Below are 67,065 nucleotides of genomic sequence, written 5' to 3'. Positions count from 1 at the left end.
CTGTTAAGTGTCTTAGGATCCACATAAGAGTGAAACCATATGGTATCTGTCTTTCTCTGTATGGCTTATTTCACTTAGCATCACACTCTCCAGTTCCATCCATGTTGCTACAAAGGGCCATATTTCATTCTTTCTCATTGCCACGTAGTACTCCATTGTGTATATAAACCACAATTTCTTTATCCATTCGTCAGTTGATGGGCATTTAGGTTCTTTCCATAATTTGGCTATTGTTGAGAGTGCTGCTATAAACATTGGGGTACAAGTGCCCCTATGCATCAGTACTCCTGTATCCCTGGGGTAAATTCCTAGCAGTGCTACTCCTGGGTCATAAGGTAGGTCTATTTTTAATTTTTTGAGGAACCTCCACACTGTTTTCCAGAATGGCTGCACCACTTTGCATTCCCACCAATTATGCAAGAGGGTTCCCATTTCTCCACATCCTCACCAGCATCTATAGTCTCCTGATTTGTTCATTTTGGCCACTCTGACTGGCGTGAGGTGATATCTGAGTGTGGTTTTGATTTGTATTTCCCTGATGAGGAGCGACGTTGAGCATCTTTTCATGTGCCTGTTGGCCATCCGGATGTCTTCTTTAGACAAGTGTCTATTCATGTTTTCTGCCCATTTCTTCACTGGGTTATTTGTTTTTCAGGTGTGGAGTTTGGTGAGCTCTTTATAGATTTTGGATACTAGCCCTTTGTCCGATATGTCATTTGCAAATATCTTTTCCCATTCCGTTGGTTGCCTTTTAGTTTTGTTGGTTGTTTCCTTTGTTGTGCAGAAGCTTTTTATCTTCATAAGGTCCCAGTAGTTCATTTTTGCTTTTAATTCCCTTGCTTTTGGGGATGTGTCAAGTAAGAAATTGCTGTGGCTGAGGTCGGAGAGGTCTTTTCCTGCTTTCTCCTCTAGTGTTTTGATGGTTTCCTGTCTCACATTCAGGTCCTTTATCCATTTTGAGTTTATTTTTGTGAATGGTGTGAGAAAGTGGTCCAGTTTCAATCTTCTGCATGTTGCTGTCCAGTTCTCCCAGCACAATTTGTTAAAGAGACTCTTTTTTCCATTGGATGTTCTTTCCTGCTTTGTCAAAGATTAGTTGGCCATACGTTTGTGGGTCTAGTTCTGGGGTTTCTATTCTATTCCATTGGTCTGTGTGTCTGTTTTTGTACCAATACCATGCTGTCTTGATGATTACAGCTTTGTAGTAGAGGCTAAAGTCTGGGATTGTGATGTCTCCTGCTTTGGTCTTCTTCCTCAAAATTACGTTGGCTATTCAGGGCCTTTTGTGGTTCCATATGAATTTTAGGATTGCTTGTTGTAGCTTCTAGAATAATGCTGGTACAATTTTGATTGGGATTGCATTGAATGTGTAGATAGCTTTGGGTAGTATTGACATTTTGACAATATTTATTCTTCCAATCCATGAGCAGGGAATGTATTTCCATTTCTTTATATCTTCTTCAATTTCCTTCATAAGCTTTCTATAGTTTTCAGCATACAGATCTGTTACATCTTTGGTTAGATTTATTCCTAGGTATTTTATGCTTCTTGGTGCAATTGTGAATGGGATCGGTTGCTTTATTTGTCTTTCTGTTGCTTCATTGTTAGTGTATAAGAATGCAACTGATTTCTGTACATTGATTTTGTATCCTGCAACTTTGCTAAATTCATGTATCAGTTCTAGCAGACTTCTGGTGGAGTCTATCAGATTTTCCATGTATAATATCATGTCATCTTCAAAAAGTGAAAGCTTAACTTCATCTTTGCCAATTTTGATGCCTTTGATTTCCTTTTGTTGTCTAAATGCTGATGCTAGAACTTCCAACACTATGTTAAACAACAGCGGTGAGAGTGGGCATCCCTGTCGTGTTCCTGATCTCAGGGAAAGAGCTCTCGGTTTTTCCCCATTGAGGATGATGTTAGCTGTGGGCTTTTCATAAATGGCTTTTATGATCTTTAAGTATGTTCCTTCTATCCCGACTTTCTTGAGGGTTTTTATTAAGAAAGGTTGCTGAATTTTGTCAAATGCCTTTTCTGAATCGATTGACAGGATCATATGGTTCTTATCTTTTCTTTTATTAATGTGATGTATCACATTGATTGATTTGCGAATGTTGAACCAGCCCTACATCCCAGGGATGAATCCCACTTGATCATGGTGAATAATTCTTTTTATATGCTGTTGAATTCGATTTGGTAGTATCTTATTGAGAATTTTTGCATCCATATTCATCAGGGATATTGGCCTGTAGTTCTCTTTTTTTACTGGGTCTCTGTCTGGTTTAGGAATCAACGTAATACTGGCTTCATAGAGTGAGTCTGGAAGTTTTCCTTCCCTTTCTATTTTTTGGAATAGCTTGAGAAGGATAGGTATTATCTCTGCTTTAAACGTCTGGTAGAACTCCCCTGGGAAGCCATCTGGCCCTGGACTCTTATTTGTTGGGAGATTTTTGATGACTGATTCAATTTCTTCGCTGGTTATGGATCTGTTCAAGCTTTCTATTTCCTCCTGATTGAGTTTTGGAAGCGTGTGGGTGTTTAGGAATTTGTCCATTTCTTCCAGGTTGTCCAATTTGTTTGGCATATAATTTTTCATAGTATTCCCTGATAATTGCTTGTATCTCTGAGGGATTGGTTGTAATAATTCCATTTTCATTCATGATGTTATCTATTTGGGTCATTTCCCTTTTCTTTTTGAGAAGCCTGGCTAGAGGTTTATCAATTTTGTTTATTTTTTCAAAAAACCAACTCGGTTTCATTGATCTGCTCTACAGGTTTTTTTTATTCTATATTGTTTATTTCTGCTCTGATCTTTATTATTTCTCTTCTTCTGCTGGATTTAGGCTGTCTTTGCTGTTTTGCTTCTATTTCGATTAGGTGTGCTGTTAGATTTTGTATTTGGGATTTTTCTTGTTTCTTGAGATAGGCCTGGATTGCAATGTATTCTCCTCTCAGGACTGCCTTCGATGCATCCCAAAGCGTTGTTGTATTTTCATTTTCATTTATTTCCATATATTTTTTAATTTCTTCTCTAATTGCCTGGTTGACCCATTCATTCTTGAGTAGGGTGTTCTTTAACCTCCATGCTTTTGGAGGTTTTCCAGACTTTTTCCTGTGGTTGATTTCAAGCTTCATAGCACTGTGGTCTGAAAGTATGCATGGTATGATCTCAATTCTTGTATACTTATGAAGGGCTGTTTTGTGACCCAGTATGTGATCTATATGGAGAATGTTCCATGTGCACTCGAGAGAAAAGTATATTCTGTTGCTTTGGGATGCAGAGTTCTAAATATATCTGTCAAGTCCATCTGATCCAATGTATCATTCAGGGCCCTTGTTTATGGATTGTGTGTCTAGATGATCTATCCATTTCTGTAAGTGGAGTGTTAAAGCCCCCTGCAATTACCACATTCTTATCAATAAGGTTGCTTATGTTTGTAATTGTTTTATATATTTGGAGGCTCCTGTATTCGGCGCATAGGCATTTCTAATTGTTAGCTCTTCCTGATGGATAGACCCTGTGATTATTATATAATGGCCTTCTTCATCTCTTGTTACAGACTTTAATTTAAAGTCTAGTTTGTCTGATATAAGTATGGCTACTCCAGCTTTCTTTTGACTTCCAGTGGCATGATAAATAGTTCTCCATCCCCTCACTCTCAGTTGGAAGGTGTCCTCAGGTCTAAAATGAGTCTCTTGTAGACAGCAAATAGATGGGTCTTGTTTTTTTATCCATTCTGATACCCTATGTCTTTTGGTTGGCGCATTGAGTCCATTTACATTCAGTGTTATTATAGAAAGATATGGGTTTAGAGTCATTGTGATGTCCGTAGGTTTCATGCTTGTAGCGATGTCTCTGGTACTTTGTCTCACAGGATCCCCCTTAGGATCTCTTGTAGGGCTGGTTTAGTGGTGATGAATTCCTTCGGTTTTTGTTTGTTTGGGAAGACCTTTATCTCTCCTTCTATTCTAAATGACAGACTTGCTGGATAAAGGATTCTCGGCTGCAAATTTTTTCTGTTCATCACATTGAAGATCTCCTGCCATTCCTTTCTGGCCTGCCAAGGTTCAGTAGAGAGATCGGTCACGAGTCTTATAGGTCTCCCTTTATAAGTTAGAGCACGTTTATCCCTTGCTGCTTTCAGAATTTTCTCTTTATCCTTGTATTTTGCCAGTTTCACTATGATATGTCGTGCAGAAGATCGATTCAAGTTACGTCTGAAGGGAGTTCTCTGTGCCTCTTGGATTTCAATGCCTTTTTCCTTCCCCAGATCTGGGAAGTTCTCAGCTATTATTTCTTCAAGTACACCTTCAGCACCTTTCCCTCTCTCTTCCTCCTCTGGAATACCAATTATGCGTATATTATTTCTCTTTAGTGCATCACTTAGTTCTCTAATTTCCCCCTCATACTCCTGGATTTTTTTATCTCTCTTTATCTCAGCTTCTTCTTTTTCCATAATTTTATCTTCTAGTTCCCCTATTCTCTCCTCTGCCTCTTCAATCCGAGCCGTAGTTGTCTCCATTTTATTTTGCAGCTCATTGATAGCATTTTTTAGCTCCTCCTGGCTGTTCCCTAGTCCTTTGATCTCTGTAGCAAGAGATTCTGTGCTGTCCTTTATACTGTTTTCAAGCCCAGGGATTAATTTTATGACTATTCTAAATTCACTTTCTGTTATATTGTTTAAATCATTTTTGATCAGTTCGTTAGCTGTTTCTGGATGTTTTTCTGAGGAGAATTCTTCTGTTTCATCATTTTGGATAGTCCCTGGAGTGGTGCGGGACTGTGGGGCACTTCCCCTGTGCTGTCTTGAATAACTTGCGTTGGTGGCAGGGCCGCAGTCAGACTTGATGTCTGTCCCCAGCCCACCACTGGGGCCACAGACTGGTGTGTGCCTTCTCTTCCCCTCTCCTAGGGGCGGGACTCACTGTGGGGTGGCGTGGCCCATCTGGGCTACTTGCACACTGCCAGGCTTGTGGTGCTGGGGATCTGGTGTATTAGCTGAGGTGGATCGGCAAGGTGCACAGGGGTGGTAGGGGCAGGCTCAGCTCGCTTTTCCTTCGGAGATCCGCTTCGGGAGGGGCCCTGTGGCAGCGGGAGGGAGTCAGACCCTCCACAGGAGGGATGGATCTGCAGAAGCACAGCGTTGGGTGTTTGTGAGGTGCAAGTTCCCTGGCAGGAACTGGTTCCCTTTGGGATTTTGGCTGGGGGATGGGCGAGGGAGATGGCACTGGCGAGTACCTTTGTTCCCCGCCAAGCTGAGCTCTGTCGTCCGGGGCTCAACAACTCTCCCTCCTGTTGTCCTCCAGCCCTCCCGTTCTCTGAGCAGAGCTGTTAACTTATGACCTCCCAGATGCTAAGTCGCGCTTGCTGTCGGAACACAGTCAGTCCGGCCCCTCCGCTTTTGCCAGCCAGACTCGGGGGCTCTGCTTGGCCGGCGGGCCGCCCCTCCGCCCTGGCTCCCTCCTGCCAGTCCGTGCAGCGCGCACCGCCTCTCCGCCCTTCCTACCCTCTTCCGTGGGCCTCTCGTCTGCGCTTGGCACTGGAGACTCCATTCTGCTAGTCTTCTGGCGGTTTTCTGGGTTATTTAGGCAGGTGTAGGTGGAATCTAAGTGATCAGCAGGACATGTGGTGAGCCCAGCGTCCTACTACACCGCCATCTTCCCAGGATTCCTGGACTCTACTTCCTAGCTGCAACTTGGGCAAGTCATTTAGCTCAGCAGTTCCCTAAGGAGAGTTTGTGGGTCCTTCCAGGGCCCAGATGAGTCAAACTGTATAAATAAAAGTGCCAAGCTGTTTTTGTCCTTGCAGGTTGTGTCGACCTTTACACCACTGGTGCAGAAGCAATGGCGGGTAAGCTGCAGACGCCCTGACACGAATCTGCCTGGTTGTAACTGGACTGCACACTCTCATCATGTTCCTCCCCACCACACACTCACAGTTAAAAAAGGAGAAGAAAAAATGCCAGTTTCATTTAAGGTCTTAGATGAAGCAGTAAAAATGACTCGTTTTATTAAATCTTAACTCTTGAACTCATGCCTTTTCAGTATTTTGGGTGAGGAAAGTGCACCTAAAGGGAGTTTAGCAGCAGAAACCCCTGGTGAGAACCTTCCCATGAACAGCTTTCCCTGGTGCCCCAGATGGCAGATTTCCAGCATGTTCCAGCAGTTCAGATTTCCATAGGTTCGGCCATATGGTACCACAGTGACTTCTCTGCCATTCATGAGCCACAGATGTGCCCTCTTCATTGAAGTCAGCTCTGAGTTGGGGGAAAGGGGCTCTCCCTTGGCCACCCTATCACAGTCCCAGGGAGGGCACATGACTCTGTCCCCGTTCATGGCACATTATTTCGCCCTCTCATTATGTTTTATCACCCAATCTCTCCTTACTCCAATCCCCTGTTAACGGTTACAAAGTCTTTACATGAAGCTTTCTTGATCACCTTCCTGTGTATTTCTCTCTCCCAATTGGGCCCTGATGGAACCTCCTACAATAAGACAGTTTCCTCCAAAGGACCATCCCCTAGAAAGGAAGCCTTGTGGTCAACAGCCCCCCAGTGTTCAGTAAGATCCCATGGTAGTACAAAGGGGTTTTTAAAGCTCCTGCCCAGAAGGCCTGGTCTTACTGGTGTGAGTCTGGGTGGAGAATGCCTTGTCTTGTCCGCTGAGTTCCCTGTTCATTTCTTGGACTGCATCTATTACACATCTCACAAGACAGATGGAACAGAAATTCCTTTCTGGCTGAGTCCTGAGAAGCACCTGTAAAGCCCCTATTAGCCCCCTTCCTTCCCTGCCTCCCTCAGTGCCCTCCTGATAGAGCATGGCCTGGGCAGGACAGCAAGGCTTGGGGTGGCCTCTTGTACAGCCTGTCCCAGGATGCCCTGTCCTCATCATACTTTCAACCTGGCCTTTGTCTGGGTCTCTGAGACGTGAGGTGGGACAGGGTGGCCTCCTCGCCCCACCTGCCTCCCTGGAGCAGCTCATCCTCTAGCTGTGAGGGGTTGACAGCAGACCTGTCTGGAAAAGCACCTATCAGGGCCTTCTGGGGTTCCATGACTGGAGGAGAGAGAAGGCCCAGAAGGAGACAAATCATGAGAACCTACCACTTCCTGTGGACCTTGGGTAGGCTGCTTAATGTTCTCTGAACTTCCCATTTCTACTTCTGCCACTCTGTCCTCTGCTAAGTGACTAGAATGATCTCTCCAAAACACACTATATCCTGCCACAGCCACTGTCCCTCTCAGTCCTGTCCCTTGTTGTTCCTTCCACCTCTCTCCCCAGGTACCTCTTAGCATTCACACCCAGCACATGTCCTCCAGGAATGCTTCCAAGACTCCCAGGTTAATCTGAGTTCCCCAGTGTGCTCCTCATGCTCTGTGCTGGGCTGACTTTCTTGCATTTTCCTCCAACCACCCTTCAACAACCTCCTTAAGAACAGGAGCTCCATTTTCATCCCTGGGCACTGGGATCTAGCCTAGCCTATTTTTTCTCACAAAAACTATATAAATAATAAATTCAAGTACATATGGTAAAGTAAAATAAAATAAAGGCCTATCTGTCTTCTCTGTGCTTGGGGTTGTTGAATAAACATAAGCTGTTACTAGAGCCTGGTCTAACTAACAAAGTAACCAAGACAGAGTTTGACTAAGCTTAAATCCCACAGCTAATATGTGGTGGCAGCTGGACTCTAACCCTTTTCTTTCCTCTTCACTTAGGACAAGGGGAGGGAGTGGCAGAGTCGCTGGGAAATGGTCCAGGGCTGTGGTCTTCAGCATTGCTCAGTGCCCTGCATGGGAGCCGGTCTGTGTGCTGAGGGCTGGTGGAGAGGGGGCACTGAGGGGCCACCCACCACACATCTCAGTAGCCAAGCTAGATACTTGGAAGCTCCCAGTTCTGCCCCCAGCCCCCACTTCCCTGCTCTGGCCCCGGGTGTCCCAGGGGGAATGACACTGTTGCAGAGGTAGACGCCAACCCCACTACCAGTGAGCCAGTCCACTCACCAAACAGATGGGCTCACAACCAGAGCAAGAGGCTCAGATCATGTGGTCAACTGGATCAACTTAAAACACAGTGGAAAGCAAGAGGGGAGAGAGGGGGGTAGTTAACACACTTAAAATGCCGTGGGAGAGGGTGAAAGGACTACCCTACTGAATCCTGGGTTGCACAATGCCCATGTGTCTGTACCTCTGCCACATCAGCCCTTTCCACTGACGATGTGGTCACAGCACCAGAGTGGAGGCTTGAGCAAGGAGCCCAAAGGACAGAAGGGGCTGGAGCCCAGCTGCACAGGGGCTCTGTCAGAGAGACAAGGGAGAGAGGGATGGCCAGCCACAACTGTAGCTCACCAGTTAGTCAGCTGGGAGGCGTGGCTCTCTACCTGCACCTCCGGGGCTGAGAATGGGACTGTATGGGTGGCACCGATGGGCGGCTGATTGGACATGGACAGCCTTGTATGTTGGGTCTGTTGTATGTTGGACTTTTCCCGAGTGTTTGGTGCTTCCTATGCCTCATGTATATTCAGTGAGTCATGAATATTCTGTGTCTGCTCAGCTCCTTCCTCCCTTCCTGTGTTTACACACATGCTTCCCCTCATCTGCATCTAACCTGTCTCTCAAGCCGTCTGCTTCTACACTTGCTTTGATGTATCCTCATTAGTTGGTTTCTCTTATTTTCGAGAGCAGAATCAAATATTCTCAAATAATCCAGCAAAGGCACATAATGCCAAGTCTGTTCCTCGAACTGGGACCCCCAGCTGGGTGCAAAACCCCTACTTTACTGGGTGCAAAGCTCTCTCACACTGAAAATCTTATCTGATCTTTGCCACGGTCCTGTGAGGCAGGAGTTACCAATAAATCAGAAGATGAGCACACCAATATCTGGAAAGTGACATGACTTTCCCAAGACCACACAATCACACAGCCCGTAGGTGGCCAAGGGGATGTAAGCTCAAGACCTCTGGCTTCTGGTCAAGTGTGTTTCCAATTTCACCAGCACCTCCCCCCACAAGATCAATCATTTCTACCCCCTGGAAGACCCCACCTTTCACAGCAGACCTCACAGAATTCAGACCTCTCTTCCCAACTCCCGAGCCTCACAGCCTGGCCCAGCCTGATCTGAAGCCACCATCATTCCTAGAAGCCTGAGTGGAGTGTGCATGCGCACACACACACACACACACACACACACATGGAAAGGATAGGGAACAGTGCACAGGCCGGAGCAACAATCTCACAGGAGCACTTCCAGGTGATGCCTACAAAGCTAACTGCATATTACAACCTCCTAGAGTCCACAGAAAGCCTGGCTGCAGCCCACTCCTTCCAGAAGTTCCTCTACTCATGAAGAAACGGTCGTAGTTTGAGGGAAGGAATGTCTGCACCCCAAGAACAGCATGGTTCTCTCAGCGCTAAACCTCAGGCCAAAGGCACTCTAACGATCTCCGATTTCTCCCTTCTCAAGGAAGCCGAAGATCAGGAAAAGAATGTTCTTCGTGAGTTAAACATCTGAGCTGCACCCAGGGAACCCCCAACCACGTTCAGTGGGAATGAGGGTTAGCACACAGGCCAGCCTTGCTGAGGGGCCTGAACCAGGCCCACGTCCCCTAGTGTGTGTGGTGCCGAGGGGTGAAAGGTCAGAGGAGGCAGCCTGGGGGTCCGTCCATTCAGCCTGAGCCCGTGCTGCTGCCAGCTGTGTGGCCTCCGCGGGGCTGCCTCCCACCGTTACTGTTGATGAACAAATTGGCCCGAGAGCTGTGGGAGTGTGAGCTTGGTGAAGCTCCCTGTTGGGGGAGCCTTGACGCGAGGCCAATGCAAAGCCAACACAAAGACAACAATCATTTCGATCCTTCGATTCGGCCAAAACGAAAACGAATCCGGGAACGGGATCTTTTGTACAAAAGCTTTCCAAGAGATGTTTTCCGAACAGAATCGCAGCTTGGGTCTCAGGCATCAAGGGCCTTGTGGCCTCTGGTTTGCTCTGGCTCAGAAACCATTTAGCTTCCCCTTAGCCGAGAGGGCACAGCACAGGCCTGGCTCTGTGCTAAGCAGTTCAAGTATGTGATCACATGTGATCCACGGAGCACCCTCTGGACTGTGGATATGAGCCCTGGTGACTCATCAGGGTAACTTACACCAGTCAGTGGTGGAGCCCGACTCAAGTACGCATCCTTTTTGTTTTTTTTAAGGCCAGCCTGGGCTCTTGCAAATTTGCTAAATCCAGCCAGAGGCAGATTTAGAAATGATACAATACTATCTCCTCTAACTGCACACATGACTTAAAAAAAAAAAAAAAAGTTGAATTGAGAAATTAGGGAATTCATCTGCAGCCCAAGAATAGCTGGTCAGGGAAACAAAACAACACCCAGACTCCCTGATAAGGTGAGGCCTGAGCCTTCCGCCTGCACCCCCAGCCCCCCCGACCCCCCTGTGTTGGGCTGCACAACTTCTGGTCTCTTTCTCTGGCAAGCCAGAGAAGCTGAGCACACTGAGGACAGAGATGATGACTTACCAAGCTGGCCTCCCCTCAGGCTGGGTCTGACCCCAGGCCAGCCACCTCCTGCTCACAAAGCTTCCACCATCACTTGTAACCTGAAAGCAAAAGGCTCTGGAACTTGACCCAGCTGGTTAATGCTTCTGGGAGGGTGAATTCTGAATTTGTAAAAGAAAATGATGTCCAAGTCCGCAGGATGTCAAAATAACGTCCCCAGGATGTCAAAATAAGAAGAATGTCTTTAGAAGAATGTCTCTTCAAAATAAGAGAAGTCCCCAGAATGTCAAAGCCTGATGAGACTTTCAACAGTTGTTTGAACTGCCCCTGGGACCAGGGCACGGCACAGGACATCAGAGTAAACTGTACCTTAAGCCATATCAGAGGGGCCCTTTTACAGGTAGAGGAAAATCGTGTTTCTTTAAGCAACACTTATATGCTACCATCTTTTGGTTAGCATCTCAAACACACCCTGACTTTTCAAGGACAGGATTCACCTGAATTACTTCAAAAATTGTTCATCCATTCAGTAAATCCCAAACATGAGCTAAGCATTAAGTGAGGTGCTAAGCTAGGTCCTGCGGTACCTGGGTGAGCGGCCTGGACGCGGTTCAATCTCCCAAGGAGCTGCATTCACAATGGTTTAAAATGCTTTTGCTTTTTCAGAAACAAAAAAGCTATACATTATTTAGGGGACAGTATTTGTAAAACAAAGTACAGGGCATCCATGAAAAACTAAGCAGAAAAAAAACGGAAAGGAAAGTGAGTTCCATGGGACTGAAGCTGGTCTTTTGAACCGAGTGCTGGCGGGGCACTGAAGCAGCCCAGTTTCCCAAGCTGGAGACTGAAGGTGTCACTTGCCCGCACCGCGAAGGAGCCCTTGCGTGGGGACAGAGCGCCATCTAGTGCTGGTGTGGCCTCAGCACATGCCACAAAGGGGGGAAGGAGGCGTCTGCCTCCAGGTAAATCAGGTGGAGCTCACAAGGGCACTGACAAATGCCAGAAGAGCTGGCATGTTACCTCTCGATACTGTGAGGTGAGTGTTGTCACCATTTTATCAGTGACGCTGCGGGGATTCAGAAAGATGAAGTCATTTCACCAAGGTCCCCTGAAGTAAGGCAGGGATTTGAACTCGGTTCTTCTGACTCCCAGGTCATTGTCTGCACCCTGTTGACTTTCTAGCTTTGCTGGGGGAGAGGAAGGGCCTGAGCATCTCAGGATGAGGCTTGAAGTTCTTGAGTGATGCCTCAGCCCCGCTGGAGAGGACCCGGATGCCATGACAGAGCTTGCATGGGCCTGGCCACTGCCTGCCTATGCCACCTGGGCCCACGCTGCTCCCTCAAACAGAGCTGAGCCCTGGCTCCTCTGCCCCACTGGCTGCGTTCCTGACATTCCATTCCATTCCGCACTTTCCTCACTTCTGGGTCTTTTACCTCCCCGCCCCATGCAGTACATTCCATCAGGAACCTTGTCTTTCTGCCCTCAGTGTCTAATCTGGTGCTTCTTTACTAAGCATCATCTGCCAAGAAGCCTCGCCCCACCCGTCCCAGTGCCAGGCCACCTGTCAGTCATCTGCTGCCCCAGCAGACGGCCACCCTGGTCCCCGGTGCCTAGCACGGTGCCTGATCCACGGTAGGAGGCTGACCAGTGTCTTCCGACAGGTGGATGAATGTCTGGCTGGATGGCTGGATGGACAAATGGATGGGACGAGAGCTCACTACCCAACTGGCCTCACCACTCGCTGACCAGCCAAGTTAGCCAATGAGCCTGTCAGGACAGAGCATCACGGTGAGGACAGAAGTCTAAGGGCGACTGGCTTCATCCTGGACTGTGGACTCGCCACGCCTTCTCACGATTAGGTCGGTTCTAGATCACACCTGAATTGCCCAGCGGAGTGTCTGGAACAGGTGCTGGCAAGTATACGGTCTCATGGAAGACAATCCCAGAAGTTGCCTGGTCAGTGGTCCAGAAAACCCCCAGCTGGCAACCTGAGCTCTGATGCGGAAACTTCTCTGCTCCCAAGGTTGCAGGCGAGCAGAGGGCAGTGTCCTTGTCTGCTTGACTTCAGAGGAGCCTTAATAACGAGACGGTCACTTTCTCAGAGGTCCCTAGAGCTGAGTGCCTGACATTGGAGAGTGGGGCAGTCCTCCTGAGGCCACACTTCAAATGGCTTGAACAAACAAATGGCTTGAAATGTTCAGAGCGGGGACGTGGAGGGAGAAGAGGAAAGTGGAAATGGACTATGAAATCTTGGGTGTTTCCAAAAAGCTGTCACTACGAGGGAGACAATTGATTTATTGAGTGCCCATAGTACATTGGCACTATTTCATATTCATAATGAGCCAGTGATGTAGACATTCCGGGCTCCATTTTACAAAGGGGTAAATTAAGGCCCAGCTAGAATGCTCCTTCCTAACCTCTCTTCACTTTCATTCCTGTTGGGTTTTGTACCCCTGAGTCCTCAGAGCCCTGGAAAAGAGACAGTACTCAGGACATGAGGTCAGCGGCCCCAGATGGTCGTCTTTCCAAAGCCCCCTGAGAGCCCGACACACAGCCTGCTTCTCCACTAAGCCCGGCACAGCTGGCCCACTTTGGCCTACCCCTGACCCGTGCAACTCATTTCCTCCTTTTTTCCCATTATAAACATAAATGCATATACTTCATTGGGGAAACATCAGATTGAGAATCCCAGAGGCTCAAATCATTTCTCTAACCCAGCGTGACGGTGGCAAGAAAGAAGTGCTATTTGCAGTCAGCTCCCGACTGCCCTGCCCCAGGCTCCAACTGGAATCTAGAAGGTTCTCTTTGGTGGCTGAGTTTTTATACAAAACATGAGAGACGGAAAAGAGAAAAAACAGGGATAAAGAAAGGGCAGGTATTTTAAGTCCCCTCTTGTAAATGTCCTTTTCTTTCACCAGGTAGGGTCCTTTTCTTCTTTTTTTTCCTGGAGATTTTAAAAGCTTGCACAAGTGCTCATCCCAGTGTTTTCTGCCTGTTTATGCTGGATGGGTGGACAACCGCACCTTCTGGACTCCCTGACCTCACCTGTCTTGGCACCTGAGGACCGATTCCTTGTTCTTCCTTCATTGGGCTTCTGGTATGCATGCTTGCTGCTTATCTGGGTCATGATAAAACTTTTGGCTTTTGACTTCCGGGAAATAGAGATGTCCACCTGTCAGACCTTCAACCTGGCTTCATTCTGACCCTTGTGCAGTGTATCCTGTCCCAGATCTTTACTTACCCCACATGCCCTGGAGTAACAGAGGATGGGGAAGAGATATTTGGGGGGAGAAATGGCTCTGCTCCTGGTCTCCAGTACTCAGCTTTGGGGGACATTGGAAGGAATGGAGGAGGAGGTCAGCAGGGCATAAGGCATCTCTGAGTTGCCACAATGACAGCCTCAGGTGAGTGAGGATAACACATGAGTGACATAGGAGGGCAGTTCAGACCATCGAGAAGCTAGAAGGGAGATTCTATCAGGCTTAACTAACTTAGATAATAAATACCATCTGCACCACACCATCACACTGTAGCCCAAGTGTCATGAACGAGATGATAGTATCACGTTCCCAACCCCCAAAATCTTCCAAATTTCCTTCATGGGACCAAAGCAATAGCTGTTTAATTAAAACAAACATTTACAATAGCAGAATCTAAAGACAGAGATACTGACAAATAAATAAACATAAAAATCTTGGCTATAATACATGATCATCACTTATAAAATTGGTAATATCTCATGTACCTGGAACTTTATGGAAAACCATTTCACATTTCATCATTTGGAATCAATAAAGGTTTTTCTAAGTAAAATTCTTTTATACTTCCTAAGCCTGGCTTAGAAAGTGTTTGCTCCTGCTAAGGGTCCATTTATCTGACCGTCAAGTTTCCTTTTGTTCTGCCAATGGGCACCCTTTTATCCCATCATTCAGCTTCCTCCTTTAGTTTTTTATGGGCTTGGAAACCAGACGGTCATGTTTATTAGACAGTTTGAAAATCGAGAATAAATAGGATTTTAATGAGTGGCTCTGTGTTGCTAACCTATGTGTAAAATGTATGGGCTTTGGGAAATGGCTATTATTCTGGTTTTCTTCCAGGTTCTGGGTTGGTTGGGATGCTGTTAAAGTGAGGCGGCATGGTAGTGCAAAAAATCGAGTATACCCACCAGCCACTGATTAACTCTATGATATAGCATGGATTTGTTGTTCTTCTTTAAAGTAGCACGGAGGGGTGCCTGGGTGGCTCAGTCAGTGAAGCATCTGCCTTCAGCTCAGTTCATGATCTCATGGCTTGTGAGTTCAAGTCCCACATGGGGCTCTCTGCTGTCCATGCAGAGCCCACTTCAGATTCTCTGTTCCCCTCTCTCTCTTTCTCTCTCTCTTCAAAATAAATAAAAACTTAAAAAAATAAAAATAAAGTAGGTACGAAGAGGGTATGGAGAATTATTTGAAATGGATAGTCCATAGGTCAAGTAAACAGATTGACACTTGTTACATGTGGGGAGCCCTTTGAGAATTCAGGTGTTTTAAATCCATTGGTTCCCACCTACCACCCCCCCCCCCCGCCCTCCACCACCCAATCCAATCATCTGGAGATATGGTAGCAGAAGACCATCCAGTGACCTCAAATGCCAGAGCCAGCCCAACCCACCTGGACTCTGCCAAGCCTCTCATATTCTGTGTTCTTAAAAGCTCAATATAGCCCCACCCCACCTCCACACAATTGAAATTTAGCCTATGCCTCCACCAATTTATAGATGCTGGTACAGTTGTTTAAGGACATATTAGTCCCTCTTCAGATCTTGAAACCTAGACTATTACTCCAAATGGGATATTTGGCTAAGGCTATTTAAAGTTAAGGCTATTTAAATTGGATAGCCATCATCTTCAAGCGACCAAAATGCGATCGACAACAACATAAACTGTAAAAAGGCTTATCATTGAATTAGCAGTAAGTCTAGAGATAGATGATTCCAGAGTTGGCTGAGTAGCTCAATAAAGTCATCAGTGGCTCAGGTTCTTTCCATCCATCTGCTGTGCCAACTTCACGCATTGGATTTCATTCTCAGCCTTGTTGTAGCATAAGCCTTGAGAGCTGTTGTTATTTTCTCTCTTGTAATGCAAGGATCTGACTTAGGCTTTGGTTGACCAGGCATCTTGAATAAACACTTTACCAGCCATAGGACTAGATAGAGAGATCTTGGTTCATTTCTATAACTGACCATTTGAACCTCTTGTTTCTGTTTTTCCCCCTCTTCCCACTTTAAATTCCCACTCCTGTGTTAAAATTCACCAACAGAGAATGAACCCATGAAACCCTGCCCACAACCCCAATAAAAGGAGAACCCCAGGCATTCTCTCCCTCTCTCTCTGTCTTCCCCTCACAACAACCTCACTGTGCAGCCCTAGGGGTGCTATGTAATTTCCAGGTCTTATAAGTAATAAATCTTTATTTTTTCAAAGTTAAAAAAATAATAAATTGGACAGCCATGGAGGCAGTATTGTTAAAGGTTGACATACCAACTCTGGAATCAGATTTCTTAGACCACGTCAGCTGACATCCCTGCTGTGACAAGGTTGTGGCTGGAGAATGACAATTGGTCTTTACAAGTCCAAGGCAATCTTTGCTAACTCCTTTCCCTTTTTGCACACTGCCTATCCAAGGGGAAGGTCTGCAGAAAAGAAATCTTCCCAGCTGAGAAGGCGATGACTGGAGACACGGTCCTGAAGAACAGTAAATGGGCTGAATGTGGATTGGTTTCAGTCAAAGGCTACCTTTGAGCCACATGCAGAGTTCTCAGTGAAGGCAGACAGGGCTCCAGCCTTCTCAGGAGTACAGAGTCATCATCAGCCACTGAATATATTGGGGAAGCAAATTACGGTCAGTGCAGGCCCACCTATGACATTCAGCTAAGGGTGCTTCATTTCTCTGTCACCAGACCCAGGAGGCTGACACAAGACTTAGGACCTCCTCCCCCTCATTCCTGGGAAGCCACAGAGACAGGACATTAATGGATGGTTTAGCCAGAGGGACCACACCATCTGGTAGTAAGTATAAATCAACCTGAAATATAATCAACCTTGACTTCTCATGGTGCCGGTGAATGATGATAACCAAGATACAGGCTGATTCTGTATTCAGTTCTCAATGCAATTTTCCGCCATGAATTCAACTTGGCATGCTCATGACAGCGGTGTGCAGGTGTGTGGACCAACTGGGTAGCAGAAATCCATTAGAGTCTATTCTACATGTTTACATTTAAGGGCCCATTTGTCTGACAGCTTTATGTGGGTGTGATGAACAGCCCCTCTAACTCACACAGAGAGAACCTTTGGAGAAACCACTCCCCAAGCCAATTACATCAAAATGGTGATACTGATGATGGTGGCGATGAAGATGATAATGTGAAGTTACCAATGGCGTCAGAGAAAACCTGCGTGAAATTCTAACAAGTTGGCTGCCACTCCCTGTAGGCCTCCTTGGATGGCCCTAAGGATCTCTTTCTCATGGAGCCAGTGGTGGTTAGAGCTGAAGAGGGCCTTAGAGACCACCTAGCCCAACTCATTCATTTTACATGTGGGGAAGCTGAGGCCCAGATCTATTCAAGTTGATTTGCCTAGGGTCTCACAGCTAGTTACAGGAGTGCTGTGGGTTCTACCTGGGGCTCAGTCCAGTTCTCTTCCCTTGATGGCACATTGCATTGCTGGGGTCTGCTCAGGCTGTGGACTACTCTGTTTCATGATGTCCTGCTCTCCCAGCTCTGAGTCTGCACTATAGAAGCACTGCTTGGGATCTGGACATGAGCTTGGGGATTTGAGATGGAGATGGACCCAGAAGATTCTAACCATTGTCCCTCTAGCTGAATCTTACCTTCACACTCAGACGTGGCCATGACTGAGGTGAGACACATGCTGAGGGTCCCAATATCTTGGGAAAATATTACATGAAATGGACATTTGAGGTCAAGGAAGAAACCTCAGCTTTTACTAGGACCTTTTTAAGCAGCCCAAATAGAAGATGTGTCTTTACAAAGAAAGGGCAGATGGTTTAATTCCAGATTCCAGTGTCTTTGCAGCAAACCCCACTTGGCACCACATCTGACACATAGCAGGTACACAGTAAATCCATGAGGTTTGAAGGATCGGGCAAGACAATCAGTATCAGGCACAGATTTGTCCTCTCGGTTTATCGCCTCTTTCACTCAACAAACATTCGTGAAGCTCCTATTACATGCAAAGCACACTGTATGAAGTTCAAGAAGAGGACATCCAGACAGATCAGAATCCCTACCTTTATGGGGAAGGCTAAGCCAGCTGTTGAGAAAGATCTGCCTGATCTTTCCAGACATCTTAAGCCAATTTTGTCATTATTTATACTCTAGCCAGGACTGCACACAATGTTCCCTCTAGAGGAGGGAGCCTTTCCTACTCTCCACTCTGCCTCCCTGGCTCCTTCTGATCTTTAAGGTTTCAACTTCGATGTCACCTCCTCCAGAAAGGCCTCTGTGAAATGCCCTATTCAGACCAGCTATCTTATTACTGTCTATGCTGGACTTCATTGCTGGCCTGGGTCTTCACCCCCCTCTGTGTCCGTGCCCTCTGCAAGTGACTTTGATGTTCCTCTCATGACAAGGAGAAGGCTCTTTCCCCAAGTGCTGGAAGTAGGCTTGGCCACATGACTTGCTTTGGACAACAGAATGAGTTGCAAGGCATGATGTACCTGATCTCAGACACCCTGCGTGTTTAAGCTCACTTCCCTGTGCTTCTGCCATTGTCCTGAGACCATGAGACTAGCCTGGCCAGAGCTTCCTCAATGAAGGTACCCCAGAAAAGCCCCCCGTTCACCCACTGATCATGAGCCAGCCAGCTGAGATCCACTGACTTCCAGCCACGTGGCCGGGGAGCTCCATGAGTGTTGCTGTCACTGCTGAAGTTAGGTGGATTTGTCACATGGCATTATTGTAATCATAGTTATTGGGTCCCCTGAGTCAGTCTCCTGGTCCCTGCATAGGTGCCCAGCACAGAGTGAGTGCTTCGTAAAGAGCTGGCAAATAGACAAATAGGTGTAGTCAAGGCAGGGCTACATCCCAAACTCAGTAGAATGAAGGACCCAGAACCCTGGTCCTTCACATGGACATGCCGTGACCACCTCTCTCTAAGATGAGGTGTGTCAACCCCACAGAGAAGGGCTTACCTCTGGCTTCTGGAGGTAGATCCCTTTGCCATCTTGGGTTAAGTTCTGAAAGGCATCTGTGAACATGCACCAGAAAGGAACACAGATGTGTCTGGAGACATTACAAACTGGTTCCTCCATCCATCCCCTCACCTGCAAACCCGGTTTTAGCCTGTGTGCAGCCATGTGTGTACTTTACAAGTGTAAGTGAACTGCCTCAGACCTTTGCCTCTGGGACAGGCAGGGTATACATGAGTTTGGAGCAACATAGCTGGGTTTCTTGGGTGCAGAGCCAGCGTGCCCCATAGCTCCTGGCCTATTGTTTCCGCCCTGGTAGCTGTCTTCTCTCCTGCTTGGACTGGGGGCAGGTGGGCAATCCGTGAGGCACGCAGAGGAAGCACCGGCCCTGCCTCCTTCCCCCCAGCTCACCCTCCATGTACTCTGCACGCAGCATCAAGTGGACGAAGCTGACGAAGTCCATCTGGAGGTTGGGGCCGCCATAGCGGATAAGCATCAGCTGGCAGACGTCATTGCTGAGCATGATTCCTGCATTGAACACAGACTCCCCCCATGTGTGTTGGGGACCTCATATCCCCTCCGCTCCACCTGAGGCCCCTTGATTGAAATTGTCCCTCCCCTTCCAGGACCTGAATCCTGATAACATGGGGATCTTCTTTTATGGGGCTCATTAGTTTAATTATTAGCCAATTTTCTTTGTCTCATCTCAACTCCCCCTTCCTGCCCCCTTCGGCCACCAGCATGAGGATCTTTTTAGCGAGCGGGTTACCGGCCTTCAAGGCAGGAGGCAGTCTATGCAGCCGTGGTCAAGAGCATCCGCTTTTGAGCCCGATCATCCTGGACTCAAACTCCAGACAACTTACCTAACTTGCCTGAGCTCTAACTTCTCCCTCTGTAAAGTAGGGATTATCCCACGGTGTTGAAGATTACATGAGAGAGTGGATGTTCCAACCCCCCCCCCACCCAATGTTAGCTATGACCATAGTGATAGCAATAATAAATCTTTCCGTTATTTGCAGATCCACATCTTTGGGCCTCTGGACTCAGGGAGCAACTGTGCACATTGGAATTACTTCAGAAGCCACGCACCCCTCCCCTCCCCGCTCCGCCCGCAGCATCTGCTCGGCCTGCACCTACCTGCATCCCTCATGGCAGCCTGCAGCTGGGTCCTGTTCAGGTATCCTGAGTGACTGCTGTCATGCTTGTGGAAAACCTCCTGCAAAGAAGCCACACCAAAGGCTCGGGAACCAAGCATTTCTGTGCACCACATGAGAGCCCCCCCCCCCCCCGGCCATGCCCCAGCATCCATGCTGCTATTGGCCATCGTGAGGCTCTGCCAGCAGCACCTGCTGCCAGCACGAGAAGAGGCAGAGGGTCCGGGCTTCTGAGAAAGGGAGCGTTTTTTGCTTTTGTTTTTGTCACGGGGATGGACAGTCTGGGTATAGCAAAATGTACTTGATTGAGGCACGTCATCCTAAACCTTGAAGGGCTTCCAACTTTCTGACTCAGGAAGGTGAGAGGGACAGTTGTGAGTAATAACTGGAAAAATGGGAAGAAGCCACTTGATGCAGGACTTTAAATGCCGTGCTAAGGAGTTCAGACTTTATCGGAAGACCGTGGAGAGTCTCAAACAAAGCAACATGATCAGACGTGCACTTTAGAAATCCAGGAGACTATTGGGGAGCCTGGGTGGCTCAGTCAGTGAAACGTCTGACTTCGGCTCAGGTCATGATCTCACAGTTCGTGGGTTCGAGCCCCGCATCGGGCTCTGGGCTGACAGCTCAGAGCCTGGAGCCTGCTTCGGATTCTGGGTCTCCCTCTCTCTCTGCCCCTCCCCCTGCTTGTGCTCTGTCTCTCAAAAATAAATAAATGTTAAAAAATAAATAAAAAAAAAAAAGAAAAGAAATCCAGGAGACTATTGCAACAGGCTCTCTGAGTTTGGGAGAGAGGGAAGGCTGGCCCACCGGAGGGAGAGCAGAGCAGACTGGGTGAAGAGTGGGGTACACGGGGCTGAAGGGGTAGTGGTGCCGCACCCAGCTTTGCAGAGCTGCTGCCTCTGCCCCTCCCTCAGGGACGTGTTGTGAAGACACGCTCTTACCTGACACAGCATCAGCTGCTTCCACAGGTCCCTGAACTCCTGGATGCTCACGGTACCCGACGCATTAAGCTGATAGAAGGTTAAGGTCAAAGCCGCCAGGGGAGTTGCACCCACACCTCTGAGAGCGGCAGCTGGCCCTCCACACGACGGGGTGCGATTTGTGGACAGCCCTGTCCCGTGTCTGATCTCCCTACTTGGCCTCTGCTGGCTGGTCAGTCCAGCCCACGGCTCCCTCACCCTTGCTAGGAAAGGACAGAATGAGCCAGAACACAGCCACACTGGGAGAAGTCTGATGATGGCGGTGATGATGGTGATGAAAACAGCTACCGTCTAGTGAGACAGGAGAGTTCGACCCAGCCAATTTGATGTGATTTAAATAAAAAACAGTAACTCTTTTTATGTTATTAATTGCTCAAACCAACTTCTGGAAGGGGTCAGTCACAGGGTGGCTCTTTTATTTAGTCATTTTAGAAAAGGTTAAAAGCTTAATGAGTGGCTTTGAGCCATGTCCAAATACCCCTGCCTCAGAGAGACTGGGTCAAAATATCGTCACACACACCTCCATCTGGGTCCTTCGGGTGGCTCTAGGACCGAGTTACACACTTTAATTACGTTACTTCATTTTCACCTCATAGGTGAGGTGGGTACTCACTCCCCTCTAGAGTGGATGATAAAAGGGGGGCTGACGAACTTCCTGCATCTGGTGATGAGGTTGGGACCTCCTGCAATGCCTGCGCACCTGACTCCCATCCCGTGATGTCCATGCTGTCTGCAAAGTTTCTATAAAGACTGCTTTTGTATTCACAACCCTCCCACCATGCATTCACACACCTCTCTGTAGTACAGATAATTAAACCGTGATTAAATGGTTCACGTAGAAAGAGGGTTTGCTAGAAACATCGGAACCAGGAAGGCAGAGTCTGTGGCATGCACTGAACTTACTGAGCTCTGATTTCCTGATGTGTCAAGGCGAGCAGCCACTGCCCTGTCACCAAATGAAAACTTGGAACCCTGAGGCTCTTGTAACAGTTTCTTGTTACTTGGGGGGATTGTTACTAACCACCACCCAGCAGCTGCCTCATCCTCGCTATCAGGAAATAAGATTATTTTTAGCAATAGCTAATAGTGAAAATGTAATCGATGACAGCACTAAACACTTCGCCTGGGTTACCCCATTTGCATTCTCCCACTGATACTACAGAGGAGCTGTAGCATCTCTATGGTGCACACAAGGACCTGGAGGCACAAGGAGGCTACATGATGTGTCCGAGATCACACAAATAGTAAGTGCTTGGGCTGGGATTCAAACCCAAGCAGCCTGGCCCAGAGCGAGGCTCTCCACCAGCAGCATGCGTCCTGCCACAAACCTGAAAAGATACATCCAGTAGGGCCAGGATCCCCTGGCAGGCGTCCAGGCTGAAGAAAGGCTGGGCACTCCCCAGACCTGCAGAGGGACAGAAAGAGTCTGCATGGGGCCCCGCCCTAGGACTGCACAGCCCTTTTCTTAACAGTAAGAGGCAGCACTATCTAGGCCACCTGTAGGTTCTAATGACTGTCATTCATGGGGGGTAGCGGGAAGTAGGAACAAGAGGGCAGGGAAAAAAGAGAAGTCTTAGTGGTGATTCCTACACCCAAAAAGCACCATAAAACCCTGCAGAGAACACCTGATTATAGCCTGGTCTTCTTCCACAGAGGGTCAGATGAATGGAGCCCTGTGTACCTAGGAGAGAGGTACCCTCACAGAGTCACGGGCTCCCAAGTCTGAAAGAGATCTGAGACATTAATTTGTTCAACTTCCACCTAAATGGGAGGTTTCTTTCCTCAGGTGGTTGGTGGATGGTCTGTCAGTTACGGGTGCTCACTTTTTCACATGGTCGGATAGCTCCAGTCAGAAGAAATTTATGTTAATTCCGAAAGAACCGCCTGCAAAATTCAATCCCTAGTCCAAGTTCTGCCTCCAGAAGAGCATGAACAGACATCCATCTGCTCTTCGATGTTTCTCCTGCATTCTAAACATGGCTTCTAAACCCTCTCCACCTTCTTCTAGACCCTATGCTTTGCCACCTTCTCTCTAAAATGCAGAACCAAGACGGGAACGTACTCCTTCAGCTACAGTTTGATGAGAAGAGAACAATGGGGCTATGACTTCCCAAATTTTCAAGCTGCACTTCCCAAAAATTATGTTCCAAAGATGATGTTCTGCAGAGAAAGTGTTTTGAGTTCAAATACATTTGAAATATTTTGTATCTATAGACCCTTTTTCTCCATTCACCATGCATCTTAGCATATAATAGGTACTGAGGAGCCAACATGGAAATTTTGTTTTTGTTTAATGCAGAATTTCCCAAGCACAACTGACCACAGAATCTAACCCCTTTTATTTCATGGAACACTTCCTAAAACTTCTTAGTCTCTAATCTTTCTTGCAACACAATTTCAAAAACACAAATCTAAATGTTTTCATTAAATATAGCCTGAATTCAGATGAGCTGATTTAGCAGCAACTTGAAACTGTTAGCTTGTGTTAAGCTCCAGGTCAATGAAATTAACCAGATATCTTTCACATAAACCTCCACAAAAATGAGATCTCTTCTGTTAGGAACTTATGCAATTAATTTTTTAAAAAATAATGAAATGGCAGTTTTTCATTATCAACCTGACTCTGTTTCATCTTTTTGGTTTTGGGCACAGTCTGTTGTGAGCATTTTCAATTCTGCTATCTGTTATGTTAATGATTCCTCCCAGCTTTGTGCCATCTGCAGATCTGAAAAGCCTATCTCCCATGTCTTCTTCTGAGTCATTGATAAAAGCTGGGGAGATGAAGGGCACCAAGGGTAGAAACCAGAGACCCTCTTCTATACTTAGAGACTCTCATCTATAACATAGAATTACCCCTCCGGTTTTATATTTATATAACTCTTGGGAATGGAACACATCTCATGTTGCTACTTTCCAACCCACATGTCATAATTTATCATCAGATAGTTTACCAAGTATTTTGCCCAAATCCACAGTTCTCTGATCTGCCAATCCAGAAATTCTCTCAAAGGACTACAAGAAAGCAATTTGCCCATACACTCTTTGGAACACCATTTTGCATGCTTGTGATCAAGTAATCTAAAAAATTATAAATGTGCACAAGCTATCTCTTCTAGATAATTTCCCTAGATTTTTCCCCCCAAGATGTGGGGGAGCTCTTATAGTCTATAATTTCTAGTATCTCTCGTTCTGGCTCTTTTATGATACCTGAATTTGGCTTTGAGGAACCATCTGGAAATTATTCCAAGCCCTGAGCTATACAACACCCTGGACTACAATTTGTTTGGACTTGAAGTCTTGGTTTCACATAAAGGAGAAGTAATAACATATCTTAGGTGGCAAATACCCTTTAATTGTTTGGTTTACTTTTTTCATTTTGAAGTCCTTCTTCCTCCCCAGAGAAATCATGTTCTTCTCTCTTAAAATATACATATAAACATTTTTCCATGGACTTTAAGCTTTCCTAATAATTTTTCTCAAGCGTCATATGAAGGCATCCACACTAGCCATTTGCAGCCCCCTAAGGGAATGTGCTCCCCTCCTTCGATTTTTATAGGTTGGTCAATTTAAATACGAGTTCATTAGAACGTTCCCTGGTCAGCTCGTCAATACTTAAGATTTATGTACCAGCTTGGGTATGGTATTCCACACAGAATTTATATGCCAAGAAGTACTCGGATATTCTACTCAAATTCTCAAGCTAGCAACACTTCAGAAATATTTATTTTCACAGCCATGTATCTCTACACACCCCAACTAAGCAAGAAAACCTCCAAAACCAAAACACTATTTTCCAAGCTACATAAACTTCTCTACTGCTTTCTCAGACCACATGATCCCCTGATGTAAGACACAGCTGTCTGGGGAACCATTGTGCAGCAATTCATGTGCTCCACAGGGGAAAGAGAACAGACCCAGGGTTCAGCAACGTTGTGTCCCCGGAGTCCTACAGGATGACTCTGAAATACTCACTTGACCAGGTCATGTGGTTCAGGACCTTCTGCAGCTGCACTGCATTTATTTCTGGACACTGAAGGGGAAGCAGAGTGGCAGGAGGAAACCATCATTACCGAAGGCTCATTAGATGCAGAGCGGCTGCCACAAAAGAGGGCTGGGAGTCCACTCCCACATCAGCTCAGTATGGTACACATGCCATTTCTGGGTGGAATAAGTGATGCTGGGGGTCAAGTCCCGAGGACCCCAGCAGGGCAGGGCTCTTAAGAAGCAGACTAATAATGGTGATTTTCAAATTGGGTTTTATCAAGATGCTTCAAAAGTTCAGCAAGCTATTTGGTTTGAATTTGATTTTATTTTTTAATGTTTTATTTTTGAGAGACAGAGAGACAGAACATGAGCAGGGGAGGGGCAGAGAGAGAGGGAGATACCAGAATCCGAAGCAGGCTCTGAGCTGTCAGCACAGAGCCCAATGTGGGGCTCGAACTCACGAACCATGAGATCATGACCTGGTCCAAAGTCGGAAGTCAGATGCTTAACCGACTGAGCCAGCCAGGTGCCAGTGAATTTTATTCTTAATAAGGCATCTTCAGCCAAGGCTCCAAATTTTAATTTCAGAGTTTCTCAGAAGCAATCCTTTACATTAACATTTAACTTTAAAAAATATAAATGAAATACAAGCAACATACAGTTGAGCTTATGAAATAGATACATACTCACAATATACCTTTTTTTTAATCTGTTTTTTACATATTGGGGTTCTTGGTGAGATTCCATTAGATAAAAGGACTGCAACAGAAAATGTTTGGAAACCTCTGGTATGGAGGAAAACCTTTATAACAACTTATGTAAGAGTCTGACTATCCTCTCTGACTACACTATGCAAAATTCCAGGGGTGAATATAAGAGAACATAGGTGCAGGCACATAGTGAATTAAATCCAGTGTTATGAACACAAGGAGCTCATGGTCTTCTAGTTTTAATGACCTCACTAAGGTGTCAGACCCCATATTTCTAGAGTATTTCTTGCCATATTCCTCAATGGATTTAGTGCCCTAAAGGTTAGGGACAGAGGGGCCTCCAGAGCCTTGCACAAATACCACTGGCCTCCTGATCTGGGTCAACCCAAGGAAAGAACTCAAGGGAACCAGGTATGTAGCCCCAGGCCCTCCTCTTCCCTAATGCCCTCTTACCAGCCCTATCCCCTCTCTAGGTGACCACCCAAAGGATCTTTCTCCTTGGGCTCTCCCAGACTGCTAGGGCTTGTCATGACCATGCTCTGAGCCACTACCGACACTGACCCTTGGCTCTACTATAGTCCATTTTCTCAGGGATTAAAGATTAAAGCTGTTTCTCCTACAACTGATCAATGTTGCTTCCAAGAAGAGATATGCATTTTACAGGAGCCTTCTGGAGACAGTCCACTTTCCCCCAGTTGTCTAAAAACTTGAGGACTTAAATAGAAAGTGGCAGTCTGGCAAAGAGCAGCCTTACATCGTGCTTCATACACAGGGTCAGTATACAGTCCCCAGCTTTGCCCACTGCTCGCCACCACACCTGGTCAACTTACCTTTTCAAAGAGTTTAGTGAAGAATTCATCCTGCCCTTCATTTTTGTCTACTATTTCCTATAGGAACAGACACACAAAAGACTTAGTCGTTCACCTGGATACGTGGACGCTCATGGGCGCACTAACGTCTCATGACCCCCAGGCCCCAGAAATGCCTAAGTTTGACCTTGTGCACTGTCTTAAGTTTTCTACCACCATGTTCACACATTCTTTGTTTCTCCAATTCTCACTGCCTTTGGGGAAGTAGCAAACAGTGAAATGGGCAAAAGAAACATCAGGTAGAAAGAAGCAAAAGCAAGTAAATGTATCACCCATGTACCTGGGGCTCTGGACCCTCAATGACAAGGATGTGACCAGAAGGATGTGACCAGGACAGCTCCTCTGGCGCAAAAACAGCAGAACCTGGGGGTGCCTGGGTGGCTCAGTCGGGTCTGACTCTTGATTTCAGCTCAGGTCATGCTCTCATGGTTCATGAGGTTGAGCCCACATTGAACTCTGCGCTGACAGCACAGGGCCTGCTGGGGATTCTCTCTCTCTTCCTCTCTCTCTGCCCTTCCCCCACTCATGCTCTCTTTCTACCTCCAAATAAATAAATAAATAAATAAATAAATAAATAAATAAATAAATAAAATTTTTAAAATTATAGAAAAACAGCAGAACCTGGGTGCCCTCAGGGCACAACAGGTAATGAACTATGGGTGCCATGGAGTAGGGTCTGCAGGATCTGCCGACTTTCCCCCACAGCCTGAATGTGAGGGGAGAAGCCCACCATCTTGGCTTTGGAAACAGTCCTGCATGTAAAATCCCACTTGCCTACGTACCTTAGAGAAGACAGCACTAGAATTGCGTCCAATTTCACTGAGGGAAAACAGAAGGCAGAATTACTTCTTGGGATCATCTGGGGAGCACTTTGGCCAACATTCTCCCTCCCCTGGGAACATATCTTCCAAGTTCCTTAGCCGTGTGCCATGTGGGCCTTGCCCAGCTCTCGTGCCTTATTCTCACATCTCCTGCTTGAAGTCGACAGAGCAGCCATGTGGCCCAACACACTGCTTGTCCCTCCCAACATGCCTGGCACTGTTCCTCATCTCCCCACCTTTGCTCACACCAAGCCCCTTTCGTTGTCTCCACCCACATCGAACTACTCCTACTCATACGTATGACTCGGCACCGACAGGCAGTGAGGCTTGAGGTCAAGTCAGACTACCCAGGGCCAAACCATGGAGAAAAAAAGAAAGGGAACTGGATTCTAAGCATTGAAGGGCTGTCGTGTCAAAACAATCATAAGCAGAAGAATAAGTTGGGCTGGAATGTGTTTGTATATTGATTCGCCTACACACACTTATGGCATCTGAGCCTGCTCATTGATGGCGGCCTCTCCTCATCTGCCCAATCCCCTCTATGCATCTCCTAGAAACTAACACCTCCCTGAAGTCAGCCCTGTCTCACCCCAGGACCATGGAAGTTTGGCTCAGATGCTCTTCCTTGGTGTTCTCCTAACACCCTGTGCAGATAAATGCTGGCACTGGATGCAGGATAGCATAAATAACTACTCATATGTCCCATCCCTTCCAGGCCCTGAGCTTCCAGAGGGCAAGGGCCAAGCCTGTTGTAGCTCTTTCTCTTGAATGCCTAGCAGACTGTTCATTTGTTAGAAGGAGAGCGGGGAGGAAGAGGAGAAGGATGCTCTCCATGCAGGGAGCTCCCTGCTCTCCCTACCCCTCTTCTGTGTTGGCCACAGACCCCGTCCTCTGCCATTTCCACCTCACCTTCTGTATCTCCCCTAGCCCCAAAAGGCCCCCACCTCCAGGGAAGTCCCATGTCCTTACTGAAAGATGTGCTTCCTGGAGAATACTCTCAGGACAAACTCTGCTTCCTGGCCAGCCTTGGATGTGCAGGGCACAACGAGGTATGTCCCTGGCTCCAGCTGCAGTTCCTGACTCACTTCTTTCTCTGTGAGAAATGCTTCAGGCCATCTTATGGGGGCATTTTTCCAGAAAAACTCAGAGGGCAGTCTCCTCTGGTCACCATAGTGCTGTGGGTGGAGGACGGAAGAGTCCCAGTTAAGGTGATCCCCAGGGTGTGTAGCCTGGCCTGGGACCCTTGGCCAGGAGACAGGATAAGGTGGTCTCTGATTAGCCAAACCCTACTGCTCCAGGGGAGGGGTGAAGGGGTGAGGAGCAGAGATGAAAGAATAGACCATGACAGGAATGGATACCGTTGCTGGAACCCTGTGCGAGGCTGAGTAGACATGTCAATTCACTTGACTTTATGTTAAAAACAACATCATATACAAATGATGTGAGAAACGTCACCAGGCCTGTACTTTCCATTTACGTTTAAGGGTGTGAGGCTCAGACAAGTCAGGTCATATACCCAAGGTCACCTAGCTAGTAAGAGTCTCGGCCACGGTTGGAACTCAGGGCAGCTGAGCCTCCAATGTCCATGTCCTTTACACTTCCCGTGGCAGTCCCCATGTATGCAATACAACTTCAAGGTTAATTATGACATGATTATGGTCACCCATACAGGTGGACCGCCAAACATCTCCCCGCCTACATTATAACAGCTACATACGGATAAATTGGACATTCTACATCATCTCAGTGGAGGGGAAAGAGAGTAGGACAAAAGTTCAGAGGACCTGAATCAGGGCTCCGGCTCTGACATTGCCTGGACACATGTGGGTTTTTTGTTGTTGTTGTTGTTTTATCTCATACTCTCTTTCTCTTATTCTCTCTCTCACCCTCATTCTGTCTCTCTCTCTGTCCTTTCTTCCTCCTTTATTTCTCTATCTTTCCCTATCTTTCTCTCTTGCTGCCTCTCCCCTTTGTTCTCACTCAGGGTTGTGGAGGGAGACAAGGACCATAAGCAGGATCCTCACTCTAGTTTATATACAGATAACAAAGACATGACCTACCCACATAAAAACATATTTCACAGATTCTACTCAAGGCCACAGAAATAAAATAAATCTCCTGATGATTCATGCTTTCTTTATCAGATGATGAGAACTAGGGAATCATCCTATTGCCATCTTTGCCTTGGCCTCTAGGAATCTCAGAACTAAATTTTATATTCAGCCATATTAGCTGTCCTAGGTTTAGGGCTCCTGGTAGAATCAACTGCTTACTTTATCCATGTATGACTTTTTTCGTGCCTTTAAAATTTTTTTAAACTTTATTTATTTTGTGAGAGAGAGAGTGGGGGGAAGGACAGAGAGAGAGGGAGAGAGAGAATCCCACACAGGCTCCACACTATCAGCACAGAGCCCGATGCAGGGCTTGAACTCACAAACCACGAGATCACGACCTGAACCAAAATCAAGAGTCGGATGCTTAACCGACTAAGCTACCCAGGCGCCCCTTGTCTTTTAAATTTTGAACTGGCTTATAGTTTTGTTCTGTCTATAATTTAATTGTAGGTTGACCCATATATATATATATCCGATATATATATATATATATATATATATCCCATATATATATATATATCTCCCATATATATATCTCCCATATATATATCCCATATATATATATATCCCATATATATATATATATCCCATATATATATATATATATCCCATATATATATATATATCCCATATATATATATATCCCATATATATATATATCCCATATACATATATATCCCATATATATATATATCTCCCATATATATATCTCCCATATATATATATCCCATATATATATCTCCCATATATATATATCCCATATATATATCTCCCATATATATATATCCCATATATATATCCCATATATATATATATATCCCATATATATATATATATATATATATATCCATATATATATATATGGGGAGAGAGAGAGAGAGAGAGAGAGAGAGAGATGCATGATATAAATAACTATTTTTAAAATTTTATAGGCAACTTTGGGAGCCTTCATGTTCCCACAGGAGGGAAAAAACCAAAACTGACCCAAGATACCTAATGCAAAAATGGTTTCTGTTAAAAAAAAAATCAGTTTAATTCAGTTTAATCAGTTTAATGTCAAATAATTAAGTTTTCCACTCCTGTTTCTTTGGGAAACAAAACAATAGCTCCCACCCTTTTGGAGGCTGGGATACCTCAAACCTTAATTGATCCTTCTAGGCTGCCACTGCAGGTAAGGGACAGAGTGGTTCTTGCCCTCTGCCTGGATTTCTGTCCCACTTTCCTGAGCCTTTGCCCCTTGTCTCCAAGGAGATGGGCTGCATGGTCTCCCAATGTCCCATATGTTATAGATCTGTTTTATTATGAGCTTCAAAACTCAGGCAAGGATGTGATTACCATTCTCCCTATGCTGTGACAGCCTCTAGCTATTTCTGTAGGGATTTAATAAATTCTAAAATTTATTGGTTCTGCACCAGGCTCGGAGACCTCCCTATAGATGCAGAAGGATTTCTCAGGGTCCTTGGCAAGCACTCATTTCTTCTACACACACGGGCAGCCAGCATTTTTGCCAGACATCCTCATAGCTCCTTATGTAAGGCTGCTACGGTCAAGCTGAACCTCACGGGTGACATCACTCCAAACCAGGGCCAGCTGGTCAAGTGTGGAACTCACCTTGCTCAACTGAAACACACAAAAAAAGAGAGACCTCATTAGGCACGAATCCAACTCTTGCACAAGCCCTAAGTGACGGAGGCTGATGTATAGGGAGGCTCTAGCCAGAGGCCCCCTTCCCTCCCTTAAGACTTGCTGTTCTAGTCAGGGACATTTTAATCCATCATCAAGAATTCTGGAAAAGGGTGAGGGAAGGCAACCTTGGCTCCTTGGGAGAGGAAAAGAACACCAGCCACCAGTACTGATTATAGAAACTGCGTGCCGGGCACCACAATAAAGCCCTGGTGCGTGATGTTCTTTTACTCTACCCTTTGCATAAATATCATCGTCCTCACTTTACAGAGGAAGCTGACGCTCAGGGGCAAGGAGGTGACTTGTTCCAGATGACATATTCCTAAGGGATGGAGCCAAAGCCTGCACCCAGGTCTGTTTGTAGACAGAGGCAGATGGGGAGGAAGTCGGGAAATGCAAGAAAGGATGACCAGTGGTGGGAGACGCCCCACGAGGCCACATGCCCCCGAGGCCCACCTACCCTAAAGAGGTAGAAACCAATGGCCAGGTGAGGCTTCCAGTTGCGGTGCCTGTGCCTGGGCTTCTGCAGCAGGGACACCAGCACGCTGCAGGGCATAGGGAACCTCCTGCCCTCCTGAAGGCTCCAGACAGACAGCAGGAACTGCGGGTTCTTCCAGAATGTGTCTGCAGCAGAACACAGAGAGGTGGGTCAGGCCTCCCCACACCCCTAGCATCTGGCTCCCACAGACCCAGGGCGCCTCCCCTGGGCTTGCCACCCAGAGGTCCATGTGGACAGAGTCGGGTTCTCAGCCTCCCCTCTATCCACCCTCCCACTCCACCTCCTCACCCCGTGTTCTGCCATAGACACGCAGACCGGAGCATTCTCGCTGCTGTAACCCCTTCACCCAGCACACTCACTGCCCGATGAAGTGACTGCATTCATGAACGGAGGAGAACATGTCCATAACCTCAGGGAGGTTTGCATTTTAACACGGACCAAGCCTTAGCTGAAGGGCAGCTTGAGCGTTGGGGCGGACCTCTCTGGCAGGAGGGGGAAGCCAGAGCGAAGGGTGCCTGGCTGGCTGAGGCCATACCCCATGGGTCTTTCCTTCCAAAGAGATGGCTCAGCACCTCCCTTGTGGAGAAAGGGACACAGTCACCAAACCTCTCCACTTGGAGAGTTCAGACACGTTTGCCCCCTGTAACCGGTGAGCTAGGAATCCTTGATGTTATGTCACTACCAAAACCGTAGGCAAGGAGGGGCCGATACAGATGATAAAGTTACCATTTCACTCCTGCCTTTAAAGGGTGGTTATTTCGGGGCACCTGGGTGGCTCAGTCGGTTAAGTGTCCGACTTCGGCTCGGGTCATGATCTCACAGTTCGTGAGTTCGAGCCCTGCGTCAGGCTCTGTGTTGACAGCCTGGAGCCTGCTTCAGATTCTGTATCTCCCTCTCTCTCTGTTCCTCCCTCGCTCACTCTCTCTCTCTCTCTTAAAAACAAATAAAGATTTAGAAAGAAAGAAGGAAAGAGAAAGAAAGAAAGAAAGAAAGAAAGAAAGAAAGAAAGAAAGAAAGAGAGAGAGAGAGAAAGAAAGGAAGGAAGGAAGGAAGGAAGGAAGGAAGGAAGGAAGAAAGAAAGAAGAAGAAAGAAAGAAAGAAAGAAAGAAAGAAGAAAGAAAGAAAGGGTGGTTATTTCAGCATGGAAATGACCTTGTCCTAAAATCAAAGATTTAAGCCACCCTTTTACTGTGGCATGTGTGCCGAGGAGGACACAGCCCAGGGCCAGAGCACACAGCTCGGTCAGTGAAGTCCCTCCACGCCTCAGCCAGATGGCCCGTGCAGGGTGAGGGCCTCACCACCATCCCCAGCAGCTCTGCCCGCATCCCCACCCTTGCTGGCCAAGCTGCCACATTAGCCCCAAGGGCCCAGGCTCCTGTGCGCGTGCTTACCTCGGGGTGACTTCATCGGGCCACCGGCCGTGATCCCCTTTTCCCATCTTCCTTCCCGCATGGTGTATGTCCACTTCTGGCCTACATCCTGACTCAGCAGGCCCGGGGTCAGTTTGCAGATGACCAGAAGCATGAAATGTGTTTTAAAGTCCTTCAGTGTCATCCTGTGGAGAGGAAGAGGGAATAGCATGACGTCTCCTCATCAGGACCAGAGTGGGGGCTGGAACCAAGCTGCCCCACCAGCCCCAGCCCCACACCACACCCTGCTGAGCTGGCCTTGGACACAGGAGAGCACAGCTGGCTAGATCAGCGTGAGGGTGCATGGGGGGTGATGGACCACCCTCCTGCCCCTTACCCGTGGCTGCAAGCAGCCTCCCACAATGGGTGCCTGGCGGCAATGTTCCTGTTTCACGGATTGCGGTGATAAAGCTGAACTGAGGCGCTCATAACTAGCCAATTAAGATACAAATGTTTGATAATATTTGCACAAGTCGGTTCTCAATTATAAATTGATAAAATTCTTAGCCCCTACTTGCCAACTTTGTGGCTCAAAGCGTGCTAGCCGAACTGGCTGATGCTCAGTTTACTTATCTGTAAAGTGGAAATAATAGTATTTTCAGGGTTTTGCAGTTCAGTGATGACTTCCAAAGAGAGAGGGGTCGCAGCGGTCTAGAACGGGTGCAGAATGGGAGAAGGGGGCCCGTGGGAACAAGGGTGAAGTTAAGAGTAAGGGCAAAAAGCGAAGGGCAAAGGGAACAAATGGGGCTCATGTCAGACACCCAGAAACCATATTAGCTCAGGGTGTCTTGGTGGCTTTTCATAAAAAAGGGGTGAGTGGCTTTGGGACGGGTGGGAGTCATGTCATGGCGCTCTGGGGGGTGCAAGTGAGATGGCTCAGAGTTTATAATCTCATCTTCCTTTCAGGCCAGGAAAGGCAAAACCTCAGGATTGAGTGCATTGAGACAGAGCGCAAGTCAGAGAGAAGGAGGTGGCCAGCCAGCCCTCTGCTCTGCTTTGAGGGTCCACTGAGCCCCACACCAGCGGTCACAGGTCTCTCTGTAGAGACTGTGACCGTTTGCAGGGGCTGTTTGCCCGCTAGACTGCGGGCCCCTAGTGGGTCTTCTTGATCTCTACACAAGAGGTGCCTGGCATACACATGGCACCCGATAAATAGGCTGGGTACCCAAATGTAAGCTAGAGTGTTTGTCCCGAGTCCCCGAGTCAGATACCAGAATTCTCCATCATTGCTTTTCCTCAGGAGCAGAATCTTCTCCTTGGGGCTCAGTAGCTCCCACATACCCGAGCTGAAAATAGAAAAGGGATGTTTCCGGGGGGGATGAAAGGGTTGCAGAGGATGTGGCAGAGATGCTTTAGTAAATCCTCTGCCATGTCATTATTTACCTCATCTTAATGCTGCTTTGCAGACAACCACACCTCACGTCCTGCTTTATAAAAGTAACACGTAACCTTAACTCATCCCTCACTGTGCCCCAAGCTCTGGGCCAGGCTCTCGACATACTTTCTCTCATATAAGGTTGACAACAATTTTTATTGCCGTTCTACACATTCGGAAACAGAGGTTAAAAGAGATTAATTCACTTTCCAGAAGTCACAAAGTTATGAAATGTCTGAGAGTATTTGAGCCTACATTGGTACTCTGTATTTTCAAAGCCCATGGTTCTGAACTTCCATTGGTGACTGTGAAGGAGTTAAGGCTTCCCTGCGTCAATTCCCCACCATAAACAACTAAAAATGGGAAAAAACATTGAAACAAACAAAACAAACAAACAAAAAAACCTGTTCTCAGATGTTAGACTGCAGGCAGCATAGGGTTCTGACCCCGAGAGAAGGAGAACAATGTCACCTAGACCAGTTTCACCTAGACTCCGCCCAAAACTAAATACCTGGAGGGTGACACAGGGAATCACATTCCGATAATAGCGATAATAGCGGAAAGCCCAGAGGTCATGACCGGTCACCAGAAGGTTGAGGCCACTCCAGATCGTCTACCTCTGACTCAGCAGGCTCAAGAGCACACCGAACCAGGAAAAGAACACTGGGTTAGACTCCAAACACCTTGCTCGAGTCATGCTGAGAGACCTCGAGGAATTCCTTCGCTAACGCATCAACATCTTCATCCGTAAGATGGGGATAAAACGCCCTACCTTACAAGAGCATTGGTCAGAGGACTAGAGGTAATGAAAATTCAAAGTGCTTGATGGAAATATGCAAATAGGGGAGACCTCCGCACATGTGAAGTAAGTGCAATTTTTACTTCCAAATAAATACAAAAATAAACATGGGCAGGGAGAAAAAAAAATATTCAAAGCCGCTTAGCACAGGGCTGGCAAGCTCTCAATAAACATTAGTTCAATCATTATAATGAATGAGAACACAATCTATATATCATTAAGCATCTCATGAATGTGAGAGCTTGACCTTCACAATCTGAAAGCTCCCCTGTCAGGCTGGAGCCCAAGAGAACACTTGTGAATTTGTGTGCAGGCAGCCAGCTCCTTTGCCGGCTTGCCCCGCCCCCTCCTGGCCCCTGGCAGCCGGTGTCAGGCGCTCACCTGTCACTCCAGTCCCCTTTCCATTCCACTTTGCCCCAGGGGTTCCGCAGCTTGACTAGATATTCTGGTCCGTGTCTGCAGGTCACCTGTGCAAAAGGAGTCGCAATTTAGGTGGCTGGGCTGAGTGCCAGATGCAAATGTTGCAGATATCTGGGTGGGACTTGTGCCTGACAGATGAGACCTTGAAAGGGAAGATTAAAGGCACTGAGGGTTAAGAGAAGAGAAGAAGGCTCTGCTGCTTCTTAGCTGCTGAGACCTATGGCAAGTTCCTTAACCTCTGTGTTCCCTCATCTGTAAAGTAAAGCTAATTGTCACATCTCGCTGCAATGGGTTGAATGGCGGCCTCCAAAAGTCCGGTCTACCCGAAATCTGTCAGGGTGATCCTATTTAGAAAAAGGCTCTTTGCAGATGTAATTAAATTAAGGATCTCGAGATAAAATCACCCTGGATGAGGGTGGATCCTAAATCTAGTGACAAGGGAAGGGAAGGAGAGGGGGAAAGACACAGAGGAGAAGGCCATGTGAAGATGGGGGAAAAGATTGGGTTCTGCATTCCAAGCTAAGGAAGCCGGGAGCCACCATCAGCTGGAAGAGGTGAGAAAAAATCTGCCCCCCAGAGCCTTCAGAGGCTCTCATGACCCCTTGATTTTCAGACTGCCGGCTTCAGAACTGGGAAAGAATACATTTCTGTTGTCTGAAGCCACAGGATTTGTGGTGATTCCTTATGGCAGCCCCACTTGGCTAATATGCCCACACCCAGGGTTGTTGTAAGAATTGAGTTAACATTTGTAAAGCAGTTAGGACACTAGTTAGAGCAGAGTAAGTGCTAAATTTTGTTACATATGTTAAATAAACATGAAACAAAACATAGGCATAAACATGTAACTGCTATACTGAAAAGCTGCAAAAATAATACAGTTTCTTTATTGACCTCACCCTGCCCTTCCGTACTGTTAACAGTTTGCATAAGCAGGGTGTAATTATCAACTAAAGAAACGGAACATCAATGAAATGTCAAGTCGACTACATCTCATTTGTTTAAATGGATTTTTTTTAATGTTTATCATTTATTTTTGAGACAGAGAGAGACAGAGCGTGAGTGGGGGAGGGGCAGAGAGAGAGGGAGACACAGAATCTGACACAGGCTTCAGGCTCTGAGCTGTCAGCACAGAGCCCGACGCGGGGCTCGAACCCACGAACCGTGAGATCATGACCTGAGCCTAAGTCGGCTGCTTAACTGACTGAGCCACCCAGGCACCCCTGTTTAAATGGATTTTAACAGGTAAAAATACATGGTTCAAAACAAAAATTATATGAAAAGTGCTGTATTAAGTAGTCTCTTGCCTACTTAGACCTCTCCATTTCCAGCCATGCTTCCTTCCAAACACTTTGAATGCTTCTGTATTCAAATATGAATATATATTATTATTGCCTTTTTAAAAAAAATTAATGTTTATTTTTGAGAGAGAGACAGAGCATGAGTGGGGGAGGGGAAGAGAAAGACAGAGACCCAAAGTCCAAAGCCTGAGGAGAGGCTCAAACTCATGAACCACATGATCATGACCTGAGCTGAAGTCAGCCACTTAACCAACTGAGCCACCCAGGCGCCCCTACTGCCCTTTCTTTCTTAAAGAAAAAGTAGCATACGATATAAATTCTCCTGTCCCTCACTTTTTCTACTCAACAGCTTTCTGGAGATTTTCTGAGGCACTGCATGAAGCACTTCTCATTCTTCTGCAACAGCACACTGACATAAAAATCTAAGTTTTGTTAAAGGACTATGAAAATAAGTGAAAAGCTCTTGGCACGCACACACACACACACACACACACATACACACACACACACATATGACTGGTGCAGATCTGGGAGGAGGAAGAAGTCAGGTTGCAGTGGAGTTCAAGAAATTTAAAACAGTTTAAGGGAATCAGGGACTTGGGGACATCAGGCCCTCCAGGGGACATCAGAGGGTGTTTAAGACTGAACCGGTGGATTTCTTACCTGCATGCTTTTCCGTGTGGCCTCCTCCACCAGGAGTGCCCTCACCAGCCACCCTTCAGGGGCCAGCTCAATGTCACCTCCTCTACGAAGTCTTTTCTGACTTCCCCCAACCCAATCAGGAGAATGTCTTCTCTCCTCCCTCTGAACCTTGAAATCCTTTTGTCTATTCTATCGGCCCCCCAACTTTCGACTTTGCTTCCTTACCATTCTTGCATATGATGTGTCTCCATACCTGACTATAAGCTCTGTGTAGGCAGGGACCCTGTCTAATTCATCTTTCCCTCAGTGGGGGAAGAAAGATGAATAGCAATGAAAAGAACCTGAGAGATTGACGAAAAGGAACTTCTGAGAAAGAAGTAAGAATTTGGGTGGGAAGCCCCAGATATGAAGGTCATCAGTGGCAGCCCAGAGTGAAGGGGTCTCAAGGAAGGGTTGGAGTCCAGCAGGGCTGGATGGCTGATCAGCTGGGCTGCCACAGGGCAAGAGGGACCGGGATGGTGCCCCACAGGTGGTAAAGGCCAGACCCACCCCATCACTCCAGAACACAGATGCACAGGTGCAGGGCACCCACCACCTGCTTTAGCAGGCCTGGAAAACCCATCAGACAATTTGCCTCTCTAGACTGGGCACAAATAATAACACTCACCAGAGCCTTGGTGAGAAGCCTTGGGAGAGAAGGAGAGGGGCCTGAAGAGAAAGAAAGGGGCTGGTTCCACCCACCTTTCTGATTCCTGTGAGGGTATAGGCATGGCCACCCACCAGCCCGTTCTCCAGCACCCTCTCTTTCTGTGGAGGCAAGAGAACTCCTGTCAGCCCACTGCTAACGGTTTATGTGGGGGTCATAGGGACCTGTGTGGTCAAAGCAAGGGCTTAAGGGGAGGGCTGGGAGAGACCCACGCTGTATCCTCACAGTGGTCAAAGCTCTTCGGCACCCACAGTCTCATTAGAGCCTCTAAATCAGGGTGCCATTCTGCAGCAAGCCCCATCCCATTGTACACAGGACAAACTCAGATTCAGAGCTGCTAAACCATCATGTGGGGTGGCATGGCAGTTGCTCCTGGAGGCAGGGCTGAACCCAGAACTCCCTACTCTAGTTAGAAGTTCTTGGTTGTTACTAAATCAGGCAGTAAAGACCAGTTGTGCTAGTAAAGCATCTTGCCCCTGGGTGATACTTAGTCACTGTCAGCACCCTTGTCTGCATGCCGTCTGCATACTACTGTGGCCTTGCCCACCCCGAGGGTTCTGCATGGCCGCTCTGGTTTGAACATCAGGACTCTAGGTGTAGGAGCTGGGTGGGAGTGTCAGGGCCCACACTGAGGTGAGGACAGAAGTTGGTGGATGAAGGGGATGGGAACAGGAGAGGACATTCTGCCAGCACACAACCCACTCGCACCCCTGAGTGTGTCTGGCAGCCAATGAGGGTTCTGCTGTAGGTGGCCCAGGTGAGGATGTCCCAGAGGTTGCCAGGGGCCTCTGCCGGCTTGATGGTCATTGTCACCCCTCCAGTGAAGTCCACAAGTGCTTCAGACACCTGTCCACGCTGCAAGTCTTCATAGGAGCCAGACAGCCTGCCCGGGGAAGGAGTAAACATGGGAGGAGAGGGGAAGGGGCATTTGTATTGTAGCCTAGGATGATCCAAGTGAGTCTAGTGAACCCCCTGTTTGGTTCTTCTCTGGGCATACACCTGTTACTCCTTCCTTCCATCCCCGGGGCAAAGGAAAATCTACACTCTGACTTCCTGTCCTTGTTAAATAACTCCATCCATTAGGGAAAAGACAAAATTCCTGACTGCTTGTTCAGATGGGGAAAAGTCTACATAAGGGATTCTGGATACATCACTTCTATATTCAAGGAGCCATGCCTCAGTGGCTCTTGTACCTCCTTCCTCTTGCACTCTCCCAGCATTGATGAGTTAGAAACAGAAAGAGAGAGTGGGGAAGGGAGGGGAGGGAAGGGAAGGGAAGGGAAAACATTTCTGGTGGTTGTCTTACTTAGCATAGGCCTTTTCCAGAAGAGCTCCCCAGAACACGTTTTTGTAAGTGGAAGAGACAAAGACCAGCTGGCCAGCTGTATTCACAGGAAGTCGGTCATCTATCACCACAGGAACCCACTTCCCAAAGTGCCAGAACTGGAAGGAGAAAGTGTCCACTGGTGAGTAAAGATTGCCATGGAAGGCAGTCAGCTCAGGAGGCAAAGACATGACTCTTCCAAGAACCTTCTTTCCTATGGCTTCCTCTGGGCTGGGGCACCAGGAGGATACTCACCCAGAACTGGAAAATGCCGGCATAGTTCTCAGTGAAATTCTGATTCAGGGGAACGACACGGCTCAGGATGTCCTGATGCAAAGTCAGAGCTTGCAAAGCAGCCAGGAACCAGCAGTCACCTAGGCCAGAGAGTACAGCGTCTGCATGGATGTACCACACATTCAGGCACATTCTACAAGTGTCTGCATGAATCTATTGAGGACTTATCACATGTAAGAAATGCCTAGTCCCAATTGCTATCCTCTCTGGACTTGTAGCCTAGTTTCACAGAAGGGAAAGATCCACTCAGAGGAAGACAGTTAGTGAGGAGGAGGTGGAGAGGGGCATTGGCTGGAATCTCAACTTGACACCAAGAATCGAGTCAGATTCCTGGACCAGCTTTTGGCTTTCTGAATGCCACATCCTCAGGAACTTGGACCCAAACACAACCAAACTTTTCTAAAGTCCTACCTCTGTAAGTGATTTAAGTTCTCCTGAGAAAGCCTCAGCTCTCTCTGGACTCCATTTTTCTGTCTGTGAAATGGGTATCACTACATTTCCCTTCCCCAGTGGCCAAGGTTTTTTTTTTTTTTTTTTTTTTTTTTTTTTTTTTTTTTTTTTTTTTTTTCTATTCCCCTAAAAGGAAAGTTGGGATGAGAATGGGTTTACTTGGACTCTATCTGGGGTATCTAGTGACTGGTGTGCTGAAAAGGACTCATTAAGGGGACTAGAGTAGAGAGAGCACATTCTCCCAAGACAAAACTTACACCTGTCAACTGGTAATGAGGGTTATTGTTAGGCAAGTTTGGGCATTCCCATACATCCTCAGAGGACCAGCTGTTATCATTTTCCCAGCAAGGCCACAGCACTTCAAGGTGGAGTTCAGGGTGGCCATTTTCCCCCATTGGGATCTCTCACTTCTCCTCTTCCACACCCTCACTCTGGGCTGGGCCAGGCTCGCAGGTGCCAGGCCTATGTCTCCAGGGGCTGTGCAGACTTACCTACCACTCCCTGGCACAGGTCCAGCCTTTTGGTGTCAGCAGAATAGAACTGGGGATTGCTGTGCAGCTCCTGCAGTGACAGACAGAATCATCCTTCTGACCAAGAAGAAGTTCCTGGAGCTACAGCGACTGTAGTTTCCCATACCCCAGGATTGGACTTGTGGGGACATAGATATAGGATACATGTGAAAGCAGGGCTGGCCCAGACAATCTGGCATATGGATTCAGCCCACCGTACTTCTCACTCCTTCTTGCAGCCCACGTAAGCCGGAGTCCTGGAGAACTCTGTGTGGGCACTGAGGTACAGGACTGGTACCCACAATGCCTTTTCTTAGAGCTTCTGTTTAAAATGGAAGTATGTCTTTTGGAAGGTGTTCTTATGTTTTCCTAGAGATCTTCACATTCTCCTCATTGTCGTCCTACGTCTTCCCAACCCACCCCCCAAAATAATGGTTTCTTTGCCTTTCTATGCTGAGACATGGGGCAAGGTGGTGGTGGGAGGTGGGGAGGGGTGGTCTGTGCTTCATGGGAAGCACCGAACCCCTGGGGTTCTGCACTGGCACAGCTCTCCTGAGGTCAGGTGTATGACAGAATCTATGTCAGCAGTTTCCAAACTTTCTGGGAAAAGTAGAATCTTGGCTGCTCTCTAGATTGGGAAGCCCACTTGGGAATCTTATGCACAGAAGGGACTTGGTCTGGAGCTGCAGACTTTGATGAGAAGTCGGGATGGGCACAGAAGAGTAGAGAATTTGTAGCACACACTGACTTTACTTTGTTATAGATGTGACTGGGAAATTGTTTGTGTAAATCAAGTTTGGCGGGGGCCAGACTGTCTTTGAACACATTAAGTCGCCTTTTAAAGGAACCATCAGAACACTTTATAAAGTGAAGAACATTGTTGTAAAGTGATTAATAGCTTCTTAATTTACGTGTTCCATGGGCCTGACTTTGGGGTTGGGAGTGAAGATATGTGAAAATGTGTCTCTTTGCAGATGGCCTCAGCAGAGACTCAGGGCGTCCTACCATCTTAGATGAGGTCAGACAGTACTTTGGCCACAGCTGCCCAGTGTATTTCTGGGGAGGAGCTGAGGGAGAGGCACACCTCAGACCCCTCTCAGCATCACCCCTGGTTTTCTCCATCTGGAAAATAGGAATGTGGGCACTCCCCCATTCCCCTCACATGGAAATCAATGACAGTGAGTAAGATGCTGCATCTGGAACACTCCACCATTCTTTGGTCTGGGTTGACTTGGGGTGTGTGTGTGTGTGTGTGTGTGTGTGTGTGTGTGTGTGTTGAGGGGATGCTTCCCCACAACTCCCCCCTTACCGGAGGCCTCCTCCACTGCAGGCCGGGCGGCAGCTTCCGCAATAGGGGCCCGCTGCCCACAGAGCACAGGCTGGCCGGGAAGCTGTCATCTTCAAAGAGGCGGCCTTCCATCAGGCACTTTTCCCTCAGGGCCTTGTAGTCCTGCTTGGGGAGCTGCGAGGAGCCCCCCAGTGAGTTCTTCTGCCCCATCTTCCATCTGCCTCGGAAAGACAGACACAGAGACATGGCAAGTGTGGATACGGACCCCCGGGGTCTTCTGGGATGGTCTCTGTTGCTCCTGGAATGGAGAGCCGATGTTCAGTTTACTTGCTGCATCCAGAGAAGAGAAGGATGGAGAGAAAGTGAGATGGGCTGGGGCACCTGGGCCAGTTCTCGTCCTAGAGAGTGAGGGTCCTTGAGTGCTTGCTCCAGTGCTGGGGCTCGAGTTGGGGGTCCAGGCTCCACTACCAAGGCCTGAGGGAAAAGAGGGGTGTCGCCAGCCTTAGGCTGGGTCCTGGGCCTGTGACCATGCCAATGTCACTGGGACACTTCTGTTTAGCAGGGAGGTAGGGAGGAGGGCAGCAGGAAGCAGAAGCTCAGTCCATTGGGCTTGAGGGTCCTGGTGCCAGACAAGGAAGGAGTAGTGGCTGCACCTTCTGTCCTGCCCCACAGAGCCATCACCCCTACACTCGCACACGTCCTTCCTCCTGCAACTTCCCTGTCTCTGGCTTTCCTCATTCTATATTCTCTTCAAAATTAACTCCTTCCTTAAAGACATTTTTGGCAATGTAAAAAAAAAAAAAACATTCATGTACATATCATGGCAAATACTGACAGTTGTCTCTACCTACCCATTCACTCCTTTGCCTTATTAATAGGATCTCAGTTTGGGTCACTCAATTATAAAACTTGATTTCCAAGACCTTCTTGTAGGACAAGTTGGCCACCAATACAGTGCTGGCCAATTAGATCAACATGGTAATCTATCAGGTGGGGCTTTTGGAAAAGCTGTGACTTTACCAGCTTTCCCAGTTGGCACCACTTTTGACCTCTGCCCTTTCCCCTTCCTAGAAAGCAGATGTAACACCTGGAGATAGAGTAGCTGTGTTGGGATCACTAGGAGAAAGCCACATGCCAGGAGTCTGGATCTTGATGATTTCCCTGAACAAACGTACAGCCTTGGTGGCTTGCCTCTAGACTTATTACATGAGAAAGATAAGCCATTTGCTTATTTAAGCCATAGTGGTGGCCAGACTCTGCAGGGTTCTCTACGTCAACCATTGTTGTGTCTGTTACAGGCAACCACAGCACTCCTAAGTGACAGTCAATGGCATGCAAAATTTTACATACATTTTTGTGAGATCAATGGATCCTCCTTCTGAAGCTCATCAACAAGCTTCATGTTAAGAGCTCTGCAAGCCAATGGGACCCCACCAACCCCAATATTCTAGTGCTTCCTTACATCTCCTACATCTATTTTTGTGCAGTGGTGATTCCATAAGTCAATGGTTTTATGGCCTCTATTATTTGCATTCTTGTCTACTTAGAATCTGAAAATGTCAGAAGCTAGAATAGGCTTTTGAAATCATCAAATCTAGTATTTCCCCAAAATTATTTTAGCTGTGGGGATCCTTCTTCAAATGAAATCCTATAGAAACTCAAGGGTAGAGGCAGGTTGGACCACAGTGCATCTTTGCAAGGTTTCTCATTTTATAGTTTGAAACCCACCAGTCTTATCTAGCCCCACTCATTTTTTAAGTATTAAAACCAAAACCCATTCATCCATTGGCTCATCAAAAATTTTACTGGGAATTTGTCATCTGGTGGGCTTGAGCTAGGTAGGCATCATTCCCCAGAGGCAGTCCCTGCCTTTATGGTTCTTCCAGCCTAGTGGGGATCAAATGATCTTCCCAGGGTTGCATGGGAAAATTTCACCAGAGCCCTATCCAGACCCAGGGCCCTGATCCCCATAACAGTTCTCAGCCCTCAATGTGAACAGCTCTCATTTGCACCAGTACAGTGCTTGGGACAGATTGTATATGCACTCAAAGCAGTCTGCCATCAAGTCTATGCCAAGTACAAGTACTCCCTCACAGCGGTAGGATGATCTGCAGGTCCTCATCATTTGTCAAGGTCTTACCCATCCTCCAAAGTCCAACTTTATCTCCTCCACCAGGAAGCCTTCCTTGACTTTCCGGTCTTCACTGAGTTCCCCTCACCTTGCCTGTCTACTGACCCACTGCCTACCTCCTAGGACACTGGTGCTTCTAACTGGTGCTTCTCAAATTATCACTAGCAAAGTACCTATATTCTTTTATCTTCAACTTGTCACACAAATTAATGAATATAAATTATTAGAAAAGTGAAATTTAAAAAAAGATATACAAAATACAAGCCTTCCTTTAAAAATTCTTTTCAGATTCAACAGAAACACAATTATTTGGTCCATTGCTATAAAAGTTCCTGAACACTTACCCTTGGTTTTGTATTTAGCTCATCAAGCGCCGTGAGGGACCAGTTCACGAAACGGCCTTGTCCTTGGATTCCCCTGCGGGCTCTGCTCTGAGTGATTCACACACTGAAACCTCACCTGTCTAACACCCGTTTTCATCCCCCACAGGATTAACGCTGGTGGAATGCCGTTTGTCTCACACCCTTACCTCTCTCTGAGGTTAGTCTGACTCCCGGTTGTTCTATGTTGCAGGTATGCTTCCTGGGGGAAGACCCAGCCCCGTCCCAACCGGGGTTACAGGGATCCAAACACTGTTACTGGGGCCTTGTGTTTTCCCTGCGAGTTGCTTACTGATATGGACAATCAGGCGAAGCTTCCTGCACCACATTTACACTTATAAACAAACACAGAGCCACAGAGAGGCTAAATCTTGCTGTTTTTGTCCCTTCAAGCCTGAGCGGCAATCCTTCACAGCTTGTGACATGACAAATAATAACAGGTCCCTCAGCTTCAGAAGCTGACCCAGGCTCGTGCCCTCCTTCCCAAGGGCTGGGTCACACTCAGATCTCTCCCCATGTCCGAAAACATCCCATCACATAACGAGTCCTGGTGCCTTGTGGGGCTCAGAGGATAAAGTGCCCAACACAAGATCCTCTCACCCTCCAAATTTCAGAATGAAATCACACACACAAATATCTTGCCTTTAAATAAGTATTCCTAAGGCACTTGAAGGAGAGTCTACACCCACATGTGGGCAGTTGGTGATTCTTACATGTCCTCTGTATGTTACAAGCTGTGGGTGAAATCAGCTTGTTCTCAGATTGCCACAGCTCTCTGCAAAGGGCCAGATGCATCTTGGCTGTATTTGGAAATTAATTTTAACTATTGTAAGTAGACAGTGCTGCAGCAGGCCATTAGCATAAGACTATGCAAATGAATGTGGAAAAGCTGACCGGGGCACCTGATATGCAAGTGTGCAGCCTAGAGACACCCCCCCCCATGCCTGAACGTCCTTTCCTTGCCTCCCCAGAGGGTGCTAGACTCCTCTGTCACGTTCTTCATGTCAGGGTTCACTCATACTCAGCAAATTAGTACTCAGAGCCTCCACCTTCACTTGTGAACATTGGTTGTCCTTGACTTCGTGATAGACGTTCGGGGCAAGAGGGACATTTATGATGGGGTGTCCCTCGTGCTCCTAATCCAGATGAGGCCTTTGGGTGCTAACTGGCTGGTGAACACTGAGGGGCATGGCCAGGTGAGACACCTGAGTGTTCCATGCCTTGAGTCCCTGCCCTGATGTTCAGTGAATTCAGATGTTTACTGAGCACCTACACTGTGCCAAACACTGTACTCACGCTAGGCACATACACTTAGCCCTTAACTCACATAAGGGTAGAGACGGGGCTCTGGAAAAGAAACAAAAGAAGTAAGAACCACATTCTCAGTCACAGGTGCTACGGACCTAAAGAATCCTCTTAGGGGATGACTGATTGCCAGAGAACTCTGGCATCCCGCCACAACCCACCAAGCTGTCAGAGGTAAAATTGGAAAAGAAACCTAGGCTTCTCACACCATGGTCTGTCTGCATGATAAAAAGCATCGGATTGGAAACATGATCAATCCCAGGCTCTTGGCAGCTGGAACAAAAGAACAAGACTACGTGTCGGCCCTGCCTGATTTATCTTGGGCAGGGACTATACTTCTTTTGTGTCACTGGTGAGGTACAGTGGTCATGGAGCACTAGATGTGGAATTAGAACACCCAGAACGTGGCTGGGTTTGTCCCTTCTTACCTGTGTGACCGTGGGCAGACCCCTTATCTTTTCTGAGTTGGTTTCCTTACCTGTAAAATGGAGCTCACATGTACTGTGTCCCCTCTCAGAACTCAAAAGAGATAACTGTATAAAGTAGTTTGAAAAAAACTTTAAAGCGGGAGTTGGCAAACTGTGGCCCATGGGCCAAATCTGGCCCACCACTGGTTTTTGTAAATAAATTTTACTGAAACACAGCTACACTTACCTGTTTTTGTACAAGGTAATAGTCTGTGGCTATTTCTGCAACATACTTTACAACAGCAGAGTTGAGTAGTTGCAACAGAGATCATATATTCAACAAGTCTAAAATATTTACTGGCTGGCCCTTTGTAAAGAAGTTTGCTTAAAGCACTGTGTAATTCACATAGACTGTTATTGCACAGGGGTAGGCTCCAAGTAGGAATTCAGAGAATAAAATGTGATTAACTGGGTCCATCATGAAGAATTTATCTTAATGCAACAGAATTTTATCTCTAATTGATTCATTACTTTTTTATAGACTCTTAGCATTTACAGTTACATTTGTGTCTCAAAAAGACTTGAAGATGTGGCCTGCCATTTCTCTGTGCTAAAGTCTTGTCTCTAATTAATTTTTTTAGATGTGATGACATCAGACATTCCTGGGCAGCTTTCACGTGGTTTTGCGGGTACTGATTATGAATAGGAAAACCTACATCTCTATGAACAGATCATGACCTGTTTGTAAAAGAGAAAATTATTTTGCAGTGTAGGGGAGCAAAATTTGCCACCCCAAACTGTCTCTTTGGCATGTGAACTATTTTAGGCTGATTATTTTTAAGAAACGGAGGACTCAAGAAGTGTTTCTTTTTTTGCCTCTCTCCTGACTGCCTAAGTAAGAGAGTTTAGATAGAGGACTTATTTCAGAAAAGGAGCTATTACCATAGATAACTACAGTACAGTATGAATTAGGTGTGGTAGACAGGGTAGGACCTAGAAAAGTCTGTTGGTTAAAATTCTTCTCTGTCTCCCATTGTTGCTATAGGCTCAGCAAACATTTGTTTACCAAACATTTACTCGTTTTCATCTTCCTGTGGATTGTCTCCCTTTCAAGTCCTCAACCCTACCTCCTTTTCATTAGCTTTGAATGGCATATAAGCCTCAATTGCCTGATTGCCATATTCTTTTGGACCCCTCTTACATAATTAAATTTTATTTTCTCTTGTTAATCTGTTTCATGTCAATTTAATTCTTAGACCAGGCAAAAGAATCTGGGAGGGTAGAGGAAAGTTTTCCTCCCCAACAGCAAAATTAATGGTTTGAAAGGATCATGAAACTTTTCACTATTTAGATATGTCTAATTTAGATATAGTTTTTAACAGAAGACCCCAAGCATTCCTTTATTTATTGGATGAGACATTTGTCTTTGAGGAAACAATGAGGAATGTGGCCCAACTATGAGCTATTGAAGATAAGAATGGTATATATCTTTTTCTAGATTCAACAAAGCCAGGCAATATATCATGAATAAACAGATGTTTGATAAATGCTTGCTGACAGGCTGACTAAATGAACAAATGGATGGTTCTTCATTTGCAAAACATAAAGAATGATAAAAGCCTGCCCTCCCTGCCCCTCCTGATGTGAAGCTTAAATGAGATATAAAATGTGAAATTTTTTTTCTGAGCCGTCAATCATTTGGCTGCTCTTCTGTTGTTCTGATCACATCCCTAAGGACTAATTTAGGTTGAGGTTTGCTTTCGGGGGCTTCATTAACAGCCCTCCCTTCTAATCCATGCTGGCTTTGGGGTTACTTTCCAGAGGAATTATGCAGATTCTAAGGCAAAGCACCCTGGGGAACAAAGTAAAATTAAGGTCAGCCTTCAAGGAGAAAGGAGTCTCCAAAGGGAACATACACCTTGGGAATAGATTGGGAGGAGGAGAGGCAGAAAGCCTCCTGCTTAGCTAGTGTTCCTGAAGGTTCCTATGGGCTGACTGTATGCCTATTTGGAGATGTTAAACTTTTTTGGAGCTCTCTACCACTCCCAGCTGCCCCATCTTCCATCTGATTCCATGGGACACTGCACAGCCACAAATGTGTGGCCTCGTAGAAATACAGACACCTTTGGGGAGATAGCTTTCCTTGGGCTTAGGAATATTGACTTAGCTGTGTGTAATGATGTCACTCATTGCATATGAACCAAGTATCAGGCTAGAAGGAATTTGGTGGTCACCCCATTCAGCATCTCTGTGTACACGTGAGACATCTGAGGAAGTTCAATGGGCCCTCAGCCTGTTTAGCCATATGGGGATGAGGCCCTCATCTAGAACCCAAGTGGGGTCACTCTGTTCCCTCAAGCCTGCTTCTGGTCTTAACAGCACCCACCCAGGGTCAGTCCCTGCCCATGTTTCTCCACCACCGGCCACACTTTTAATGGACCAACCCCTTTGATTTGTCTCCTTTCTGAACATTTCAAAACACATTTGAATAAGAATCAGTTTTAAAACAGATCTAAATTAGTTCCTCTTATTTTTTCCAGAGCATTTGCATCTTAAAAGCATCCAAGACTTAGTGCTACATTACCTGGTCAGACAGAGGTAGTTTTTCTTCCAACTGATCCTACATTTGCTTCTGAGTGGCCATTCCACACCACTCCCCTCAGATCCACACAGTCCATAGCCTCAAAGCAAATGGCTCACCTCTTGGTGTTTTGGCCCCCTTCTGTGTAAACAACCTGCAGCACACTCCTCTCCTCTATCTCAACTTATCTTTTTATGTGCACACAGACACAGGGTTTTTCTTGCTCTCTCTGGTTCCAATGTATCCATCCTTCAAAGTTCAGCCCAAGTTTCCCTTCCTCCCCAGAGTCCTCTCTGCCCCTCCAGCACACTTGATCTCCTCACAGGTGAGTCTCCTCTCTGATGCACCAACGTATTACCTTAGAAAAGGTATTCTGAGGGTCTCTGATCTTATGCAACAGAGACCATTGTAAAAGGAGCTGCCTGGAAAGGACAGTCCTGAATCTGTCATGACCTAGCGCTTACTTGACCATTGTTCAAGTGTGTGAACAGGGTAGGAGGATGCTGAGTAAGAGCATTCCCTGCCCCCACAAAGGCTCAGTCCCAGACTTGAGGAATGATAGCCCCACATCTTCAGTTATGATTTATACTACTCTAGAATATCATGCTGTGTAGTTAGAAACTAAGACAGAACTTTGGAAAAAGTAAGTCCATCAAAAACATCTTTTAGGAAAACTATTTGTCTATAAATACTAAAGCTAAACATATACACATCCTATGATACAACAATCCCTGGATGTAACCCAATAAAAATGCTTAAATTTATGCACAAAAATACATATACAACAGCATTCATAACAGCATTATTCAAACTAGGCCTGGACTGGATATGGACTACCCATATGCCCGTGAACATGGATGAATAGTATTGGGCTACATTCACACAACAGAATACCACACAGCATTGAGAATGAACAAACAAGAACTACTTGGTACAATACGGATAGAATTCACAAACACCAGTGCTGAGTGAAAAAATCCAGGCACAACGACCCTATGATGACATTTACGTAACTTTCAAAAAAAGGCACAACCAATCTCTGTGTTAGAAATCAGTTTACTGGTTACCCCTGGGGTGGACACATTTATCACAAAGCCAATTATGCCACTAATAGATGAGTCTATTCTATTCCTTTCTATTGATTGGTCAGTAGAGAGATTTACAGGGAGATTGAAAAGTGGTAGATTCAACTCATTTAAACAAGGCTTTATTGAGTGCCTCTACATGGGCCAGCATTGCTCTTGATGATAGGAGTACAGGATGAATTAGAGTTTCTGCCCACAAGGAAATCAAGATCAGTGGCCAGGCTCTCCCTCTGGGGAGGGCCTTCTTCTCTTCACTGCAAGGTGCTCACTCTGTATAATGGTCAGCACCCACCAAGTCCAAGAATCTTCATTCTAAAAGTCAAAGACACCCTCTCACCCTATCTTGTCAGGGAGATTCCCCAGATCAAAAAAGGTAGGTCCACTCCACTGGCTCAAGGCTAGGATCACTGTCCTAGCCTTGAGTTCCTGAAGACTACACCTGGCATTTCTGGAACAATGTTTAACCCATATCCAGGGTGCATCCTGCCCCAAACCACAAAAAAGGATGACAAACTGAGCTGAGAGCTGACTGCCTTCCTCTAGAATCATCCAGAGCTTCAGTTAGTGACTTCTAATGTCCAGAGGCCAGCAAATGGCTCCAACCACAGTGACTTCTAGATTTCTGGTCTAAATGAGTTCTAGCACCATACAGATAACTACTCTGTGAGAGATGTAGGGAAGGAAAAAGTTCTCCTTGACACTTTTAGGGTCCTGGCTGGGTCTGAAAATGAAACTGACAAAGACAGATTAACAGGAGAAAAGCACACAGATTTATTGACTCTTTACATGAACATAGGGGCCTTTATGTGGGAACACGGGATAAAGACCCAAAGTGACCAAAGCAGGAAGCTTTCATACCTTTTAGACAAAGAAATAATAAATCAGAATAATTGACCAGACAAAGGAGTTTGGGCTAGTGGTAGCCCAACTAAAACTAATTAGTCCTAAACCTCTTTAACTAAGACATGAACTTCCTTATCTAGGACAAGAACAAGGAAGATAAGGGTTAGTTTAAGTAGGTGTGTTTGTCTATTGCCTTCTCTGGGCCTGTAAGAGCATGTCTCCAATAAAAGGAGAATTCATTTCCTGACTGTAGGCAGAAAAGGGAGAACTTTTTCTGTGTTTACTACTGCTCAATTGCCTTCAGCTCAACATAATTTTTATAACAAAGAGGCACATTTTAGGGTGGCACATTCTGGTTTCCTTCAGGAACTATCTCCCTCTCACAGAATGTGAACAGCATCACTGTTGTAGTCTTCACATCTGATTTCACAGAAGTCAAACCAGCCTCCCTATTCGCACCCAGAGAAGAGCCTACCTCCCAGAACATCAGGATCTCACAAGGCTCCAGACAGGAACCAGTCACCTCCCGACCCCTTCCAAAATCAAGGAAGCTCTGAAGCCCCCTGGAATGCTCTGAGCCCTGGGAAATGTCAGCACCTAGAAGTATGAGTCACTCCACAAATAACCACGGATAGAAATCAAAGCTGGAGGAACCTCAGAGATCCCCTAGGCCTGAAGACCCCCTTCTTTTAATGATGAGATGGAGGCCAAAGGGCTGAAGTCTATTCCTTAAGGTCACACGGATTCGCAATGGCAAAGTTGAGAACAAAATGCAGGCCTCCAGACTCCACAGCTCTTTCCATATGCACTCTAACCTGCAAAGTTCAAGCCAGGAGAAGCAGCTACCTTTCCCTCATCTTCTGAAGCCAGAGTCTCTGGAGGGCCCTAGGGGCTCTGGGCTAAACTGGATCCACTCTTGGAGCTAAAGAAATTTACCTGCACTGAAGATCTTGCTTCTTTAAGCAAATGGACAGGCTCTAGTCTTGCTGCCCAAGACCAACCTTATATATGGGCCTTTTTAAGCACATGTGCTTAGCTGTGAGTCTGAGTTCCTGGCTCCCAGAGCCTTGGCTCCTCCCTACTGTATGTTCTCTGGAAGGGAGGGGACATCCAGGCTTTGTGAAGGTATTATACAAATCCAATTATTTTCTTAGAAAACCATACAGACAGAACTTGTTCCAGTAATGCCTTGACAAGAGAAAATTAGTCATCTTTTCACTTCCAGATAAGGGAGGGCATTTGGAGGTTTGATTAGAACTTATTTCATTACAGGAAATAATACAGTGTTTATTTTTGTGTGTGTGGTCTTCGGAGTTTGATGCAGCCCTCAGGGCTGTTTCCTGCTGAAAAGGAGCACTGTGATTCCTCTGTGCTGTTGAGAGAGCTCCCTCTTCTTTCCCAACCCTACTTCCTGGGTCCCCCATTTCTGTCCATTTTGTCTTCTTGTCTTTAGCCAGTCAGGGCTAGAAATTATCTCTATTGATGGTTTTCTTGCATTCCACCCTGGTTATTCTTCCCTTGAAGCATTTCGTGGCACTCCCATATTTGCCCTTCAATGAGGATTTCTTGGCTCTTGCAGGACCCTCATGCTCGTCTCCCAGCACAGCTCAGGCAGAGCTCAGCACAGAGAAGAAGTTGGCTCTCACTTGCCTGACTCCACACTTACACTCCTTGGGTCTCCAGGACATAGAAATGCCTAGTAAGTTCTCAATACCATCAGAGGAATTAAAGAGTCCCTCACTTCTAGAACTCCTTCCTCCTCTTCCTTCCGTGTCTCTGCAGCAGTCTTTGCTCTGACTGTAATGTTTCATACCTTGATCTTTTTGTGCAACTATCACCTCACTGATTTTATTAGTACTGAAAAGGAAAATATATAACACTGGTAATAATAGATGTGATGGACTGACTGTGTCTCCCCAGAAAATTGACACCTTGAAGCCCCAACCCTTTGGTGTAGCTGTATTTGGATTAAATGAAGAAACAAATCAGGTCATAGAAACATGCAAACCAATAGAAGAAACACCAGAGATACCTGATACCTCTCTCTCTCTCTCTCTCTCTCTCTCTCTCTCTCTCTCTCTCTGCATGTGTGCATACCATATGCAGGTACAGTGAGAAGGCAGCTGTCCATATGCCAGAAGGAAAGATCTCACCAGAAACGGACCCTGCCAGACCTTGATCTGGGACTATGAGAAAACAGAATTCTGCTTTTAAGCCACCTAGTCTATGATTTTTTGTTATGGCATTCTGAGCAGACTAAGACAATAGCCAGCGTTCCAACACTTATGGGACACTTGTGACATGCCAGGTACGATGCTAAGTACACCACATGCAGAATCTCACTGAATCTGCACAACTTTTGAGATGGTACTATTGTCCCTATTTTACAAAAACGAAACTGAGGCACAGAGTGGTAACTTCTCCAAGAGACCCGCAGCTAGTAAACAGCAGAGAAGGAACTCAGTCCCAGGTGTATCACAGTCCACTAACTTTTCATCATATCGATCAAGAAACCATGTCTTTCTGTCACAGGTAAGTAAAACCCAAAGCTTTCCTCCTGAGTTCAGAGTTCTTTGAACCCTTGCCCCATCTGGTGTTTAAACAGCCAGCCCAGGGGCACCTGGGTGGCTCAGTTGGTTAAGCGTCCGACTTCAGCTCAGGTCATGATGTCACAGTCCATGAGTTCGAGCCCCGCGTCAAGCTCTGTGCTGACAGCTCAGAGCCAGGAGCCTGCTTCGGATTCTGTGTCTCCCTCTCTCTCTGCCCCTCCCCTGCTCATTCTCTGTCTCTCTCTGTCTCAAAAATAAATAACAACATTAAAATTTAAAAAAATAATAATAAATAAACAGCCAGTCCATCCTTACACTATTTGGTCTGAAGGTGTTGTGTGGACAGCAGGGGTAGTGGGCTTAGGACTCATCAGACAGGGGATAAAATCCTGTTTGGTTAAGAAGACTTCAATGTTCTCTTCTGAAAAATCAGAATAATGATTCAACCCTATTAATGATACATCATGTCATGCTTGTGAAAATGTTTTATAAAAACTGCAGGGATCAATGTGCATGCAGAGGACTGTTGTTATTATTAGTCTCCAAGTTATGTCTCAGACATAATGTTTTCATTTTTAACTCCTCACCTTGGCACTGATCTTCCCTCACTTGTCGGTCATTGTTTCAGGAGCTTCTGGCTGGGGCTGTTTCTCAGCCTTGGGTACACTGCCCCATACCTAGTGCAGGGTTGGGGTCACTCTGCATCAGAGCTGTTTTTGTTAGGTTGTCACTGGGCTCGTCATAAACTGTGTGGAAGAGGGCAAGGCCCAGGGGCCATTTCCTCCTTTGACACTCCTGAGAATTTGACACACCTCTGTTCAAGGTGAAGGAAACAAATAGCATGATGGGCCTTCCTAGCACACCCAGAAATCACACAATCATGAAGCTATTGGCTATTCCTGCAAAGAAAAAACATCCAAAGACAGAAAATTTTTAAAAGGTCTACAATATGATTTGTTTTCATTTCTTTTCTGGCTCTAAGTCTGGTTCCCTAACAGATAAAAAAAAAAATGTTGTCTAGACTTTTTTCTTTCAGTGTCTCATTGTAGACATGTTTTTCTCTGCTTCTATTCTTAGTTGTGTTCTTGGCATTATTAAACCTGTCCAAATCGATACACATCTATGGAATATATTTCTAACCATTCCTTTCCCTGCTCCTTACTTTGTTCCTGACATCATTTTCCCCTGAGTGTCTTATAATGTTACCTTTACTTATATGTCTGTTTGGGTTGGTTTGTTTATTTTCCTTTTGACTTGTGACCTGGCCTATCTTTCTTGGCAGAAAGTTTGTTTGCCACTGTCATGGTCATGATAGGGAAAACTGACGGCTGGGGGAAACAACACAATTTCCACGTTTCCTTCCGAGAGGTGATGGCAAGGTTTCTGTTAGGAAAGAAGTCCTGATGGTGAATAAACCATGACTAATCTCAGGGATACAAAAATGAGTAAGACAGGTGCCTAATGCCCAGAAGATCCCAGAAGGAAGGCGGGGAACATCCTGAAGTCTGCAGCATCCCAGATGGGTGATGACTCCAGCAGATCTGCCAGTATGGCGGCTCTAATTCCTGAGAGTTTTGTCGTGTGTATAACCATGTAAAGTAGTGTCTCTATCGTGGAGGCTGCAGGGTCTGCAATCGAAGGAATTCCTAACCTTAACAATTATGTCTGTTAGCCATCCTCACCCTCGCATTCTCTGAAATAAAAGGGTTTCTCTACATCCAGAAAACAACAGGCTTTTAAGGAGTTGTGTGGGCGAAAGCCTTCAACGGGAACATGGCAGGGATTTCTGTTGAAACAGGTTGTCCTCCCACAGTTTCGTGGAAGGGTTTGTGAGTGCCTTTCAAAACATAAAAGGCCAAACATCCCTTTAACTGAAAAGCATACTTCTGATAGGCTTCTGGAATGAGGCAGCAGCTGTTAAAACATCAGTCACCTAGAGGGCCCTCATGTCTGGGCCTCCCCAGTGCACGGTGCCTCCTACCTTGATCTGCCCTTTCTGGAACTGTGGTGTTTGTGTCCTAGAAAGAGCTTACCTTTGGAGCCAGAGAAACCTGGAGCTTGAACCCAACTACACCATTTACTGGTTGTGTCACTGTACCCAAGTTCATCTGCCTGATGCACAGAACAGACTATCACTGGGACCCTGAGGACACAGCAAGGAAAGGGATTATTTGAAAGGAAGCCAGAGGTGGAGACAAGAGGACAATGCCCCAAATCTACCTCCTCCAGGAAAGTCAGGCAACTTTAAAGGCAAATGGGAAAGGCCAGGGTGAAAAGTTGCAGCTGTGTTTATTGGTCTTATTAACCCTTTGGATACTGGTTTCAGGCAGATAGCTAGCCTTGAGACACTAACTTACCTCTGAGGGTCTCACTCAAATTCTCTGCAAGGTAGTAACCATACGTACTTGGTAAGATGAGCGGAAGAATTCAACATTCATTTTGTAATGAATACAAAGTATTTAGTTCAGTGGCTAGTACATAATAAGCACTCAACAAATTTTACTAAAATAATGATTATGATTATTCCATATGATTGGATTCAGTGCTTCCAGATGGGCCTTTGAGAAGCCCTCAACCCCCCAAGACTGAGGGTGCTGCCTACAGGACATCCAGGGCATGCCTGGGCTGCAGATATGATAGTTCATGATTAACCAGCATGAAGATAGATGGTAATTGAAATCTGCAAGCAAGTAATAGCTCAGGAGTAGGTTGATTGTTTGGGGCTTACTCTATATCCATAGCGTTTGCCCTTCATGTGATAGCCCTTCCAAAAAACTTTAAATTTTTTAGTGCTTTAAATTCCTCACAACACAATGGAGGGACTGGCTCCCTCACTGTTGAACGTGCCACATCAAGCTCTATCTCGGGTGTACTGCTTCAGTTCCAGGCCCTAGACTTCATCAAAACCGTGGCACGTCCCCTGCTCTGCCTCATTTTAGGTACTAATCTTCGGTTTCTCCCTTGACACTTCGAACTGGCCTCGAGAAAATGACATGAGTCATCTGTGTGAGCACACCTAGCATATGTATCAGGCTATTGGTGAGCACTGACAGTCATCGTTCCCTATGTTTGTCTTCATGCAGCTAGAACGTCCTGGTTATTTTTGGCAACCACATCTAAGTGTTGACTCACGCTGAGTTCTCCATAAGTTAAATCTCATGTCTCTCCAACATGTGAATTCTGGCCCGTCCTGTAAAGGAAGACCCTTTGAGGAGATCCTGGGACAATGCTTCAGTGTCCTGGTCACTATCGCTAGATAACTCCCCAAGCTCCTCCTGGGATCTCATTTCTATGAATGCATCACCAGCTACCCAGGCTTCTAAAAAAGAACACTTGGAGTACATATGTATATATGTAACTAGGTGTGTAGGATTCTATGGGCACACAAATACATGTGCCTGTTAAATTTGAGAGGATTTAACTACTAGGATGCTACATCCTAGATGTTCTGTTGTAGTAGAATATTTTTTATCTGACCAAAAAGAAAAGAGTGCTGTTAGAGATCACAACTCTCAAACCAGGGGAGCAAAGAGAGAAAAGTCTAGACAGGCATCTAGAAACCAGGAACAAAACAAAAATGTTCCTTTTTAAATTTTCAACATGGTTCTGAAAATTCTGGCCAAAACATGAAATATAATTATAAACCAAAATAGTGTTAATAAAGAAGAAAAACACTAGCTGGATGATCTTCATATAACTAGAAATCCTAAAAATAAACTAGAAATTATTATATTAATGAGTATTAACTGAGATAACTATACTTAAGACAAATATTCGAAGAGTAACAACATCCCTGTATACAACAATAGGCAGTTAGCAGTTATCATAATAGAAATACCTTATCCAGGGGCGCCTGGGTGGCGCAGTCGGTTAAGCGTCCGACTTCAGCCAGGTCACGATCTCGCGGTCCGTGAGTTCGAGCCCCGCGTCAGGTTCTGGGCTGATGGCTCAGAGCCTGGAGCCTGTTTCCGATTCTGTGTCTCCCTCTCTCTCTGCCCCTCCCCCATTCATGCTCTGTCTCTCTCTGTCCCAAAAAAATAAATAAACGTTGAAAAAAAATTAAAAAAAAAAAAAAGAAATACCTTATCCAGAGTGACAATAAAAATAGAAAATAGCAGAATAATCTTAAAGGAAATGTTTTGACCCATTTGATGTAGACTACAAAAAGTGTACAGAGATGTAGAAAACATTTGAATAAATAGGAAGTCATACCATCTTGGATGGAAAAAGTAAATATTAAGAAGACGTTTATCCTCTTAAAATTAATTTATGGCTTTAATGAGATTTTGATTGTAAAAATCCCAAGGATTCCATCTGGCAGAGAGGTGAAGAAACAGAGAAGTTCATTGGCAAAACTTCTTTAAAATTGTTGTTGCTGAATAAACACATGACAGACTAATGTCCTTATTGTAAATAAGGAGTTCTTTTCAAAACAATGAGAAAAATGTTACATGTTTTTAGAAAAAGGGAGGATAAACAAAAATAAACAATCATGGAGGAAATATAAATGGTTACTAAACACACGAAAAATTTCCAAACTTTTTGTAATGATGTATATACTAATTTTTAAAAATGAGGTATCATTGCCCACTTCCCAAACTGGTGAATATTTTTAACTAATGATATACAGTGCTAAAGGGGTAAAAAAAAAAAAAAAAAACCCTAGGAACTCTGATATCATTGTGATAGGGATATAAATTAATGTACCTCTTTTGGAAAGCAATTTGGTGGTAAGTACCAAAAGCACTGATAATGTTCTGAATAATTCCATTTTTTAAAGTGTATTTACTTATTTTAGAGAGACAGAGCAATCAGGGGAGGGGCAGAGAGAGAGGGAGAGAGAGAGAATCCCAAGCAGGCCCTGCACTGCCAGCATGGAACTTGACCCAAGGCTCGAACTCACCATGAGCTGTGAGATTATGACCTGAGCCGCAATCAAGAGTTGGTCACTTAACCGACTAAGCGCCTCCCAATAATTCCATTTATAAATATGTATTAAGTAAAAAAAACCATGGGTGAAGATATAGACACAAAAATACTCCTTTTTCATTGATGATCATTAAAACAGAATAGATAACTTTGAAACAGAGCTTTTATTGTTGTTGACGATAATTCTGCAAATGACTTATATGTCCATCATGGAGTATGGCTAATTCAATTAATGAAATTTCCATGTAGTTGAATATTAGCATCCATTCCAATTTAATGATTTGCATAATTTTCCAGGATATGTGAAATATTCAAGGTATGATGTTGACTGGGGAAAACAGCACAGCTACTTTTCACAATTACTTTTCAGTTAGAAGAAACAAAACATGGAGAAAGAAAGAAAGAAGGAGGAGGAAGACAGTGAGGACAAGAGGAAAGAGAATATCTAAGAAATTTCAAACCCACATAAGTAAGGGAGGGTGGATATTCATACAAGATATTAAAATGTATCATAAGATCATAGTGATTTCAATGGCATGTTACTAAAAACAGACAAATTTCTGTAAAACAGGTAATTCTGAATAAAAACAGGTAATTCTGAAACAGGCTTTATGTTTTTCAATCATTTGTACTAATTTATCTTTTTTTTTTAGGTTTACTTAATTATTTTGAAAGAGAGTGAGTGAGCAAGGTAGGGACAGAGAGGGGTGTGGGGAAAGAGAGAATCCCTAAGCAGGCTCCACACTTGTCAGTGCAGAGCCTGACATGGGGCTAGATCCCACGAACCCAGAGATCATGACCTGAGCCTAAATCAAGAATGGGACGCTTAACTAACTGAGCCACCCAGGTGCCCCTGTACCAATTTATTTTTAAGAAGACTTGCCATGTAAGAGAGAATGGAAAATTATTTAGCAAAGAACTGCTAAAGCATCTAGAACCATCCCATCACTTTATGCAACAACAACAAAAATAATGATGAATTTAAAAGTTACCTATAAAAATGTCAAACTACAGAACAATTTTGAGAAAAAAAATTGTTAGATTTCTGAGCAAAGGAATTCTAAGTTTAGTGCAGTAATAGAAGGAATCATAAATAATAAAATCAATAGTATCAATCATAAAACAATGGTAAACTTCAGTAAGTTAAAAAATATATAATCAAAATTAGAAAGCAAGGGGCACCTGGGTGGCTCAGTCGGTTCAGCATCCGACTTCAACTCAGGTCACCATCTCATGGTTCATGAGTTCAAGCCCCACATTGGGCTCTGTGCTGACAGCGCAGAGCCTGGAGCCTGCTTCAGATTCTGTGGTCTCTCTCTCTCTCTGCCCCTCCCCCATTCATGCTCTGTCTCTCTCCTTCTCTCTCAAAAGTAAACAAACATTAAAAAAAAATTTTAATAGAAAAAAAATTAGCAAAATGCAAACTAAATAAAATTAAAACACGTACAATTTTAAATAGTGAAAAAAACAAGACTTAGCTGCTGAGTAGCCGACTTTTAAAGACATGAGCAGGCTATAACTTCCACTGTTGTCTGCTTTTTAAATGCGTGTTTTAAAATAATGACTGCTTATAACTTCTGCCTTTATCAGACTCCCTCTGCCCCTGCATCTTTTGTGATGGTGATGGCTCTACTGTCTTGTAATCACTGGCCAGCTGCAGGCAACTCATATTTCTAGTCTCTGCTCAACAAGAGCCACTGCCATCGTGAGTCAAGTTTGGGGGCCAGCGCTACCCCCGAGCTAGGGATTTTTTTTTCCTTTTTAAGTAATCTCTACACCCATCATGGGGCTCAAACTCACAACCCAGGATCAAACCTTGCGTGGTCTACCTACGGAGCCAGCCATGAGCGCCTGAGCTAGGTTTTAAGAGATGCAGGCCCAACCCTCCTCCTCCAAGAGCTTCCTCTAGCTCCCCCTAGTGGAAAGACGGACAAGACTTACTACCTGGGAAAGATGCTCCTGACTCAGGCTGGTACCAGGCTCCTTCAGCTCTGGATTCTTGTGTTTTTGGTGTTTCACTGCTTTGTCACTTTCTCACCCCAGGCAGGTTGTCTAGCAGAATGGTGCGGCCCAATGCTGCTAGTAGGGAAAGATCGATGTATCTGAGTGTGGACCAAGAACTTGCTTCCGTGTTTGCTTTGATCAAGGAGTTGGGAGCCACCCATGTTCCTCACTTCCAAGGAGCCCTGGGATGAACTCATCTTCCCCCAACATTCTCCCTGCACCACCCACCTACCTGCTCATTCTCCTTCTATCTACTGCCTCAAGGGTTAAATTAGTTTTTAGAATTCCAGCGATTTGGGTAAGCTGCCTCACACATTTTGTGGACTGAGGGGAAAGTAGATAGGATGATAGCGAGGTCCATACAAGATGCTTGGGTGGGCAAAGCTTTCAAGCTCTCTGTGCCTGAGTGTCCCTCTCTGGGAAGCATCCCTATCTTCACTTCCAGGATTGCTGTGAGGACCAGATGCTGCAAGAGTAATGCCCCCTCCTGGCCCACTCCCCTTCCCCCACTCCAACCACAGGTGCTACACAAGCAGAGTCAGGCTGAAGGTAATGGTGGGGAGGTCTTCTAACTATAGCTCACACCTCGCAAGTTATATATGTCTTGCCTTTGGGAGATGAGGTTCTCAGAAAGAAAACTGAACCATGGGGGCTCATCAAGCAGGCATACACCACTGCTCTATGGTGTGGGCTTTCCTTTTGGGGTTTTTGGACCTTCCGGATTAGCTCTGCTCCTGATACACTGAAGGATGAAGCTATGCTCCTGCCCATGAGAGCTCCCATGTACGACAGACACGGGTCCCAGCAATTAAGTAGACGTGGCAGTAATGGCATGAATGAGGAAAGCAATTCCTGGACAACTGAACACCTGCACTCATCCTGATCCTATTTTTCAGCTCCTTTTCTTTTTATAAACTTCTGGAGCACGATTTGCTAATCTCTTTATTTTTATTCCAGACTTCCCTGTCCTTGTGTGTATTCAGGTGTCACTCATTCAAGGGGGGAAGTGAACTACTATTTACTGAGTGCTGTATATCTAGTCTAGAATTATATCTATAAATAGATAGAGAGATGTAAAAACACAAAACTATTAGGTCCCCGACTTACACTGTTTTATTCCATCCCCACAATAGCACTGTGTCATTCTTAGGTCTGGTGTCACAGATGATGATGTTATCATAAAGAGATTAAATAGCTTTGCCTAATTCTCAGCAATTAGGAGCTGGCTGACTCAATGAATTTTCCCCTCCAATGGAGGCCAACAAAATGAACTATGGTTTACCCAGGGGCCAGCCTGAGAGGGGTCTGGGTTTTAGGGTTGTGGACACTGGGCGCTCACTTGAACTATCCTAACTCCTCCAGCCTTCCCGAGCCACTCAAACCTTTATTCCAAGTTGCCCTTACAATTTCCATCTCTCTCCCTCTCCTTCTGGCCAGACCTTGGTGATCTGGGTGAAAAAGGACAGAGAAAGGGGAAGAGAAGGGAAACTCCCTGATTTGATAGTATCGCTCCCAAGAACCTACAGTGAATGCCACAGATTCTGCTATTAGCAATTGTTTTCTTTTGAGTCAGTGAGCCATCCTCGGTCAAGATACAAAAGAACCAAAAGAACTACCCACTGGCTTATGGGCTTGCTTATTAAACAGGTCCAGAACACAGGGCAGCGCACACGCGGTGACTGAAAGTCATGCTGACCATCATGTGTAGAGCTAACAGTGTATGTTGAGCACTTTCAACGGACTGGGCACTGCCCTAAGCACTCCACATCCATTTTCTCCTCCAATCCTGAAAAATCCTATTATGCTCTCCATTTCAGAGACCAGGGAGCTGGGGCTTGGAGAGTGGAGCCACTTTCCCAAGATCACATGGCAAGGATGTTGGGGGACCAGGATTCTGTGTTGTCTGATTGGGAACTTCCGTGAGCCAGTGGGGTGACAGAGTACAGGAAATAGGTGTTGGGTTTGGGAGAGACACTGGCAGGAGAGGGACACCCAGGAACCAGAGAGGGCTGCAAAGCAATCCTGCTGACATAATGGTGAGTAGGAAAAAACTGAGTTCCAGGAGACTGTGTGCAGTTGGTACGCTGTTTATCGAGTTCCAAAGCCCTGGGCATCAGCAATATGTTGTTTAGACTTACATATATATGTGCTAACATTAACATACAAAGCAAATAAATAGAACACACCAAATTCCGGGTGGGCTGGAAGCAGCATAGGGGAGGAACACATAGGTAGGTGTGAATTATCGCTTATTTTCCTAGTCCTTGGATTGGATGATGGGTTTACCGGGTGTTCATTATATTATTTTAAAATGGGTTAAGTAAAAGAAAGAAAAAATGCATTGGAAAAGCCAGATACAAAGAGTTTATCTGAAGGCACAGACTATGAAACAAATCGAATTTTGTGCATCCAACGACCAGATTTTTTTTTTTCAAAACTAGGGGAATTATAAACGAACAGCCAATTATCCATTTCCAAACTTAAGAAATAAAACATTGTAAATACAGTTGGAGCCCCCCATGTGCCTATCTCCAGGTCCATTTTCCCCTTCCTAGTCTCCAGAGGACACCCCTTTCCTGACTGTTTCATATTTCCTCACTTCACATTTCAAAAACCCCTACGCATCCATGAACAACTCACTGTGGTTTTTGTGAGATTTCAAACTTGAGAGAAGTGACATTAGGCTACACATAACAGCCCACCCCTTGCTCTGTTCACTCAGTGCTGTGTTTGCTCATCGGTGGCCCTTGTTCCCTCATTTTCCCTTTTGTGTCATATTTATTTTATTATACGAAATCTATTTTGTTTGTAAGAAATTTATTTTATGAAATGAACACGGCGAAATGTGTCTATCCACCTTCTTGGTCAGGGAAATTCTGTTGTTTGTAATATTTTACTGCCACACACAGAGCTGCCATAAACAGCCTCATACTGATCTTTCTGGGTGCGTGTGCAGAGTTTCTCCAGATCACGCCTAGGAGTGGAGTTGCAGAGTAGAGGATGCGCACATTACCAGCTTTGCGCAGATAATGCCAAATTGTTTCCCAAAGCATTTGTGCCAATCTACGCATCACACAATGTGCCACATCCTTGCTGCCGCTTGGTATCATCCAACTTTTTTTTATTTTTGGCCACTTTGGTGGGTGTAAAGTGTTATCTAATGGTGGCTTGGCGTTTCTCTAACTGCTAATGAGGTTTTTCATTTTGTTTTGATTTAATTTATTTTTGAGATAGAGAGAAAGCACGAGCTGGGGAGGGGCAGAGAGAGAGGGAGTCAGGAACCAAAGGGAGCTCTGCGCTGACCATAAAGAGCCCAATGTGGGGCTCGAACTCACGAACTGTGAGATCATGACATGAGCCCAAGTCAGATGCTTAACTGACTGAGCCATCCAGGTGCCCCAAGGTTTTATGTGTTGTAAATATCTGTTCACAGTCTTTGTGTATTCAGTTGAATACTAGTGCTTATATTCACCAATGTCAAATTTATTAATCTTTTCCTTTGCAGTTTATACTTCTGCTGTTTTGCTGAAAACACTTCTCCTGACCTTGTAGCAATATACGTGTGGCCTCTATTGTAATTTCTCTGTATATCAGGTTTCCACATTTGCTGGCTCATTGTTCTCTTGGTCTATCCCTGCACCCAAACCACACCATCTTCACCACTGCAACTTGATGATGACGTCCACTAGGGCAAGTTCCCTTCACCTAGTTGTTTTCTATTCATGGTACTGTCTTCTGCTCCTTCTGCTTCCTCCACCTCCTCCTCCACCTCCTCCTCCTCCTTCAGTTCTTTCCTCTTCCTTCTTCTTCAATACCTTAGCTATTCTTGGACTATTGTTAGAATCACCTTGTTATCTTCCAGGGAAAACCTTATTCAGATTTTAATTTAAATCCTATCAATTATTGAATCTAGCAATTATGCTGTAAAAAATTCACATCTTTGAGACCCGGAATCTTTTCATAATTAAATATGGTGCGGCTCTCCCATTTGCTTAGAACTTCTTTAAAGGTCTCTCCATTCGGTTTTATCATTTTCTTGCACATCTTTTGTTAGATTTATCCCTAAGCTTTTTTTTTTTCCTTTTTTTTGGAAACTGTATGTTCTGAAAAGATTCTCCTTTGTAACTCTTGCTACTACATAGGAATGCTGCCCCACAGCTCGGTTCCTTCCCAAAGAACCATGCAGGATTGAGAGCTAGAGTTAGATGTGTCAACAGGCACTCAGGAAATTACACACCCGGGGCTGACATTCAGTGGCACACAACAGTGTGGCTGTGCCGGTTACTAAAATATTGAAATATTTCCACAGTGGAATCCCCTGATTTCTTCCCCAGCACTCTGGCCATCCTGGACAGACCCAGACCTCCCCAAGCTCCAGATACTACTAATGAGGTTTAACATCTTTTCTTATGTTCTATAGGACATTCACGTAAACACTTTTGTAGAAGGAATTTTTGTGTCTGCTGGCATTTTTTCCTAGTGGTTCTTCTATTTGGAATGTTTTCCTTTTTCTTATAGATGTACAGGCATTAACTATATAGATGCTGTTATGTTGGCTTTATGTACTGTGGTATCTTTTTGCTCTCTTTTGTATCTCTACACCCAGCACAGCATGGGACCTTAGGCTAGGCTCTTCTGGGAAGGCAGGTGTCTCTGTTCTTTTTTTTTTTTTTTTTTAATTTTTTTAAATGTTTTTATTTATTTTTGAGACAGAGCATGAGCAGGGGAGGGGCAGAGAGAGAGGGAGACACAGAACCTGAAGCAGGCTCCAGGCTCTGAGCTGTCAGCACAGAGCCCAACGCGGGGCTCAAACTCATGGACTGTGACATCATGACCTGAGCTGAAGTCGGACGCTTAACCGACTGATCCACCCAGACGCCCCAGGTGTCTCCATTCTGATGGCTCCATTCCCACGCCAGCCATGTGAGTTGTTATTTTGGACGTCGCCCCTATGCTCAGATGCCAGTGCTAACATCAACACCCAGGGCGAAACATTCACCTGAGTGGTTACTCCAACAGGGGTGCAAAGAAGCAATCGGCTCTGGGTTTCAAGGAGGGAGTCAGGAGATCTGAGCTGTACTCGGAGAGATTCTAGCCAGCACCCATCTCTGATAGCCCCACCCAAATCCCTACAACTCCACCAGACTCTTCCACTCAGAGCTCCCATGGCTATTGCGACCACAACCTATTTCAGATTAAACACATCATCTTTATTTATTTTAATTTCTTGTTGTTGTTGAAGTACAGTTAGCATACGGGGGTATATTTGTTTCATGTATACAAGATCATGAGTCAACAATTCTATACACTGCTCACTGCTCGCCATGAAAAGTATAGTCACCTGAAAGGATGCTCAACATCACTGATCGTCAGGGAAATGCAAATCAAAAACCACAATGAGATACTACCTTATACCTGCCAGAATGGCTAGAATCAAAAAGACAAGAAATACCAGGTGTTGGTGAAGACATGGAGAAAAAGAAACCCTCATGCACTACTGGTGGGAATGCAAATTGGTGCAGCCACTGTGGAAAACAGTCGGGAGTTTCCTCAAAAAACTAAAAATAGAAATACCATAGGATCCAGTCATTGAACACATCATCTTTAACTGCTAACTCTGCCCCCTTCCTGACTCCTCTGACTGGTGGGCCAGCATCTCCAACCGTCTTATCTCCTGCAGTAGAGAATTCGAAGCCATCCCAGACTCAGCCTTACCTTCATTTCCTCTATTGCCTACCAAGGTCTGTCAGTTCTATGCCATCACAAGTCTCTTGCATACGACCTTTTCCCCATCCTAATTGCCGCTGTCTTGTAAATTTTTTTTAAAGTTTCCTAACCAGTCTCTTGGCCTCCCGCCTCCTTTGCTCCTCCGGCCCCTCCCTGACCGCTGCCTGCATCAGCAGTCCAGCCTGGACCATTAGCCTGCTGGGTCTTGATCTGTGGCAAGGCAGTGTATGGGAGCCATCCGCCCCGGCGGGGAGGAGTGGTTTATCCCTGGCACTGCTTAGAGTGGAGCCAGTATAAAGCCGATGACGTCGAGTTGGTTTTATTATGGTGTTTAAATTCCGTACAGACACGTACTGAATTTTGCCTACACGTGGCCAAGTGTTCCCACCCCCATCCTCCTCAGTGTGACATTGGAAATAATACGTGCCGCATCACAGCTGCTGTGAAAGTTTAATGCAACACGCTCGCTGAGAACTTAGCCCAGGCCCCCACACACGGTGAGCACCCAGTTAACAAGTAAGAGTAACAGCAATGCTCTGGTTCCTCATCCCCTACATGATCTCTGCTCTGGCAAGCTGAGCCTTCTGCCCTGGCCTGGGTCACTCCCTTCCACCTTCCTGATCCCTAGACTCTCGCCCTTTACCCGGCGTGGGATGTCTTCCCTGCTTCTCTGATTCATCACTTGAGATCCGGCACACAGTCATGCCTTCCGGGAAGCCTTCCTCAGGTTATACAGACAAAAAGATTGTCCCTGCGCACCCTCTGCTCTTGCCTCCTCACGGAGCTCCCGGAAGGGAGAGTCCGTGCTGGTCTTTGTGATTGACTTCGGATCCACAGTCACCAGAACTGTGTCTTCCCCCATAACACCGGCTCCACGCTTGGGGCAGTTTTGCTCCTTTTGTTTTGTGTTATTGGAATGAATGAATGAATGAATGGGAATGGTTTTGACTTCACCCTAGATCCAGCAAAAAGTTTGGGTAGTGGCAGTTCTGGTCATTTTTGTGTAACCTGATATTGGCCTCTTTTGTTTCCATGCCCCAAGGAAAATGTTCCCAAATACTAGAGTACCTGCCGGTCTTCCTAAGGAATCCGGCTTCTTGCAACTAAAGCAAGGGCTGTTT

At 45.8% G+C, this 67,065-nt stretch overlaps 1 protein-coding gene across 1 annotated transcript; it reads right to left on the bottom strand.

The window, feature by feature from the left end:
* Nucleotides 1–16,308: 16,308 nt before the first annotated feature.
* CAPN14 (calpain 14) lies at nt 16,309–42,249 on the bottom strand. Its single transcript, XM_030311358.2, has 21 exons — nt 42,025–42,249; nt 40,698–40,767; nt 39,718–39,836; nt 39,445–39,581; nt 38,847–39,021; nt 38,174–38,239; nt 35,454–35,539; nt 34,110–34,184; nt 32,881–33,044; nt 31,451–31,614; nt 30,919–30,927; nt 28,163–28,368; nt 27,155–27,191; nt 26,334–26,390; nt 24,782–24,839; nt 22,150–22,214; nt 20,771–20,839; nt 19,810–19,888; nt 19,084–19,200; nt 18,676–18,731; nt 16,309–16,335 (listed from the first exon to the last, which is right to left on the bottom strand). The coding sequence occupies exons 1-21, from the start codon at nt 42,247–42,249 to the stop codon at nt 16,309–16,311; spliced, it is 2,061 nt and encodes a 686-aa protein (XP_030167218.1).
* Between the last annotated feature and the right edge of the window lie 24,816 nt (nt 42,250–67,065).

The sequence above is a fragment of the Lynx canadensis genome, chromosome A3 (genome assembly GCF_007474595.2).
Source record: "Lynx canadensis isolate LIC74 chromosome A3, mLynCan4.pri.v2, whole genome shotgun sequence".
Taxonomy (NCBI): Eukaryota; Metazoa; Chordata; class Mammalia; order Carnivora; family Felidae; genus Lynx; species Lynx canadensis.
The sequence above is the reverse complement of the archived record's forward strand: the minus strand, read 5'-3'. Positions and strand labels throughout refer to the sequence as shown.

Bases quoted from the DNA above. Each gene is read 5' to 3' on its own strand.
- CAPN14 (XM_030311358.2), bottom strand. From the start codon at position 42,249: ATGTCTCTGTGTCTGTCTTTCCGAGGCAGATGGAAGATGGGGCAGAAG. The intron at 24,840-26,333 runs GTAAGTTGACCA...CTTCCCCTTCAG, and splicing joins TCACTAAACTCTTTGAAAAG to TGTCCAGAAATAAATGCAGT. The intron at 16,336-18,675 runs GTAAGCCCTTCT...CAATATATTCAG, and splicing joins TCTACCTCCAGAAGCCAGAG to TGGCTGATGATGACTCTGTA.